Genomic DNA, 72,089 nt, shown 5'->3' with positions numbered 1-72,089 from the left:
CATGGTTTTAGAACTTTAACTTTGCACAGAGTTAGTGCCATGTATTTCAATTTGCCTTGCTAACTTTAGTAGCAGCTACCAGAGCGCAGTTTTCTCCGCCAGAATGGCTAGCTAATGCTAACGACAATGTAGTGGATTTTATGTTGAAGAACCCATTGCATTGCCCACATCAGATTCAAGCTTTTGGGTAAAAGCGTCATCGATCATGCAATGGACGAAGGTCTACGTATTCAAACTGCGCAACACAAGAAGAAACAGGGATGTTCTCAAACAGCCAATATGAGTTGAGCCTCCTGGTCAACTCACCCTTATCGAATATGAGTTTGAGCCTCCTGGTCAACTCACCCTTATCGAATATGAGTTTGAGCCTCCTGGTCAACTCACCCTTATCGAATATGAGTTTGAGCCTCCTGGTCAACTCACCCTTATCGAATATGAGTTTGAGCCTCCTGGTCAACTCACCCTTATCGAATATGAGTTTGAGCCTCCTGGTCAACTCACCCTTATCGAATATGAGTTTGAGCCTCCTGGTTGTGCGTTTCTTGTTACAGAACTCCCTCTCGAAGTCTCCCAGTCCTGACATGTACTGGTCCCATGAGATGTCTGGCAGCTGAACCACTCTCTGGGGACGCGGCAGGTCCAACTCCACCTGAGGTTAGAGGTCAACAGGAAGTGGCCTCGTAGAATTAGGCAAAGATCACCAGGATCCATGTACGGGCAGGATCCATGTGAACTAGTTCCTCGAAAGTAGCCTTCGACACTACTGCATTGTTTTGGGGCATGTAAGAGTTGGCTTTCAAGGGCCACAATGAGAGGGAAAGTTCCGCTAACAAGGGAAACTACGAGGAGCTTGCAGAGGTAATTAAACGTTACAATGCTTTACTTGCTAAGCATAAGGATGTTTCTACTCTGGGATGTTCGAAATCAATTCAGAATGATTTGAAAGCTTCCATCGCATCGTTCATTAAAAGTGAGATCAAAAAAGAGGTTCATGCACTGGATATTTGTTTTGTGCAAATAGATTAAACCACAACCACAGTCAGTTGTCACTCGCAGTTGTCAGTTATCGTCAGGTATGTGGATGATCAGGGCTTTATTCAGGGACGTTTCTTGAGCTACTTTGACGTGTCAAGTGGGCAAGAGGTGCAGTCTGTGTTTGACTTTGTGAATTCTGAGATTTTGGAGTTGTTGCCTAAACCTATGATGATACTGATGTCATGGAATGTATCTGCTATTTGTTTTTACATCTAGGTCAACCTCCTGTTCCCTGATTAAGAGGTGATGGCCACTCCAATACCAGTGTTAACTCTCTACTGATTAAGAGGTGATGGCCACTCCAATACCAGTGTTAACTCTCTGCTGGTTAAGAGGTGATGGCCACTCCAATACCAGTGTTAACTCTCTACTGATTAAGAGGTGATGGCCACTCCAATACCAGTGTTAACTCTCTACTGATTAAGAGGTGATGGCCACTCCAATACCAGTGTTAACTCTCTACTGATTAAGAGGTGATGGCCACTCCAATACCAGTGTTAACTCTCTGCTGATTAAGAGGTGATGGCCACTCCAATACCAGTGTTAACTCTCTGCTGATTAAGAGGTGATGGCCACTCCAATACCAGTGTTAACTCTCTGCTGGTTAAGAGGTGATGGCCACTCCAATACCAGTGTTAACTCTCTACTGATTAAGAGGTGATGGCCACTCCAATACCAGTGTTAACTCTCTACTGATTAAGAGGTGATGGCCACTCCAATACCAGTGTTAACTCTCTGCTGGTTAAGAGGTGATGGCCACTCCAATACCAGTGTTAACTCTCTACTGATTAAGAGGTGATGGCCACTCCAATACCAGTGTTAACTCTCTACTGATTAAGAGGTGATGGCCACTCCAATACCAGTGTTAACTCTCTACTGATTAAGAGGTGATGGCCACTCCAATACCAGTGTTAACTCTCTACTGATTAAGAGGTGATGGCCACTCCAATACCAGTGTTAACTCTCTGCTGGTTAAGAGGTGATGGCCACTCCAATACCAGTGTTAACTCTCTGCTGGTTAAGAGGTGATGGCCACTCCAATACCAGTGTTAACTCTCTACTGATTAAGAGGTGATGGCCACTCCAATACCAGTGTTAACTCTCTACTGATTAAGAGGTGATGGCCACTCCAATACCAGTGTTAACTCTCTACTGATTAAGAGGTGATGGCCACTCCAATACCAGTGTTAACTCTCTACTGATTAAGAGGTGATGGCCACTCCAATACCAGTGTTAACTCTCTGCTGATTAAGAGGTGATGGCCACTCCAATACCAGTGTTAACTCTCTACTGATTAAGAGGTGATGGCCACTCCAATACCAGTGTTAACTCTCTACTGATTAAGAGGTGATGGCCACTCCGATACCAGTGTTAACTCTCTGCTGACATGAACTGAAGCCATATCTCATTTCATCCATTGTCACATTGAGCGTTTCCTCGCCAAGCAACGGAGTAGCCCTGTGAATTTTCTCTCATTACCGTAAAGTCAATTACATACACAAACACAGTCACATTATTGCACATCAATGTGGTTTTACTCCTTGCTTAAACTAACTAATTCTTATTTATTTTGTCTAACTGTTGTCTTAGTCGTTGTCTTCCCAGTCAAATCCTGTCCTGCCCTCAGTGGAAGAGCTGAACTCTTCTCCAGCACCATCCATCCATGATGAGCCTGTCTTGCACTGAAACCTCTGAACACCTCAACCCCTGTCCTGCACTGAAGCCTCTGAACACCTCAACAACTGTCCTGCACTGAAGTCAAGCCTCTGAACACCTCAACCATAGCCTACCAGATGAGCTAAACTACTTCTATGCTCGCTTCGAGGAAAATAACACTGAAACATGCATGAGAGCACCAGCTGTTCCGGGAAGACTATGTGATCACGCTCTCTGCAGCCGATGTGAGTAAGACCTTTAAACAGGTCAACATTCACAAGGCCGCAGGGTCAGACGGATTACCAGGATGTGTACTGCGAGCATGTGCTGACCATCTAGCAAGTGTCTTCACTCACATTTTCAACCTCTCCCTGTCCGAGTCTGTAATACCAACATGTTTTATGCAGACCACCATAGTGCCTGTGCCCAAGAACACTAGGTTAACCTGCATAAATGACTACCGACCCGTAGCACTCACGTCTATAGCCATGAAATGCTTTGAAAGGCTGGTAATGGCTCACATCAACACCATCATCCGAGAAACCCTAGACCCACTCCAATTTTCATACTGCCCAACAGACCCACAGATGATGCAATCTCTATTGCACTCCACACTGCCTTTTCACACCTGTAACGCTGACTACAGCTCAGCGTTCAACACCGTAGTGCCCTCAAAGCTCATCAATAAGCCAAGGACTCTGGGCCTAAACACCTCCCTCTGCAACTGGATCCTGGACTTAGGTGGTAAGGGTAGGTAACAACACATCCGCTAACAACACTACGCTGATCCTCAACACAGGGGCCCCTCCTGTACTCCCTGTTCACTCATGTCTGCGTGGCCAAGCACGACTCCAACACCATCATTAAATTAGCTGATGACACAACAGTGTCAGGCCAGATCACAGACAGCGATGAGACAGCCTATAGGGAGGAGGTCAGAGACCTGGTTGTGTGGTGCCAGAACAACAACCTCTCCCTCAACATGATCAAGACAAAGGAGATGATTGTGGACTACAGGAAAAAGAGATCCGAGAATGGCCACATATTCATCGATGGAGCTGCAGTGGAGCAAGTTGAGAGCTTCACGTTCATTGGTGTCCACATCACCAACAAACTAACATGGTCCAAGCACACCAAAACAGTTGTGAAGAGGGCACGACAAAAATATATTCCCCCTCGGGAGACTGAAAATATTTGGCATGGGTCCTCAGATCCTCAAAAGGTTCTACAGCTGCACCATCAAGAGCATCCTGAATGGTTGCATCACGGCCTGGTATGGCAACTGCTCGGCCTCCGACCGCAAGGCGCTACAGAGGGTAGTGCGTACGGCCCAGTACGTCACTGGGGCCAATCTTCCTGCCATCCAGGACCTCTATACCAGGCGGTGTCAGAGGAAGCCCCTAAAAATGGTCAAAGACTCCAGCCACCCTAGTCATAGACTGTTCTCTCTGCTACCACACGGCAAGCGATACCGGAGCGCCAAGTCTAGGTCCAAGAGGCTCCTAAACAGCTTCTACCCCCAAGCTATTAGACTCCTGAACATCTAGTCAAATGGCTACCCAGACTATTTGCAGTGCTCCACCCACTCTCACCCCGTCTTTACACCGCTGCTACTCTCTATTGTCATCTATGCATAGTCACTTTAATAACTCTACCTTCATGTACATACTATCTCAAACAACCGGTGCCCCCGGACATTGACTCTGTATCAGTACCCCCCTGTATATAGTCTCGCTATTGTTATTTTACTGCTGCTCTTTAAGTACTTGTTACTTTTATCTCTTATTCTTATCTGTATTTTTTTTAAACTGCATTGTTGGTTAGGGGCTCGTAAGTAAACAGTTCACTGTTATATTCAGCTCATTTGACTAATATAATTTGATTTGATTTGATTTGCACTGAAGACTCTGAACACCTCATCTCATGCCTCATACCCTCATTCAATCACTGCTGTGATCCCTTCCAACACTGTGTAAGTAGCCCTCTCATTCCCATTTCCCATAATATTTTACTATAAATGTCTTTCTTAAATGTTTTAAGTTAAAATAATTTGCCTTTTACGATATCTAAGACATGCTCTGTTGTCTCCGTGCGGTCCCTGTCTATTTTATATTTTTTATTTAACCTTTATCTAAGACATGCTCTGTTGTCTCCGTGCAGTCCCTGTCTATTTTATATTTTTATTTAACCTTTATTTAAGACATGTCAGGTAAGTCTTATTTACAATGATGGCCCACCAAAAGGCCTCCTGCGGAGACGTGGGCTGAGATAAAATAAATACAAACTAAATATAGGACAAATGACACATCACGACAAGAGAGGCACCACAAGATAGAACTGAGACAACAACACAAAATGGTAGCAACACAACATGGTAGCAACACAACACGACAACAACATGGTAGCAACACATGACAACACAGCATGGTAGCAACACAACACGACAACAACATGGTAGCAACACATGACAACACAGTATGGTAGCAACACAACACGACAACAACATGGTAGCAACACAGCATGGTAGCAACACAACACGACAACAACATGGTAGCAACACATGACAACACAGCATGGTAGCAACACAAGATGACAACAACATGGTAGCAACACATGACAACACAGTATGGTAGCAATACAACACGACAACAACATGGTAGCAACACAACACGAAAACAACATGACAGCAACACAGCATAGTAGCATCACAACACGACAACAACATGGTAGCAACACATGATAACACAGCATGGTAGCAACACAACACGACAACAACACGGTAGCAACACAACATGACAACAACATGGTAGCAACACAACACGAAAACAACATGACAGCAACACAGCATGGTAGCAACACAACACAACAACAACACGGTAGCAACACAACATTTACATTTACATTTAAGTCATTTAGCAGACGACAACAACATGGTAGCAACACAACACGAAAACAACATGACAGCAACACAGCATGGTAGCAACACAACATGACAACAACATGACAGCAACACAACATGGTAGCAACACAAAATATGGTACAAACATTATTGGGCACAGACAACAGCACAAAGGCAAGAAGGTGGAGAACAAAACTACATCACGCGAAGCAGCCACAACTATCAATAAGAGTCTTTGAATGAAGAGATGGAGATAAAACTGTCCCGTTTGAGTGTTGTCTGCAGCTCGTTCCAGTCTCTAGCTGCAACGAACTGAAAAGAGGAGCGACCCAGGGACGTGTGTGCTTTGGCAACCTTTAATAACAGAATTTGACTGTCAGAAAGGGTGTTGTATGTGGAGGATGAGGGCTGCAGTAGATATCTCAGATAGGGAGGAGTGAGGCCTAACAGAGTTTTATAAATAATCATCAATCAGTGGGTCTTGCGCCAGGTATACAGAGATGACCAGTTTCGGGAATATAGATTGGTGTGATGTGTCCAATAATGATCATTGGTGGCAAATCTGATGACCGAATGGTAAAGAACATCTATAGACGTCAGTGCTTGGTCTCCTATTTATTTAAATCAAATGTAACCTTTATTTAACTAGGCAAATCAGTTAAGGACAAATTCTTATATACATTGACAGCCTACCAGGGAACAGTGGGTTAACGGCCTTGCTCAGGGGTAGAACAACAGATTTTTACCTTGTCAGCTCAGTGATTTGATCCAGCAACCTTTCAGTTACTGGACCAACGCTGTAACCACTAGGCTACCTGCCGCCCCCCTATCCTCCTCCATTTTTCAAGTCACTAGCTAGGTGGATGTCAGTGCTTGGTTTCCTGAATAACCTTTATTGCTGACAGATACCCACTTCCTTGACAAAATGTAATTGAATTCTGCTCCAGGGCTCAGATAACCTTGCAGATATTTATGAATGGACTTCCTGTCTGTGCACAAAGTGTCAAAACATAACAAAACAGTGTAAATAAAATGTCTCCCCCAATACAGCGGTCATAACCTTAAGGGCACAGTGAACTGTAACTGCAGCAGACATATTCATGCCTTCTGTCACGCCAAGGGACCAAGAGTCTAACCGATACAGTGCGCAATTCCCAAAGTTGTGATCCTCAGCTTTTGACAGAAATGACTGTAATGAACATATTCTCTACACTAAGCTGTTGTACAGTTCCTGGAGATGCTAGTTGACGTGGTAACTCCAGATAGACCCGTGCCCAGAGCACTAAATAACACATGGAGTGTGAGAGAGGTACTAAAAGTCCAACAAACCATCTTCCAGAGGGGATTGATTCTCTTAAACAGGAATAATGATCTTAACCTTGAAGGGAGACCACTTTCCGTATCAAAGAAAATCGTGAGAGGGGTTTGATAATACATTTGCACTAAGATTCTTGTTTCCAAGCAATGTTGAGAACCAAAGCCTAGACCTTACATGTTTTCCAGCGCCTGAAGATAAATTGCCGACTATTTGGGAGATTTTATTTACAGTCCTCAAAATAAAGCCTTCCCACCAAGTCCACAGGCTTGTTCAAAGTGGATCCTTCATCCTTGCGGATCGATAGCTGGTGAAGAGTTCATTACCTCAGACAAATCCATACTCCTCTCCGTCACATCTCTCACCCCCCCCGCTCCTCCTTTTAATTGGCCCTCAGTAATCAGTCATCGAGGAACAGTATTTTTTTTTCTCTCTTCGCCATTCCAGTCTAACGACATGAAGGCTAATTTTACACCCTCCAATCGTTCCATTTAATTACTGACTGTCCAAAGTCCTCTGCCTCAATCAATAACCACCATGTTGAAATTGGAGAGAAATTCTTCCGTGTGCACTTAATAATAGTGTGAAGACAACTCTTCACTAATCAAGGACAAGTCAACAAAACTAGAAAAGAGACGTGTCTGTACATTGTCCAATGTAATTATTCACATAGAAACTGGAAATTGTCCTCAGCGTCCTCTGTTGTCTGTTCATACAACATCACTCTATGTGCAGTGATGCAGCTGTACAAAACGTGGGTCAACGCTGATCGCCGGTTGAGATGACAGGCGAAGCATAACATTAATAGTAATTTAGTGTAATCAATCAATCAATTAAATGTATTTGCAAAGCCCTTTTTACACCAGCTGATATCTCAAAGTGCTGTACAGAAACCCAGCCTAAAACCCCAAACAGCAAGCAATGCAGGTGTAGAAGCACGGTGGCTAGGAAAAACTCTCTAGAAAGGCCAAAACCTAGGAAGAAACCTAGAGAGGAACCAAGCTATGTGGGGTGGAGATTATAACAGAACATGGCCAAGATGTTCATAGATGACCAGCAGAGTCAAATAATAATCACATTGGTTATAGAGGTAACAGCTCATCATCTCAGGGGTAAATGTCAGTTGGATTTTCATAGCCGAGCATTCAGAGGTCGAGACAGCAGGTGCGGTACAGAGAGAGACAGAGAGAGAGACAGAGAGACAGAGAGAGAGAGAGAGAGAGAGAGAGAGAGAGAGAGAGAGAGAGAGAGAGAGAGAAAGAAAAAATATACTTGAATCCGTCATAGAGCCCATTCCCCTTTATGGTTGTGAGGTCTGGGGTCCGCTCACCAACCAAGACTTCACAAAATGGGACAAACGCCAAATTGAGACTCTGCATGCAGAATTCTGCAAAAATATCCTCCGTGTACAACGTAGAACACCAAATAATGCATGCAGAGCACTAATTATCAAAATCCAGTAAAGGGCCGTTAAATTCTACAACCACCTAAAAGGAAGCGATTCCCAAACCTTCCATAACAATGCCATCACGTACAGAGAGATGAACCTGGAGAAGAGTCCCTTAACCTGGGGCTCAGTTCACAAACACAAACACACCGCACAGAGCCCCAGGACAACAGCACAATTAGACCCAACCAAATCATGAGAAAACAAAAAGATTATTACTTGACACATTGGAAAGAATTAACAAAACAAACAGAGCAAACTAGAATGCTATTTGGCCTTAGAGAGTATACCTGACCACTGTGACTGACCCAAACTTAAGGAAAGCTTTGACTATGTACAGACTCAGTGAACATAGACTTGCTATTGAGAAAGGCCGCTGTAGGCAGACCTGGCTCTCAAGAGAAGACAGGCTATGTGCTCACTGCCCACAAAATGAGGTGGAAACTGAGCTGCACTTCCTAACCTCCTGCCCAATGTATGACCATATTAGAGAGACATATTTCCCTCAGATTACACAGAGGGTGGGACAGGGAGAGGGTGGGACAGGGAGAGGGTGGGACAGGGAGTGGGTGGGACAGGGAGAGGGTGGGACAGAGAGAGGGTGGGACAGGGAGAGGGTGGGACAGAGAGCGGGTGGGACCGGGAGCGGGTGGGACCGGGAGGGGCAGGGAGCGGGTGGGACCGTTAGCGGGTGAGGCAGAGAGCGGGTTGGACAGGGCACTCATTGAAGCGCCTCTTTTGTGCGCACGGGGGGTTAGTGAGCGGGGTGAGCAGTCAGGATTTTAGGGAATATTCTGTATCACCTGGGATGGGGAGATAAAACCTTTAGATGATGCAGGGGAAGTAATTGTGACTATTTCATAACTAGGCCTACCAATATATTCAATCACTTACAAAGGGAGACAGCTGTCTCTCACAGCTCCTGCTTGAAATCTCTTGCCCACACTGCTGTTCATCAGGATGAATGAGTCGCGACTTGAACTGGGCCAACGGGCAACAACATTTGTGAGTGCCATTTGTGCATCACAAATCAATTGCGTATTGATGGAGTGGATGTTTTTTTTCTGTTTCAAGTACTCTCACTTGGTGCCCTTATTACAACATGACTAACTGCAGTCCATCACCATGATTTACATTTGAAAAACCTACCATCACTGCAGTTTAATGTTCGCCTGTTCACCGGCTGTTTAGGGTTTCCCAAACCCGGTCCCGGGGCCCCCACTGTACACACTAGCACTAAAACACACAGTTGATGCCCAAGCACTACACAGATGATGCCCAAGCACTACACAGCTGATTCAGTTGTAGTTATTTCAATCAGCTGTGTAGGGTAGGACCGACTTTGGGAACGCCTGGTATAGGGGAACTGTGTGTACCTCTGAAACAGACGAATGATGCCGTGACCCAGCTGAGGGAGGGCTGTGATCTGTCAGACAGTACTCTCTGAAAGGGCCCAGTGGATAAGAACCCAACAGAGGTCAAAACCTGGACATGAACAGGGAGTATTGGCCACACAAACATTGCCCCAACTCAGCACATAGGTCCAACTGGACGGCAAATGGCAATATATTACCAGTACCTGTTCAAAATACCTGAACCTCATAATACATGTTCAAAATACCTGAACCTCATAATACCTGTTCATAATACCTGTTCATAATACCTGTTCATAATACCTGAACCTCATAATACCTGTTCATAATACCTGAACCTCATAATACCTGTTCATAATACCTGAACCTCATAATACCTGTTCATAATACCTGAACCTCATAATACCTGTTCATAATACCTGAACCTCATAATACCTCCTGAACCTCATAATTGTTCACCTGAACCTCATAATACCTGTTCATAATACCTGAACCTCATAATACCTGTTCATATTACCTGTACCTCATAATACCTGTTCATAATACCTGAACCACATAATACCTGTTCAAAATAACTGTAGTCACTCATAATACCTGTACCTCATAATACCTGTAGTCGCTCATAATACCTGTACCTGCTCATAATACCTGAACCTCATAATACCTGAATCTCATAATACCTGAACCTCATAATACCTGTAGTCGCACATAATACCTGTACCTCATAATACCTGAACCTCATAATACCTGTAGTCGCACATAATACCTGTACCTCATAATACCTGAATCTCATAATACCTGAACCTCATAATACCTGAACCTCATAATACCTGTAGTCGCACATAATACCTGATTCTCATAATACCTGTAGTCGCTCATAATACCTGATTCTCATAATACCTGAATCTCATAATACCTGATTCTCATAATACCTGAATCTCATAATACCTGTACCTCATAATACCTGAACCTCATAATACCTGTACCTCATAATACCTGAATCTCATAATACCTGTAGTCGCACATAATACCTGAACCTCATAATACCTGTGTCGCTCATAATACCTGTACCTCATCATAATACCTGAACCTCATAATACCTGAACCTCATAATACCTGTACCTCATAATACCTGTAGTCGCACATAATACCTGAATCTCATAATACCTGATTCTCATAATACCTGTAGTAGCTCATAATACCTGAACCTCATAATACCTGTAGTCACTCATAATACCTGAACCTCATAATACCTGAATCTCATAATACCTGTACCTGCTCATAATACCTGTACCTCATAATACCTGAATCTCATAATACCCTAACCTCATAATACCTGTACCTGCTCATAATACCTGTACCTCATAATACCTGAATCTCATAATACCTGTAGTCGCTCATAATACCTGAACCTCATAATACCTGTAGTCGCTCATAATACCTGAACCTCATAATACCTGAACCTCATAACACCTGTACCTCATAATACCTGTACCTCATAATACCTGAACCTCATAATACCTGTAGTCGCACATAATACCTGTACCTCATAATACCTGAATCTCATAATACCTGTACCTCATAATACCTGTAGTCGCACATAATACCTGTACCTCATAATACCTGTACCTCATAATACCTGTAGTCACACATAATACCTGTACCTCATAATACCTGTACCTCATAATACCTGTAGTCGCTCATAATACCTGAATCTCATAATACCTGTAGTCGCTCATAATACCTGAATCTCATAATACCTGAATCTCATAATACCTGAACCTCGTAATACCTGAATCTCATAATACCTGAACCTCATAATACCTGAACCTCATAATACCTGAATCTCATAATACCTAAATCTCATGATACCTGAATCTCATAATACCTGAATCTCATAATACCTGAACCTCATAATACCTGAATCTCATAATACCTGCACCTCATATTACCTGTACCTCATAATACCTGTAGTCGCTCATAATACCTGAACCTCATAATACCTGTATCTCATAATACCTGAACCACATAATACCTGAATCTCATAATACCTGTAGTCGCTCATAATACCTGAACCTCATAATACCTGAATCTCATAATACCTGAACCTCATAATACCTGAATCTCATAATACCTGTACCTCATAATACCTGAACCTCATAATACCTGTATCTCATAATACCTGTAGAAGCTCATAATACCTGAACCACACATGTAAATGTAATGTAATGTATAATACCTGTACCTCATAATACCTGAATCTCATAATACCTGTACCTGCTCATAATACCTGAACCACATAATACCTGTACCTCATAATACCTGAATCTCATAATACCTGTACCTGCTCATAATACCTGAACCACATAATACCTGAACCTCATAATACCTGAACCTCATAATACCTGTAGTCGCTCATAATACCTGAACCTCATAATACCTGAATCTCATAATACCTGTACCTGCTCATAATACCTGAACCACATAATACCTGCACCTCATAATACCTGTACCTCATAATACCTGTACCTGCTCATAATAATGAACTCAACCTCATAATACCTGAATCTCATAATACCTGTACCTGCTCATAATACCTCAACCACATAATACCTGAACCTCATAATACCTGTACCTCATAATACCTGAACCACATAATACCTGTACCTCATAATACCTGTAGTCGCACATAATACCTGAATCTCATAATACCTGAACCTCATAATACCTGAATCTCATAATACCTGAATCTCATAATACCTGAACCTCGTAATACCTGAATCTCATAATACCTGATCCTCATAATACCTGCATCTCATAATACCTGTAGTCGCACATAATACCTGAATCTCATAATACCTGAATCTCATAATACCTGAACCTCATAATACCTGCTCATAATACCTGAATCTCATAATACCTGAACCTCATAATACCTGAACCTCATAATACCTGAACTCATATCTCATAATACCTGAACCTCATAATACCTGAACCACATAATACCTGAACCTCATAATACCTGAACCTCATAATACCTGAACCTCATAATACCTGAATCTCATAATACCTAAATCTCATGATACCTGAATCTCATAATACCTGAACCTCATAATACCTGAACCTCATAATACCTGTACCTCATAATACCTGTTGTCGCTCATAATACCTGAATCTCATAATACCTGAACCTCATAATACCTGAACCTCATAATACCTGAACCTCATAATACATAATACCTGAACCATAATACCTGAACCTCATAATACCTGAATCTCATAATACCTGAACCTCATAATACCTGAACCTCATAATACCTGTAGTCGCTCATAATACCTGAACCTCATAATACCTGAATCTCATAATACCTGTACCTCATAATACCTGAAGCTCATAATACCTGAACCTCATAATACCTGAACCTCATAATACCTGAACCTCTGTACATTCTCATAATACCTGTTGTTGCACATAATACCTGAACCTCATAATACCTGAACCTCATAATACCTGTAGTCGCACATAATACCTGAATCTCATAATACCTGAATACCTGTACCTGAACTCATAATACCTGAACCTCATAATACCTGAACCTAATACATAATACCTGTACCTCATAATGAACCTGTACCTCGCTCATAATACCTGTACCTATAATACCTGTAGTATGCAATAATACCTGAACCTCCTCATAATACCTGTACCTGCTCATAATACCTGAACCTCATAATACCTGAGTCCTGCTCAAAATACCTGTACCTCATAATACCTGTACCTGCTCATAATACCTAAATCTCAAAATACCTGAACCTCACAATACCTGTACCTGCTCACAATACCTGAACTGATAATACCTGAATCTGCTCAAAATACCGGAACCTCAAAATAACTGTACCTGCTAAAAATACCTGAACCTCAAAATACCTGTACCTGCTCAAAATACCTGAACCTCAAAATACCTGTACCTGCTCAAAATACCTAAATCTCAAAATACCTGTACCTGCTCATAATACCTGTACCTACTCACAATACCTGAAACTGATAATACCTGAACCTGCTCAAAATACCTGAACCTCAAAATAACTGTACCTGCTAAAAATACCTGAACCTCAAAATACCTGTACCTGCTCAAAATACCTGAACCTCAAAATACCTGTACCTGCTCAAAATACCTGAACCTCAAAATACCTGTACCTGCTAAAAATACCTGAACCTCAAAATATCTGAACCTCAAAATACCCGATCCTCAAAATACCTGTACCTGCACCTCAAAATACCTGTACCTGCTCATAATGACCTGAACCTCATTATTTATCCATTGTTTTACCAGGTAAGTTGACTGAGAACATGTTCTCATTTGCAGCAACGACCTGGGGAATAGTTCCAGGGGAGAGGATCCAATTGTACCTGCTCATAAAGAACTGTACCTCATAATACCTGTACCTGCTCATAATACCTGTACCTCATAATACCTGAAACTGATCATTCCTGAACCTCATAATACCTCTACCTGCTCATAATACCTGAAACTCATAATACCTGTACCTGCTCATAATGAACCGAACCTGCTCATAATACCTGTACCTGCTCATAATGAACTGTACCTGCTCATAATACCTGTACCTGCTCATAATGAACCGAACCTGCTCATAATACCTGTACCTGCTCATAATGAACCGAACCTGCTCATAATACCTCTACCTGCTCATAATGAACTGTACCTCATAATACCTGTACCTGCTCATAATGAACTGTACCTGCTCATAATACCTGTACCTCATAATACCTGTACCTGCTCATAATGAACTGTACCTCATAATACCTGTACCTGCTCATAATGAACTGTACCTGCTCATAATACCTCTACCTGCTCATAATACCTGTACCTGCTCATAATACCTGAAACTTATAATACCTGTACCTGCTCATAATACCTGTACCTCATAATTACCTGTACCTGCTCATAATACCTGAAACTCATAATACCTGTACCTGCTCATAATACCTGTACCTCATAATACCTGTACCTCATAATACCTGTACCTCATAATACCTGTACCTCATAATTACCTGTACCTGCATATAATTACCTGAACCGGTTCATAATACCTGAAACTCATAATACCTGTACCTGCTCATAATACCTGAAACGGATCATTCCTGAACCTCATAATACCTGTACCTCATAATACCTGTACCTTCTCAAATACCTGTACCTGTCCATAATACCTGAAACTCATAATACCTGTAGCTGCTCATAATACCTGAAACTCATAATACCTGTACCTCATAATACCTGTACCTGTTCATAATACCTGTACCTCATAATACCTGTACCTGTTCATAATACCTGTAGCTGCTCATAATACCTGAACCTCATAATACCTGCACCTCATAATACCTGAACCTCATAATACCTGTACCAGCTCATAATACCTGAAACTGATCATTCCTGAACCTCATAATGCCTGAAACTGATCATTCCTGAACCTCATAATACCTGAAACTGATCATTCCTGAACCTCATAATACCTGAAACTGATCATTCCTGAACCTCATAATGCCTGAAACTGATCATCCCTGAACCTCATAATACCTGAAACTGCTCATAATTACCTGCACCTTCTCAAAATACCTGTACCTTCTCAAAATACCTGTACCTGCTCATAATACCTGAAACTCAAAATACCTGTACCTGCTCAAAATACCTGAACCTCAAAATACCTGTACCTGCTAAAAATACCTGAACCTCAAAATATCTGAACCTCAAAATACCCGATCCTCAAAATACCTGTACCTGCACCTCAAAATACCTGTACCTGCTCATAATGACCTGAACCTCATTATTTATCCATTGTTTTACCAGGTAAGTTGACTGAGAACATGTTCTCATTTGCAGCAACGACCTGGGGAATAGTTCCAGGGGAGAGGATCCAATTGTACCTGCTCATAAAGAACTGTACCTCATAATACCTGTACCTGCTCATAATACCTGTACCTCATAATACCTGAAACTGATCATTCCTGAACCTCATAATACCTCTACCTGCTCATAATACCTGAAACTCATAATACCTGTACCTGCTCATAATGAACCGAACCTGCTCATAATACCTGTACCTGCTCATAATGAACTGTACCTGCTCATAATACCTGTACCTGCTCATAATGAACCGAACCTGCTCATAATACCTGTACCTGCTCATAATGAACCGAACCTGCTCATAATACCTCTACCTGCTCATAATGAACTGTACCTGCTCATAATACATGTACCTGCTCATAATGAACTGTACCTCATAATACCTGTACCTGCTCATAATGAACTGTACCTGCTCATAATACCTGTACCTCATAATACCTGTACCTGCTCATAATGAACTGTACCTCATAATACCTGTACCTGCTCATAATGAACTGTACCTGCTCATAATACCTCTACCTGCTCATAATACCTGTACCTGCTCATAATACCTGAAACTTATAATACCTGTACCTGCTCATAATACCTGTACCTCATAATTACCTGTACCTGCTCATAATACCTGAAACTCATAATACCTGTACCTGCTCATAATACCTGTACCTCATAATACCTGTACCTCATAATACCTGTACCTCATAATACCTGTACCTCATAATTACCTGTACCTGCATATAATTACCTGAACCGGTTCATAATACCTGAAACTCATAATACCTGTACCTGCTCATAATACCTCAAACGGATCATTCCTGAACCTCATAATACCTGTACCTCATAATACCTGTACCTTCTCAAAATACCTGTACCTGTCCCTGATAATACCTGAAACTCATAATACCTGTAGCTGCTCATAATACCTGAAACTCATAATACCTGTACCTCATAATACCTGTACCTGTTCATAATACCTGTACCTCATAATACCTGTACCTGTTCATAATACCTGTAGCTGCTCATAATACCTGAACCTCATAATACCTGCACCTCATAATACCTGAACCTCATAATACCTGTACCAGCTCATAATACCTGAAACTGATCATTCCTGAACCTCATAATGCCTGAAACTGATCATTCCTGAACCTCATAATACCTGAAACTGATCATTCCTGAACCTCATAATACCTGAAACTGATCATTCCTGAACCTCATAATGCCTGAAACTGATCATCCCTGAACCTCATAATACCTGAAACTGCTCATAATTACCTGCACCTTCTCAAAATACCTGTACCTTCTCAAAATACCTGTACCTGCTCATAATACCTGAAACTCATAATACCTGAACCTCATAATACCTGTACCTCATAATTACCTGTACCTGCTCATAATACCTGAAACTCATAATACCTGTACCTGCTCATAATGAACCGAACCTGCTCATAATACCTGTACCTGCTCATAATGAACTGTACCTGCTCATAATACCTGTACCTGCTCATAATGAACCGAACCTGCTAATAATACCTGTACCTGCTCATAATGAACCGAACCTGCTCATAATACCTCTACCTGCTCATAATGAACTGTACCTGCTCATAATACATGTACCTGCTCATAATGAACTGTACCTCATAATACCTGTACCTGCTCATAATGAACTGTACCTGCTCATAATACCTGTACCTCATAATACCTGTACCTGCTCATAATGAACTGTACCTCATAATACCTGTAGCTGCTCATAATGAACTGTACCTGCTCATAATACCTGTACCTGTTCATAATACCTGTACCTCATAATACCTGTACCTGTTCATAATACCTGTACCTGCTCATAATACCTGAACCACATAATACCTGCACCTCATAATACCTGTACCTCATAATACCTGTAGTCGCTCATAATACCTGAACCTCATAATACCTGAATCTCATAATACCTGTACCTGCTCATAATACCTGAACCACATAATACCTGAACCTCATAATACCTGTACCTCATAATACCTGAACCTCATAATACCTGTACCTCATAATACCTGTAGTCGCACATAATACCTGAATCTCATAATACCTGAACCTCATAATACCTGAATCTCATAATACCTGAATCTCATAATACCTGAACCTCGTAATACCTGAATCTCATAATACCTGAACCTCATAATACCTGCATCTCATAATACCTGTAGTCGCACATAATACCTGAATCTCATAATACCTGTAGTCGCACATAATACCTGAATCTCATAATACCTGAACCTCATAATACCTGAATCTCATAATACCTGAATCTCATAATACCTGAACCTCATAATACCTGAACCACATAATACCTGAACCTCATAATACCTGAACCTCATAATACATGTAGTCGCACATAATACCTGAATCTCATAATACCTGAATCTCATAATACCTGAACCTCATAATACCTGAACCTCATAATACCTGTAGTCGCTCATAATACCTGAACCTCATAATACCTGTAGTCGCTCATAATACCTGAATCTCATAATACCTGTACCTCATAATACCTGAACCTCATAATACCTGTAGTCGCTCATAATACCTGAACCACATAATACCTGAACCTCATAATACCTGTAGTCGCTCATAATACCTGAATCTCATAATACCTGAACCTCATAATACCTGTAGTCGCTCATAATACCTGAACCTCATAATACCTGAATCTCATAATACCTGTTGTCGCACATAATACCTGAATCTCATAATACCTGAACCTCATAATACCTGAACCTCATAATACCTGTACCTTCTCATAATACCTGAACCACATAATACCTGAACCTCATAATACCTGAATCTCATAATACCTGTAGTCGCACATAATACCTGAATCTCATAATACCTGTACCTGCTCATAATACCTGTACCTCATAATACCTGAACCTCATATTACCTGTACCTCATAATACCTGTAGTCGCACATATTACCTGTACCTCATAATACCTGTAGTCGCACATAATACCTGAACCTCATAATACCTGTACCTGCTCATAATACCTGTACCTCATAATACCTGTAGTCGCAATTAATACCTGTACCTCATAATACCTGTACCTGCTCATAATACCTAAATCTCAAAATACCTGAACCTCACAATACCTGTACCTGCTCAAAATACCTGAACCTCAAAATACCTGAACCTGCTCAAAATACCGGAACCTCTAAATAACTGTACCTGCTAAAAAAATACCTGAACCTCAAAATACCTGTACCTGCTAAAATTACCTGATCCTCAAAATACCTGTACCTGCTCATAATACCTGTACCTACTCACAATACCTGAAACTGATAATACCTGAACCTGCTCAAAATACCTGAACCTCAAAATAACTGTACCTGCTAAAAATACCTGAACCTCAAAATACCTGTACCTGCTCAAAATACCTGAACCTCAAAATACCTGTACCTGCTCAAAATACCTGAACCTCAAAATACCTGTACCTGCTAAAAATACCTGAACCTCAAAATATCTGAACCTCAAAATACCCGATCCTCAAAATACCTGTACCTGCACCTCAAAATACCTGTACCTGCTCATAATGACCTGAACCTCATTATTTATCCATTGTTTTACCAGGTAAGTTGACTGAGAACATGTTCTCATTTGCAGCAACGACCTGGGGAATAGTTCCAGGGGAGAGGATCCAATTGTACCTGCTCATAAAGAACTGTACCTCATAATACCTGTACCTGCTCATAATACCTGTACCTCATAATACCTGAAACTGATCATTCCTGAACCTCATAATACCTCTACCTGCTCATAATACCTGAAACTCATAATACCTGTACCTGCTCATAATGAACCGAACCTGCTCATAATACCTGTACCTGCTCATAATGAACTGTACCTGCTCATAATACCTGTACCTGCTCATAATGAACCGAACCTGCTCATAATACCTGTACCTGCTCATAATGAACCGAACCTGCTCATAATACCTCTACCTGCTCATAATGAACTGTACCTGCTCATAATACATGTACCTGCTCCTAATGAACTGTACCTCATAATACCTGTACCTGCTCATAATGAACTGTACCTGCTCATAATACCTGTACCTCATAATACCTGTACCTGCTCATAATGAACTGTACCTCATAATACCTGTACCTGCTCATAATGAACTGTACCTGCTCATAATACCTCTACCTGCTCATAATACCTGTACCTGCTCATAATACCTGAAACTTATAATACCTGTACCTGCTCATAATACCTGTACCTCATAATTACCTGTACCTGCTCATAATACCTGAAACTCATAATACCTGTACCTGCTCATAATACCTGTACCTCATAATACCTGTACCTCATAATACCTGTACCTCATAATACCTGTACCTCATAATTACCTGTACCTGCATATAATTACCTGAACCGGTTCATAATACCTGAAACTCATAATACCTGTACCTGCTCATAATACCTGAAACGGATCATTCCTGAACCTCATAATACCTGTACCTCATAATACCTGTACCTTCTCAAAATACCTGTACCTGTCCATAATACCTGAAACTCATAATACCTGTAGCTGCTCATAATACCTGAAACTCATAATACCTGTACCTCATAATACCTGTACCTGTTCATAATACCTGTACCTCATAATACCTGTACCTGTTCATAATACCTGTAGCTGCTCATAATACCTGAACCTCATAATACCTGCACCTCATAATACCTGAACCTCATAATACCTGTACCAGCTCATAATACCTGAAACTGATCATTCCTGAACCTCATAATGCCTGAAACTGATCATTCCTGAACCTCATAATACCTGAAACTGATCATTCCTGAACCTCATAATACCTGAAACTGATCATTCCTGAACCTCATAATGCCTGAAACTGATCATCCCTGAACCTCATAATACCTGAAACTGCTCATAATTACCTGCACCTTCTCAAAATACCTGTACCTTCTCAAAATACCTGTACCTGCTCATAATACCTGAAACTCATAATACCTGAACCTCATAATACCTGTACCTCATAATTACCTGTACCTGCAAATAATACCTGAAACTCATAATACCTGTACCTGCTCATAATGAACCGAACCTGCTCATAATACCTGTACCTGCTCATAATGAACTGTACCTTGTCATAATACCTGTACCTGCTCATAATGAACCGAACCTGCTAATAATACCTGTACCTGCTCATAATGAACCGAACCTGCTCATAATACCTCTACCTGCTCATAATGAACTGTACCTGCTCATAATACATGTACCTGCTCATAATGAACTGTACCTCATAATACCTGTACCTGCTCATAATGAACTGTACCTGCTCATAATACCTGTACCTCATAATACCTGTACCTGCTCATAATGAACTGTACCTCATAATACCTGTAGCTGCCCATAATGAACTGTACCTGCTCATAATACCTGTACCTGTTCATAATACCTGTACCTCATAATACCTGTACCTGTTCATAATACCTGTAGCTGCTCATAATACCTGAACCTCATAATACCTGCACCTCATAATACCTGAACCTCATAATACCTGTACCAGCTCATAATACCTGAAACTGATCATTCCTGAACCTCATAATGCCTGAAACTGATCATTCCTGAACCTCATAATACCTGAAACTGATCATTCCTGAACCTCATAATACCTGAAACTGATCATTCCTGAACCTCATAATGCCTGAAACTGATCACCCTGAACCTCATAATACCTGAAACTGCTCATAATTACCTGCACCTTCTCAAAATACCTGTACCTTCTCAAAATACCTGTACCTGCTCATAATACCTGAAACTCATAATACCTGAACCTCATAATACCTGTACCTCATAATTACCTGTACCTGCTCATAATACCTGAAACTCATAATACCTGTACCTGCTCATAATACCTGTACCTCATAATACCTGTACCTCATAATACCTGTACCTCATAATACCTGTACCTCATATTACCTGTACCTCATAATTACCTGTACCTGCATATAATTACCTGAACCGGTTCATAATACCTGTACCTCATAATACCTGTACCTCATAATACCTGTACCTCATAATACCTGTACCTCATAATACATGTACCTCATAATTACCTGTACCTGCATATAATTACCTGAACCGGTTCATAATACCTGAAACTCATAATACCTGTACCTGCTCATAATACCTGAAACGGATCATTCCTGAACCTCATAATACCTGTACCTCATAATACCTGTACCTGCTCATAATGAACTGTACCTGCTCATAATGAACTGTACCTGCTCATAATACCTGTACCTTCTCAAAATACCTGTACCTGTCCATAATACCTGAAACTCATAATACCTGTAGCTGCTCATAATACCTGAAACTCATAATACCTGTACCTCATAATACCTGTACCTGTTCATAATACCTGTACCTCATAATACCTGTACCTGTTCATAATACCTGTACCTGTTCATAATACCTGAACCTCATAATACCTGAACCTCATAATACCTGAACCTCATAATACCTGTACCAGCTCATAATACCTGAAACTGATCATTCCTGAACCTCATAATGCCTGAAACGGATCATTCCTGAACCTCATAATACCTGAAACTGATCATTCCAGAACCTCATAATACCTGAAACTGATCATTCCTGAACCTCATAATGCCTGAAACTGATCATCCCTGAACCTCATAATACCTGAAACTGCTCATAATTACCTGTACCTTCTCAAAATACCTGTACCTTCTCAAAATACCTGTACCTGTTCATAATACCTGTACCTGCTCATAATACCTGAAACTCATAATACCTGAACCTCATAATACCTGTACCTCATAATACCTGTACCAGCTCATAATACCTGAAACGGATCATTCCTGAACCTCATAATACCTGAGACTGCTCATAATTACCTGTACCTTCTCAAAATACCTGTACCTGTTCATAATACCTGTACCTTCTCATAATACCTGAACCTCATAATATCTTCAACCGCTCATAAGCCATCCATCATTAGGTGCATAAAAACTCAGCTCTGTCTCAGACACACTTGCGGCGAATAACCAATGGCAAAATCCTCCAAGAGTGCCAATGCAACCATGGTTTTGGATGCAACTAGTCTAGAACGTACATGGCTCTATTTATATGAACATAGACAATTTGAAGTAATGGCTTGCACCAGTGCAGTGAAATGCATCAATGGTAAAATGTAAAATGTTAAAGAGTGATAATTGATTAACCTATAAGAAGTAGTTTAGGCCCAAGTTAAATATTTGATATAACCTATAGTGTAATAAGAATAACAATGACAATGATAAGAATAAGTACAAATAATAACATACCCTACATGTACAGTACATGAGAAACCTACAGTGCGTATTCACCCCCTTTGACTTTTCCCTCATTTTGTTGTGTTACAAACTTAATTAAAAATATATAAATTTAGATTTTTCAGTCACTGGCCTACAAACAATAGACCATAATGTAAAGGTGTAATTTCGTTTTTGTTTTTTTCTCTCGAAAAAATGAAAATCTGAAATGTCTTGAGTCAGTAAGTATTCAACCGCTTTGTTATGGCAAGCCTCAATTAGTTCAGGAGTAAACATTTTATTAAAAAGTAAAGTAAGTTGCATGGACTGTGTGCAATAATAGTGTTTAATATGATTTTTGATTGACTTCCTCATCTCTGTACCACACACATACAATCATCAAATCTACACAGGAGTTGCTTGCCAAGAAGACAGTGAATGTTCCTGAGTGGTCTATTTACAGTTTTAACTTCTTTAAATCTTTAACTTAAATCAAGGCCTGAAAATGGCAAGGCCTGAAAATGATTGTCTGAGCAACAATCAGCAACCAACTTGGCAGAGCTTGAAGAATTCAAATAACAATGTGCAAATGTTACACCATACAGGTGTGGAGAGCTCTTAGAGACTTACCCAGAAAGACTCACAGCTCTTAGAGACTTACCCAGAAAGACTCACAGCTCTTAGAGACTTACCAAGAAAGACTCACAGCTCTTAGAGACTTACCCAGAAAGACTCACAGCTGTAATCACTCTTAGAGACTTACCCAGAAAGACTCACAGCTCTTAGAGACTTACCCAGAAAGACTCACAGCTCTTACAGACTTACCCAGAAAGACTCACAGCTGTAATCGCTCTTAGAGACTTACCCAGAAAGACTCACAGCTCTTAGAGACTTACCCAGAAAGACTCACAGCTCTTAGAGACTTACCCAGAAAGACTCACAGCTGTAATCGCTCTTAGAGACTTACCCAGAAAAACTCACAGCTCTTAGAGACTTACCCAGAAAGACTCACAGCTCTTAGAGACTTACCCAGAAAGACTCACAGCTATAATCGCTCTTAGAGACTTACCCAGAAAGACTCACAGCTGTAATCACTCTTAGAGACTTACCCAGAAAGACTCACAGCTGTAATCGCTCTTAGAGACTTACCCACAAAGACTCACAGCTGTAATCGCTCCTAGAGACATACCCAGAAAGACTCACAGCTGTAATCGCTCTTAGAGACTTACCCAGAAAGACTCACAGCTGTAATCGCTCTTAGAGACTTACCCAGAAAGACACACAGCTGTAATCGCTCTTAGAGACTTACCCAGAAAGACTTACAGCTGTAATCACTCTTAGAGACTTACCCAGAAAGACTCACAGCTGTAATCGCTCTTAGAGACTTACCCAGAACGACTCACAGCTGTAATCGCTCTTAGACACTTACCCAGAAAGACTCACAGCTGTAATTGCTCTTAGAGACTTACCCAGAAAGACTCACAGCTGTAATCGCTCTTAGAGACTTACCCAGAAAGACTCACAGCTGTAATCACTCTTAGAGACTTATCCAGAAAGACTCACAGCTTTAATCACTCTTAGAGACTTACCCAGAAAGACTCACAGCTGTAATCACTCTTAGAGACTTATCTAGAAAGACTCACAGCTGTAATCACTCTTAGAGACTTACCCAGAAAGACTCAGAGCTGTAATCACTCTTAGAGACTTACCCAGAAAGACTCACAGCTGTAATCACTCTTAGAGACCTACCCAGAAAGACTCACAGCTGTAATCACTCTTAGAGACTTACCCAGAAAGACTCACAGCTGTAATCGCTCTTAGAGACTTACCCAGAAAGACTCACAGCTGTAATTGCTCTTAGAGACTTACCCAGAAAGACTCACAGCTGTAATCGCTCTTAGAGACTTACCCAGAAAGACTCACAGCTGTAATCACTCTTAGAGACTTATCCAGAAAGACTCACAGCTTTAATCACTCTTAGAGACTTACCCAGAAAGACTCACAGCTGTAATCACTCTTAGAGACTTATCTAGAAAGACTCACAGCTGTAATCACTCTTAGAGACTTACCCAGAAAGACTCAGAGCTGTAATCACTCTTAGAGACTTACCCAGAAAGACTCACAGCTGTAATCACTCTTAGAGACCTACCCAGAAAGACTCACAGCTGTAATCACTCTTAGAGACTTACCCAGAAAGACTCACAGCTGTAATCGCTGCCAAAAGGTGCTTCTACAAAGTATTGACTCAGTGGTGTGAATACTTATGTAAGTGTATTTCTGTGTTTAACTTTCAATACATTTGCAACAATGTCTAAAAACTTGTTTTCACTTTGTCATTGTGGGGTATTGCGTGCAGATGGGTGAGAATTTATTGAATTCAGGCTGTGACACAACAAAATGTGGAATAGGTCAAGGGATGAGAATACTTTCTGAGGAAACACCTATTATTAAATGCCTATTAGCCTAAAGTCTATTGTATAGTGCATCCTTTTAGCCTCTAGAATGTGCATAGTCTGAAGTTTGTGGGGAGGTGAGCACATTCTCACCTCAAAAAAATGCCAACTTTTGTTCGAAAACTAGCGTGCACCTTTTGGTGTATACTTTGTACTTAGGCCCCTGCAAAGGAAGGAGGGAGACGGGACTAGTGTGACAGTTATGGAGAAGACCAAAAGAATGTGGAGGGGAGCATGACAGAGTTAGAGCAAGGACCAATGGAAGGTGGTTGGTGGCGAGTGATGGTGTATCTGATTGGCTGTGGCAGCGGTAATGGTAAGTGAGAGGTAATTAGACATAAGACTATTGTGCAGCACTCCATCCGCTAAACAGAGCCCAGCCACACTACCAACACATTTATCTTCATCCATTTAGCAGGAGACACAGAGGGGCAGGGCCAACATAACAGATCGTCTCCGTCTGTCTTTTACATGTTAGTCATTTAGCAGACGCTCTTCTCCAGAGCGACTTACAGTTAGTGCATTCATCCTTAAGATAGCTAGGTGGGACAACCACATATCACAATTCCAGCTTGAACTTTCGACTAATCTGCCCCGGGCTCTTTGTGTACATCTGATCAAATCTTTGGGCTACCCAAGAGGAAAGGCTGGTGAAAAAGAGGCAAGAGAGTTAGCGTCCTGGTGAGATGGAGGGAAAACCGGCCAACACTTCCCTCCATCTCATGACTTACAGGTAAGATTCCTATCCACCGAGTTGGACGGCTCTCCCCATTCTCTGAGTAGACAGGTCATTGGATTCAGGGAAATACGGAGGGGGGAGAGGTATGAAAGATAGATGTTGTGCAGACTCTTGCGTAGTGAAAGTCTTATTGTTCACTCGTCTTGGAATACCTGATGGTCAAATGCCGACCCTTCTATCCCCCCCCCCTGAGAGAGTTTTGATCCGTTATTGTTACTGCTGTATATATTCCACCTCGTATTATATGTATATATATTCCACAATAAAACCACAATAGAAACAACAAGCTGGCACTTGACCAACTGTACGTATACACAAACAGGAAGCCATGCAACAGGAAGGCTGATTTTCTTGTTGCCAGAGATTTTAAATCCCGTGTCACTAAGACACGTGATGCTCAACTTCTAGCAACACATCTTCTTCACCATAAGGGGGCGATAATGTTCTAGACCACTGTTACTCAACTCACAAGCAAGAAGAGAAGGCCCTCCCTCACCCCCCTTTGAGTAAATCAGATCATGACACTATACTCCTGCTTCCTGTTTTACAAACAAAACCTCAAACAGGATGTCTCAGACCTTTATGCAGGAGTGCTGAGGGCTTGTTAGCTGCTTTCCTCCTGGCTACCACAACCCCGGCCAACAGCTCCGCACCCCCCGCAGCTACTTGCCCAAGCCTCCCCAGGTACACCTTCACCCAAATCCAGATAGCAGATGTTCTGAAAGAGTTGCAAAACCTGGACCCGTACAAATCAGCTGGGCTAGACAATCTGGACCCTCTCTTTCTAAAATTATTTGCCGCCATTGTTGAAACCCCTATTACCAGTCTGTTCAACCTCTGTTTTTCGTATCGTCCGAGATCCCTAAAGATTTGGAAAGCTGCCGCAGACCCACTGGCTCCAGGTCATCTATAAGTCTATGCCGCCTTATCTCAGTTCACTGGTCATGATAACAATACCCACCCGTAGCACACGCTCCAGCAGGTATATCTCACTGGTCATCCCCAAAGCCAACACCTTCTTTAGCCGCCTTTCCTTCCAGTTCTCTGCTGCCAATGACTTTAGCGAGTTGCAAAAATCGCTGAAGTTGGAGACTTATATTTCCCTCACTAACTTTAAACATCAGCTATCTGAGCAGCTAACTGATCGCTGCAGCTGTACATAGCACATCTGTACATAGCCCACCCAATTTACCTACCCCATTCCCATATTGTTTTTTATTTACTTTTCTGCTCTTTTGCCCACCAGTATTTCTACTTGCACATCATCATCTGCTCATCTATCACTCCAGTGTTAATTTGCTAAATTGTAGTTACTTCGCTACTATGGCCTATTTATTGCCTTACCTCCTCTTGCCATTTGCACACACTGTATATAGACTTTCTTTTTTACTATTGTGTTATTGACTGTACGCTTGTTTATTCCATGTGTAACTCTGTGTTGTTGTTTGTGTCGCACTGCTTTGCTTTATCTTGGCCAGGTCGCAGTTGAAAATGAGAACTTGTTCTCAACTAGCCTACCTGGTTAAATAAAGGTGAAATATATATATTTGTAAACAAACACGAGAGGTGTGGCATCCCTCAAAGTGGAACCCCTAACCCTGGAACCCCTAACCCTGGAACCCCTAACCCTGGAACCCCTAACCCTGGAACCCCTAGCGATGCACAGTTCCACCTGACAGTTCACCTGTGCCAGAGGGGTTCAGCACTTGGAAGATGCGAGAGAGACACCCAGAGACACCAGCACGCAGCTGGGATAATGCCATCCGACTCTCAACACAGTGTTCCAGCTGCTGTCAGAATTGTGCTCTCCCATTGGCCTTCACAGCCACATGGAGGTGCACAAGTGTCAAAAGTGCTAACGCACCCCTACCCTCATCCACAAGAGGAGGATTCATCATCATAGTCTTCGGTGGACAGGCAAGATGGATATGCCAGGAGCCCATCGTTCACAACCCACAACTCCCAGTAGGGTCCCATACACTCAGCCACCCTGCAAGGACACTTGATGGGATCGGGCATCAGAAAGCTAGCAGAACTATGGCTGAAGAAATCCCCCAAAAAACTGGCACAGCAATCAGGACTCTTCTCTCTTAGGTTGCTGGAGAGACTTATAGGAGAGGTCCAGGAGGCATTGCCTGAGCCCATGAGGATGGTGATTAAGCAGCCAGAGGGAGGGCCACCATCGTTTCCTACACTGCATGTGACAGCAGAGACTGGAAAGACTGGGGTATGACGGGAGGGTCCGGAGGAACTGTTTTAAAAAAGACTAACATTATGCAGATACTATACGTGATATACTGTATACATACACAGAGTGTACAAAACATTAGGAACACCTGCTCTTTCCATGACATAAACTGACTGGGTGAATCCAGGGGAAAGCTATGATTCCTTATTGATGTCACCTGTTAAATCCACTTCAATCAGTGTAGATGAAGGGGAGGAGACGGGTTAAAGAAGGATTATGTATGTGTACCATTCAGAGGGTGAATTGGCAAGACAAAATATTAAAGTGCCTTTGAACGGGTATGGTAGTAGGTGCTAGGCGCACCTGTTTGAGTGTGTAAAGACCTGCAACTCTGCTGGGTTTTTCATGCTCAACAGTTTTCCGCGTGTATCAAGAATGGTCAACCAAAGGACATCCAGCCAACTGCAGGCCAGTGGTCGAAAACGGGTAATTGAAGAAAGAGGTACAAAAAAGGTTGAAATGTATTTTGCAGACCAACAGATGGGCTAGTTAGTCAACTGACAGTCCAGTACAACATTGGTGCCCAAAGAGTCATAAACAAATGCACAACTCATAGTACCTAGACATGGTTGGGGTTCCACTTCTTTCAGCAAAAAAAACAACAAACTGCGATTGCAGTGGGCTAAGGAACAAACAAATATTGGACAGAGGAGAATTGGAAAAACATTGGTCTGGTCTGCTGTTTCACGCTGATGGGAGGACTTAGGGAGAAAACCACGAGTACATGCATCCATCGTGCTGATGGGAGGACTTAGGGAGAAAACCACGAGTACATGCATCCATCGTGCTGATGGGAGGACTTAGGGAGAAAACCACGAGTACATGCATCCATCGTGCTGATGGGAGGACTTAGGGAGAAAACCACGAGTACATGCATCCATCGTGCTGATGGGAGGACTTAGGGAGAAAACCACGAGTACATGCATCCATCATGCTGCATGTCAACATTGCAGGCATCATTTTTTAAAACATTTATTTAACTAGGCAAGTCAGTTTAAGAACAAATTCTTATTTTCAATGACGGCCTAGGAACAGTGGGTTAACTGCATGTTCAGGGATAGAATGACAGATTTGTACCTTGTCAGCTCGGGGATTTGAACTTGCAACCTTTTGGTTATTAGTCCAACGCTCTAGGCTACCCTGCCACCCCATTGCCAATCAGGTGTATTTCCTTCATGGCAGGAGTGTATATATCTACTAATGGATTTGCCCCAGCAGGATAATGCCCCAATGCCACAAGGCTTGGATTGTCCAGGACTGGTCCCACAAACAGGCTGTAGGGTATTTTGGAACTCCATTCAGCTTTATTTTTACTGCTAATGTTAATGTTAATGTTTCTAATAAGTGAATTGCCTTATCTATCTCGTAGCCTATATTCATTACCAAAATGACCTAGCTGTAAGGGGCTGTCTATTGTTCTGATACAGTACAGCAGAGACAGGCTCCAGATTTCAAAAGCACTCAATGATCTCTGAGTCTCTGCATTTTGACTTTGTTTATTGTGGTATAGCGTGATTATATAAGCAGAATTCAATATAATTTAAATCCAAGAAAACCCCAAAACTGTAGCCTTCTCGCCGATTTCAATTGCCCCTTTATCACTTTATCCTGGCCCCGGGTCTGCTGTGATTCCAACACTTTTGCTTTTCTGTTTCTGATATTTTACCTAGTTTGCAACTGATCACTATCATCATCACCACCAAAACCATCCTCATTGCCATCATCGCCACCAACACATCGTCATCATCATACTCATCATGAGGTGCTGACCTGTTGCAACCTCTGCAACCACTGTGATTGTTATTATTGTCTGACCCTGCTGGTCATCTATGAATGTTTGAACTTCTTGGCCATGTTCTGTTATAATCTCCACCCGGCACAGCCAGAAGAGGACTGGACACCTTTCAGAGCCTGGTTCCTCTCTAGGTTTCTTCCTAGGTTCTGGCCTTTCTAGGGAGTTTTTCCTAGCCACCGTGCTTCTACATCTGCATTGCTTGCTGTTTGGGGTTTTAGGCTGGGATTCTGTACATCGGCTGATGTAAAAAGGGCTTTATAAATACATTTGATTGATTGATTGATTTAATCATCATCACCACCAATACCATCATTACCATCATCATCATCATCACCACCATCACCAATACCATAATCATCACCAATACCATCATCATCATCACCATCATCACCAATACCATAATCATCACCATACCATCATCATCATCATCACCATCATCCATACCATCATCACCAATATCATCATCACCATCATCATCATCAACATCAACATCACCATCATCAACATCACCATCATCAACATATCATCACCAATACCATCATCATCATCACCAATACCATCATCAACATATCATCACCAATACCATCATCATCATCACCATACCATCATCATCATCATCACCATCATCCATACCACCATCATCATCATCATCATCACCAATACCATCATCATCATCATCGTCTCTCTCACTGAAGAGGAGTGTTAGGCAAGGACCCTGATATAGCAGACAGCTATTTGAGGAATGAGGAGTAGAGGAGCTTGGGAGAAGCAGACAGGAATAGATGAGCGACGAAAAATGGTGCCTTCGGGGCTTACGATGACTGTAGCAGTTAGTAATAAGAGAAATGATGTGTTTGGAGTCACAGAGACGTTTCTAGCTGGTGTAATATATGCAATGCCAGTGGTTTTACACAGGAAAAGTGAAGAAGACTTGACAAGCTCTAAAAGAGGTCATGTCAGACCGTGCTGCCACACTGCAGAACCAATGGCAGTGTTTCTTGTGAGTCATTTGAATGGTGACATATACTGAATAAGGTTATAATATCTCTGTAGCTCTTCATATTGTTACACATGTCCTTACTTTATGTCCTTTTGCTTATGAGGTGAAAGTGAATACTCGTTGGTACTTACCTGAAATAATTCAACACCATTGATAACTACCAGATACTTCACATAGTGAAGCTTGTATCAATGAATCACAATAAAAAACAGAAAATGTAATTACTGTTTTAAAACTTGTTAGGGACTAGCTCCCGCTGTGGGGATCAAATCAGCGGAAATTTCAAGTGCGCCACGTATAGTTTTTGATAAAACTCAAACTTTCATTAATACACACATACAAGGTACTGAATTAAAGCTACACTCGTTGTGAATCTATCCACCAAGTCAGATTTGTAAAATGCTTTTCGGCGAAAGCATGAGAAGCTATTATCTGATACCATGCACCCTCAAAATACTGCAACGTCACCTAACACGACAGATTTTGCGTTAGCCGTCGCAAACCAAAACGCTGAAATAAAATATAAAACATTCATTACCTTTGACGAGCTTCTTTCTTGGCACTCCTAGATGTCCCATAAACATCATTTAGGGTCTTTTTTCGATTAAATCGGTCCATATATAGCCTAGATATCGATCTAAGAATACTGTGTGATAAACGGAAAAAAATAGCGTTTCATAACGTAACGTCATTTTTTAAAATTCAAAAAGTTGACGATAAACTTTCACAAAACACTTTGAAATACTGTTCTAATGCAACTTTAGGTATTAGTACACGTTAATAAGCGATAAAATTCATCAGGAGGCGATGTAATTTCTTTTGCTCTCCGTGTATAAAACATGTCCGAAGAGAGCTCGATCGGAGAACGGAGGGAAGGAGTTCCCTTGTTTCGGTTAGACCAAGAATCAATTGCGAATCAAATGACATGACTCTAAACATCCTGTGGAAGCTGTAGGCACTGTAAACTCGGCTCTATTTAATTCGGTTCACTTTGAACAATTCCTTGAAGTCGCGGAAGGATATATTTTTCCATTTTCAGTGAACAGATTTCCCTGCACTTTTCGATGAAACGCACGTTCTGTTAAAGCCACAGCCGTGATTTAAACAGTTTTAGAAACGTCTGAGTGTTTTCTATCCACACATACTAATCATATGCATATACTATATTCCTGGCATGAATAGCAGGGCGCTGAAATGTTGCGCGATTTTTAACAAAAAGCTGCGAAAATTCTAACTATCTAGTAAACACCGGGTTGTAAAATAAAGCCGTTTTACTAGCCTTCTCCATCCTCCCAACAGTAGGTCTATGCCAGGTCCCTGGCAGTATAACAAAGGGGACACTTGAGGCCCAGCACTTCATGCTCTGACAAATCATGACAGAGGCCCGACACGTCATGTCCTGACAAACCAAGATAGAGGTCCAATTTTCTGAGAATTTGATTCACTCATGCCTCGTGGCAGTCAAGGAAGAAGATTATATATTAACAGTACTACTCATTCCAGGATTTTTCTTTATTTTTACTCTTTTCTGCCATTGTAGAATTATAATGAAGACATCAAAACTATGAAATAACACCAAAAGTGTTAAATAAATCAAAATATATTTTAGATTTGAGATTCTTCAAAGTAGTCAACCCTTTGCCTTGATGACAGCTTGCACACTCTTGGCATTCTCTCAACCAGCTTCATGAGGTAGTCACCTGGAATGCATTTAAATTAACAGGTGTGCCTTGTTAAAAGTTAATTTGTGGAATTTCTTTCCTTCTTATTGCGTTTGAGCCAATCAGTTGTGTTGTGACAAGGTAAGGGTGGTACACCTCAGAAATTGCAGCTTAAATAAATGCTTCTCAGAGTTCAAGTAACAGACACATCTCAACATGAACTGTTCAGAGGAGACTGTGTGAATCATGGTCGAATTGCTGCAAATAAACCACTACTAAAGGACACCAATAATAAGAAGAGACGTGATTGGGCCAAGAAACACAAGCATTGGACATTAGACTGATGGAAATTTGTCCTTTGGTCTGATGAGTCCAAATTTGAGATTTTTGGTTCAAAACGCTGTTTCTTTGTGAGATGCAGAGTAGGTGAATGGATGATCTTCGCATGTGTGGTTCCCACCATGAAGCATGGAGGAGGAGGTGTGATGGTGTGGGGTTGCTTTGAAGGTGACACTATCAGTGATTTATTTAGAATTCAAGGAACTCTTAACCAGCATGGCTACCACATCATTTTGTAGCGACATGCCATCCCATCTGGTTTGGGTCTAGAAGACCAGTATCCGGAGTCGCCTCTTCACTGTTGACGTTGTGTTGGCATGACACGGTGTGTTGGCATAGACTGGTGTTTTGAGGGTATTATTTAATGAAGCTGCCAGTTGAGGACTTGTAAAGCATCTGTTTCTCAAACTAGACACTCTAATGTACTTGTCATCTTGCTCAGTTGTGCACCGGGACCTCCCACTCCTCTTTCTATTCTAGTAAGAGACAGTTTGTGCTGTTCTGTGTAGGGAGTAGTACACAGCATTGTACGAGATCTTCAGTTTTTGGCCATTTCTCAGAACAAGAATAGACTGACGAGTTTCAGAAGAAAAGTCTTTGTTTCTGGCCATTTTGAGCCTGTAATTGAACCCACAAATGCTGATGCTCCAGATACTCAACTAGTCTAAAGAAGGCCAGTTTTATTGCTTCTTTAATCAGGACAACAGTTTTCAGCTGTGCTAACATAATTGTAAAAGTGTTTTCTAATGATCTATTAGCCTTTTAAAATGATAAACTTGGATTAGCTAACACAACGTGCCATTGGAACACAGGAGTGATGGTTGCTGATAATGGGCCTCTGTTCGTCTATGTAAATATTCCATAAAAAATCAGCCGTTTCCAGCTACAACAGTCATTTACAACATGAAGAATATCTACACTGTATTTCTGAATAATTTGATGTTATTTTAATGGACAAAAAATGAGCTTTTCTTTCAAAAACAAGGACATTTCTAAGTGACCCCAAACTTTTGAACAGTAGTGTGTATATATGTATATATATATATATATATATATATGTATATATATGGTGGTACACCAATTAATCATTCTCCCCATCTGTTTTAAGGTCTCTGTTTTGTGTATCTCACAATGTCCCCATTTCCATTTTAGGTTGGAATATGGGATGTGTCAAGACACAGGAAGAGAAAAAAAAGGATTTGAATGTCTTGAACGTCAAACATATCAGATTTTTCCTACTCTTGAACAATATTACAAATGCAAATATTCTTCACTGTTACAGACAAACATACATCATAAATAAATGTATTTCTAAATTTACAGTATCAAATAATCTTGATCTATTTAAGGTAATCGCAGTTCCATTAGTGAGCAGAAGGTTTTTTCTTTGAACACGTAGTAAACACATCTTAATGTGTCAGTTACAGTACCCCTATAACCTGATATTATTTCCTGTCATCTATGTGGGCCATTATGCGGAATGCATATCTGTGCAGACAGGTGGGTAGACAACAACATGATTTAATGTGTGTGTGTGTGTGTGTGTGTGTGTGTGTGTGTGTGTGTGTGTGTGTGTGTGTGTGTGTGTGTGTGTGTGTGTGTGTGTGTGTGTGTACGCGTGCTGGTTACGGTTGTGTTTAGCTGTGTGGTCTTCCTTGCCTCGGATATTTGACCCACATGCTTGGATGTTTTCCCTGATAACACATTAAGCTTAGTCTGATGTTAGCTACAGCTGTCCTTTTCGCAGTTGTCTTTCATTGTTAGCAAGTAGGAGAAGCGTTCACCAACGATTAAAGCGAACGTTAGATGAAACTGACAGGCCACCTCTACGGCTGTCAGCTATCTGAAGCAGAACTAGGATGAGAAGATTAAAATACTTAGACACTTAACCCTCACTGTTGAAAGCATTAGTGTTGACCTATCAGAAAAGACACAAGTGCAAACCTACCTAAAGACACACACACACACACACACACACACACACACACACACACACACACACACACACACACACACACACACACACACACACACACACACACACACACACACACACACACACACACACGCGCGTGCAATTGCAAAGATACTTTTCTGACCACTACTACTGATTCATGTTTTACTACAGTACACACTTTCAAACTATCATATCGCATCATAATAACCTTCATAAATGTGTTAAGTCCTGGCGGCAGGCATTAATTAAGGATATGACTGAAGTGATCTAAATTTCGCCGTCTGTGTTAAGTCTCTGGCCTTCAAAAACCCTGATGCCGAAACGTACGGCAGAGAGAGATTACCACGACCTTTATAGAATGACTGGAAGTAATCCTTCTCAGTGTATCTTCCACACAATCTGCTTTCTCTTTTTTACTCTTAAGGAACTGATTTCAGGTGGCTTTCAACTGGTTGCATGTGTGCACTTAAAACAGTGAACAGTGGTCCCCATAAATAATGCTACAGCGTTGTGGAAAGCGAATGAAATATACAACTGTCTCCTCCTTACTGCAGAGTAAGCACAGATGGTCCTCGGATCAAGGACCCTTGGATGTATTGCAAGAGCAGGAGACTATTCCAACAGAAGACATCACTTGATATCTGGAAAACCATTATAGTGACTTGTATGAATAATAGCATCGCGACCTTAAGACAAAAGGCCACTTTTCTGAATCTCTGTGTGTTAAATCCTGTAATACATTGTCATTAGGATGACTTGGAAGATTGACTGTATCTATGATTAAAACAAAACATACATACATACATACATACATTGTATTCAGTGTATTCCCACTGGACACAGGTGTCAATTCAACATCTATTCCAAGTTGGATCAACGTAATTTTGTTAAAATGATGTGGATTTTCCTCAAATGTGAAGATGACCACCCCCCCACCCCCCACCCTTCTCCCTGAAGGAGTCTCCTCTGTTAAGCAGAATAGATATTTAGGTCCAAATCTTATCTTAATCTTATTGAATCCGTTATTTACACTGTCCACATTATACAAAAGTATGTGGACACCCCTTCAAATTAGTGGATACAGTTATTTCAGCCACCCCCCCCCCCTGGCTGTCAGGTGTATAAAATCAAGCACACAGCCATGCAATCCCCAGAGGGAAAAAACATCTTACTGAATCAGCTAAATATGTCTGCCTTCTCCTGGACTGGAGCACTGAGTTCAGACACAGGGGATTTACACAGGCAGCCTAATTCTGATCTTTTTTTCTTCTAATTGGCCATTTGACGAGTAAGATCAGCTCTGAAAAAAATCTGATGTGATAAGATCTGATGTGATTGGTCAAAAGACAAATTAGTGGAAAGAAAATATCAGAAGTGTGCTACAGTTGAAGTCGGTAGTTTACATACACTTAGGTTGGAGTCATTAGAACTCGTTTTTCAACCACTCCACAAATTTCTTGTAATTAACAAACTATAGTTTTGGCAAGTCGTTTAGGACATCTACTTTGTGCATGACACAAGTCATTTTTCAAAGACTTGTTTACAGACAGATTTTTTAATTTACTGTATCACAATTCCAGTGGGTCAGAAGTTTACATACACTACAGTCGTGGCCAAAAGTTTTGAGAATGACACAAATATACATTTTCACAAAGTCTGCTGCCTCAGTTTGTATGATGGCAATTTGCATATACTCCAGAATGTTATGAAGCGTGATCAGATGAAATGCAAGTAATTGCAAAGTCCCTCTTTGCCATGCAAATGAACAGAATCCCCCAAAAACATTTCCACTACATTTCAGCCCTGCCACAAAAGGACCAGCTGACATTATGTCAGTGATTCTTTCGTTAACACAGGTGTGAGTGTTGAAGAGGACAAGGCTGGAGATCACTCTGTCATGCTGATTGAGTTCGAATAACAGACTGAAAGCTTCAAAAGGACGGTGGTGCTTGGAATCATTATTCTTCCTCTGTCAATCATGGTTACATGCAAGGAAACATGTGTCGTCATCATTGCTTTGCACAAAAAGGGCTTCACAGGCAAGGATATTGCTGCCAGTAAGATTGCACCTAAATCAACCATTTATCGGATCATCAAGAACTTCAAGGAGAGAGGTTCAATTGTTGTGAAGAAGGCTTCAGGGTGCCCAAGAAAGTCCAGCAAGCTCCAGGACTGTCTCCTAAAGTTTATTCATTTATTCAGCTGCAGGATCGGGGCACCACAAGTACAACGCTTACTCAGGAATGGCAGCAGGCAGGTGTGAGTGCATCTGCATGCACAGTGAGGTGAAGACTTTTGGAGTTTGGCCTGGTGTCAAGAAGGGCAGCAAAGAAGCCACTTCTCTCCAGGAAAATCATCAGGGACAGACTGATATTCTGCAAAAGGTACAGGGATTGGACTGCTGAGGACTGGGGTAAAGTCATTTTCTCTGATGAATCCCCTTTCCGATTGTTTGGGGTATCCGGAAAAAAGCTTGTCTGGAAAAGACAAGGTGAGCGCTACCATCAGCCCTGTGTCATGCCAACAGTAAAGCATCCTGAAACCATTCATGTGTGGGGTTACTTCTCAACCAAGGGAGTGGGCTCACTCACAATTTTGCCTAAGAACACAGCCATGAATAAAGAATGGTACCAACACATCCTCCGAGAGAAACTTCTCCCAACCATCCAGGAAAGTTTTGGTGACGAACAATGCCTTTTCCAGTATGATGGAGCACCTTGCCATAAGGCAAAAGTGATAACTAAGCGGATCGGGGAACAAAACATCTATATTTGTGGTCCATGGCCAGTAAACTCCCCAGACCTTAATCTCATTGAGAACTTGTGGTCAATCCTCAGGTTGCGGGTGGACAAACAAAAAAACACAAATTCCGACAAACTCCAAGCATTAATTGTGCAAGAATGGGCTGCCATCAGTCAGGATGTGGCCCAGAAGTTAATTGACAGCATGCCAGGGCATATTGCAGAGGTCTTGAAAAGAAGGGTCAACACTGGAAATATTGACTCTTTGCATCAACTTCATGTAATTGTCAATAAAATCCTTTGACACTTATGAAATGCTTGTAATTATACTTCAGGATTCCATAGTAACATCTGACAAAAAATATGTAAAGACAGTGAAGCAGCAAACTTTGTGGAAATTAATATTTGTGTCATTCTCAAAACTTTTGGCCACGGCTGTAAGTTTACTGTGCCTTCAAACAGCTTGGAAAATTCCAGAAAATGATGTAATGGATTTAGAAGCTTCTGATAGACTAATTGACATCATTTGAGTCAATTGGAGTATGTATACCTGTGGTTGTATTTCAAGGCCTACCTTCAAACTCAGTGCTCCTTTGCTTGACATCATCGGAAAAGCAAAAGAAATCAGCCAAGACCTCAGAAAAAAATTGTAGAGCTCCACAAGTCTGGTTCATCCTTGGGAACAATTTCCAAATGCCTGAAGGTATCACGTTCATTTGTACAAACAATGGTACGCAAGTATTAACACCATGGGACCACGAAGCCATCATACCACTCAGGAAGGAGACGTGTTCTGTCTCCTAGAGATGAACGTACTTTGGAGCAAAAAGTGAAAATGAATCCCAGAACAACAGCAAAGGACCTTGTGAAGATGCTGGAGGAAACAGGTACAAAAGTATCTATATCCACAGTAAAACGAGTCCTATATTGACATAACCTGAAAGGCCGCTCAGCAAGGAGGAAGCCACTGCTCCAAAACCGCCATAAAAAAAGCCAGACTATGGTTTGCAACTGCACATGGGGACAAAGATTGTACTTTTTGGAGAAATGTCCTGTGGTCTGATGAAACAAAAATAGAACTGTTTGGCCATAATGACCATCGTTATGTTTGGAGGAAAAGGGGGGCTTGCAAACCGAAGAACACCATCCCAACCATGAAGCACGGGGGTGGCAGCATTATGTTGTGGCGGTGCTTTGCTGCAGGAGGGGCTGGTGCACCTCACAAAATAGATGGCTTCATGAGGCAGGAAAATGATGTGGATATATTGAAGCAACATCTCAAGACATCAGACAGGAAGTTAAATCTTGGTCGCAAATGGGTCTCCAAATGGACAATGACCCCAAGCATACTTCCAAAGTTGTGGCAGAATGGCTTAAAGACAACAAAGTCAAGGTATTGGTGTGGCCATCATAAAGCCCTGACCTTAATCCTATAGAAAATGTGTGGTCAGTTCTGAAAAAGTGTGTGCGATCAAGGAGGCCTACCAACCTGATTCAGGTACACCAGTTCTGTCAGGAGGAATGGGCCAAAATTCACTCAACTTATTGTTGGAAGCTTGTGGAAGGCTACCCGAAACGTTTGACCCAAGTTAAGCAATTTAAAGGCAATGCTACCAAATATGAATTGAGTGGCCAAACTTCTGACCCACTGGGAATGTGATGAAAGACTTAAAAGCTGAAATCATTCATTCTCTCTACTATTATTCTGACATTTCACATTCTTAAAATAAAGTGGTGATCCTAACTGATTTAAGAGAGGGATTTTTTACTTGGATTAAATATCAGGAATTGTGAAAAACTGAGTTTAAAATGTATTTGACTAAGGTGTATGTAAACGTCCGACTTCAACTGTATCTGTGTAAACACAACCAGAGTTTCGACACCCAGAGGCGCAACAGAGCGAGAGTTCCAGGAACACTTGCGAAACAGACCAAGCAAAACAGACCGGGGTAGGAGAATTGAATGAGAGGAGTTAAAAATGATTCCTTAGTTGTTCATTTTTTTATCTAAATCTAAAGGTACAACCAAGATTCGAGCCGCTGTAGATGAACATGTTATTACTCCCACTTCGTGAAAATGACAAACTGACAGGGTATAATTTATTACAAAACAATTTTATATGGAAGGAGTGCATATTATTTGACAACCTGCACATAAGCAGTTCGGCGCAAAGTCGCCCGTTAGAAACATGTCATCGGATCTACGCATGAGATTAGCTAGCCAACGTCACCATGACGTCAGTTTTTGCACCTCTTCGTGTTGTTACCGTCTTTGGTTCAACCCTTGACTGTTCTCACCCGTCCCTCTCTAATGGATTAACCGAGGAAACCACAAGACCAATTGGATATTTGCGACGTGCCGAGATCATGGGAGGTGTGAATTTACAGTCTGTTATCTTTGAAATATTTGTAACTTAGGGTTGGGACATGGCCAGGTGGGTTGGAACATGGCTAGGTTGGTTGAGACATGGCCAGGTGGGTTGGAACATGGCTAGGTGGGTTGAGACATGGCCAGGTGGTTTAGAACATGGCTAGGTCGGTTGGAACATGGCTAGGTTGGTTGAGACATGGCCAGGTGGTTTGGAACATGGCTAGGTGGGTTGAGACATGGCTAAGTGGGTTGGGATGTGACTAAGTGGGTTGGGATGTGACTAAGTGGGTTGGGACATGTCTAGGTGTGTTGGGACGTGACTAAGTGGGTTGGGACATGGCTAGGTGGATTGGGACATGGCCAGGTGGGTTGAGACATGGCTAGGTGGGTTGAGACATGGCTAGGTGGGTTGGGACATGGCTAGGTGGGTTGAGACATGGCTAAGTGGGTTGGGACATGGCTAGGTGGGTTGGGACATGGCTAAGTGGGTTGGGACATGGCTAAGTGGGTTGGGACATGGCTAAGTGGGTTGGGACATGGCTAAGTGGGTTGGGACATGGCTAGGTGGGTTGGGACATGGCTAAGTGGGTTGGGACATGGCTAGGTGGGTTGGGACATGGCTAGGTGGGTTGGGACATGGCTAAGTGGGTTGGGACATGGCTAAGTGGGTTGGGACATGGCTAGGTGGGTTGGGACATGGCTAGGAGATTCATATGTAATAGACTCAGGGTTGGGACATGGCTAGGTGATTCATATGTATTAGACTCAGGGTTGGGACATGGCTAGGAGATTCATATGTATTAGACTCAGGGTTGGGACATTGCTAGGATATTCATATGTAATAGACTCAGGGTTGGGACATGGCTAGGTGAATCATATGGATCCGGCTTCAGATTCAATGTCTTGGTAGATCCTTTGAGATCCCCCAAGGACAAAACATTCCTCCGCTCGAATAAAACACTCTCGTTGTTAGGATTTTCAAACCCAAACAACGGGTCCTCAGATCCTCATAGTTTACCTGCTGCACCATTGAGATAATCTTGACTGGCTGCATCACCTCTTGGTACGGCAACTGCAAGGCGCTACGGAGAGTGATGTGTACGGCCCAGTACATCACTGGGGCCGAGCTCCCTGTCCCTCAGGACCTTTATACCAAGCGGTGTCAGGGGAAGTCCCAAAATATTGTCAAAGACTCCAGCCACCCAAGCCATACACCATTCTCTCTGCTACCGCATGGCAAGCAGTACAAGTGCATCAAGTCGGGATCCAAGAGGACCCTGAACAGCTTCCACTCCCTAGCCACAAGACTGCTAAACAAGAGCGCTGAAAAGCTGATCAAATGGCTACCCAGACAATCTGCATTGAGCCTTTTTTGGCACCAATTATGTTGCACTGACTCTATGTGTACACGCTGGACTCTACCCACACGCTGGACTCTACCCACCCACACGCTGGACTCTACCCACACACTGGACTCTACCCACACACTGGACTCTACCCACCCACACGCTGGACTCTACCCACCCACCTGCTGGACTCTACCCACCCACACGCTGGACTCTACCCGCCCACATGCTGGACTCTACCTACACACTGGACTCTACCCACCCACCTGCTGGACTCTACCCACACACTGGACTCTACCCACCCACACGCTGGACTCTACCCACCCACACGCTGGACTCTACCCACCCACCTGCTGGACTCTACCCACACACTGGACTCTACCCACCCACCTGCTGGACTCTACCCACACACTGGACTCTACCCACCCACACGCTGGACTCTACCCACCCACACGCTGGACTCTACCCACCCATGCGCTGGACTCTACCCGCCCACATGCTGGACTCTACCCACCCACACACTGGACTCTACCCGCCCACATGCTGGACTCTACCCACCCATGCGCTGGACTCTACCCACAAACTGGACTCTACCCACCCACACGCTGGACTCTACCCACCCACACACTGGACTCTACCCATCCTCACGCTGGACTCTACCCACACACCTGCTGGACTCTACAACACCCACCTGCTGGACTCTACCCACACACTGGACTCTACCCACACACGGGACTCTACCCACCCACCTGCTGTGCTCCACCCACCCACACGCTGGACTCTACCCACCCACACGCTGGACTCTACCCACCCACACGCTGGACTCTACCCACACACCTGCTGGACTCTACCCACCCACACGCTGGACTCTACCCACACACCTGCTGGACTCTTCCCACCCACCTGCTGGACTATACCCACCCACACACTGGACTCTACCCACACACTGGACTCTATCCACCCACCTGCTGGACTCTACCAACACACTGGACTCTACCCACCTGCTGGACTCTACCCACACACTGGACTCTACCCACCCACCTGCTGGACTCTACCAACACACTGGACTCTACCCACCTGCTGGACTCTACCCACACACTGGACTCTACCCACCCACACGCTGGACTCTACCCACACACCTGCTGGACTCTACCCACCCACCTGCTGGACTCTACCCACACACTGGACTCTACCCACCCACACACTGGACTCTACCCACACACCTGCTGGACTCTACCCACACACTGGACTCTACCCACCCACACACTGGACTCTACCCACACACTGGACTCTACCCACCCACCTGCTGGACTCTACCCACCCACCTGCTGGACTCTACCTACACACCTGCTGGACTCTAACCACCCACACACTGCACTCTACCCACACACTGGTCTCTACCCACCCACCTGCTGGACTCTACCCACCCACCTGCTGGACTCTACTCACACACATGCTGGACTCTACCCACCCACCTGCTGGACTCTACCCACCCACCTGCTGGACTCTACCCACACACTGGACTCTACCCACACGCTGGACTCTACCCACCCACCTGCTGGACTCTACCCACACACTGGACTCTACCCACACACTGGACTCTACCCACCCACACGCTGGCCTCTACCCACCCACACGCTGGACTCTACCCACCCACCTGCTGGACTCTACCCACCCACACGCTGGACTCTACCCGCCCACATGCTGGACTCTACCTACACACTGGACTCTACCCACCCACCTGCTGGACTCTACCCACACACTGGACTCTACCCACCCACACGCTGGACTCTACCCACCCACACGCTGGACTCTACCCACCCACACGCTGGACTCTACCCACACACCTGCTGGACTCTACCCACCCACCTGCTGGACTATACCCACCCACACACTGGACTCTACCCACACACCTGCTGGACTCTATCCACCCACCTGCTGGACTCTACCAACACACTGGACTCTACCCACCTGCTGGACTCTACCCACACACTGGACTCTACCCACACACCTGCTGGACTCTACTCACACACTGGACTCTACCCACCCACACACTGGACTCTACCCACCCACACGCTGGACTCTACCCACACACCTGCTGGACTCTACCCACCCACACACTGGACTCTACCCACCCACACGCTGGACTCTACCCACACACCTGCTGGACTCTACCCACCCACCTGCTGGACTCTACCCACACACTGGACTCTACCCACCCACCTGCTGGACTCTACCAACACACTGGACTCTACCCACCTGCTGGACTCTACCCACACACTGGACTCTACCCACACACCTGCTGGACTCTACCCACACACTGGACTCTACCCACCCACACACTGGACTCTACCCACACACTGGACTCTACCCACCCACCTGCTGGACTCTACCCACCCACCTGCTGGACTCTACCTACACACCTGCTGGACTCTACCCACCCACACACTGCACTCTACCCACACACTGGTCTCTACCCACCCACCTGCTGGACTCTACCCACACACTGGACTCTACCCACCCACACACTGGACTCTACCCACCCACACGCTGGACTCTACCCACCCACACGCTGGACTCTACCCACACACCTGCTGGACTCTACCCACCCACACGCTGGACTCTACCCACACACCTGCTGGACTCTACCCACCCACCTGCTGGACTATACCCACCCACACACTGGACTCTACCCACACACCTGCTGGACTCTATCCACCCACCTGCTGGACTCTACCAACACACTGGACTCTACCCACCTGCTGGACTCTACCCACACACTGGACTCTACCCACACACCTGCTGGACTCTACTCACACACTGGACTCTACCCACCCACACACTGGACTCTACCCACCCACACGCTGGACTCTACCCACACACCTGCTGGACTCTACCCACCCTGGACTCTACCCACACACACGCTGGACTCTACCCACCCACCTGCTGGACTCTACCCACACACTGGACTCTACCCACCCACCTGCTGGACTCTACCAACACACTGGACTCTACCCACCTGCTGGACTCTACCCACACACTGGACTCTACCCACACACCTGCTGGACTCTACCCACCCACACACTGGACTCTACCCACACACTGGACTCTACCCACCTGCTGGACTCTACCCACCCACCTGCTGGACTCTACCTACACACCTGCTGGACTCTACCCACCCACACACTGCACTCTACCCACACACTGGTCTCTACCCACCCACCTGCTGGACTCTACCCACCCACCTGCTGGACTCTACTCACACACACACTGGACTCTACCCACCCACCTGCTGGACTCTACCCACACGCTGGACTCTACCCACCCACCTGCTGGACTCTACCCACACACTGGACTCTACCCACACACTGGACTCTACCCACCCACACGCTGGACTCTACCCACCCACACGCTGGACTCTACCCACCCACCTGCTGGACTCTATCCACCCACACGCTGGACTCTACCCGCCCACATGCTGGACTCTACCTACACACTGGACTCTACCCACCCACCTGCTGGACTCTACCCACACACTGGACTCTACCCACCCACACACTGGACTCTACCCACCCACACGCTGGACTCTACCCACCCACACACTGGACTCTACCCACACACCTGCTGGACTCTACCCACCCACACGCTGGACTCTACCCACACACCTGCTGGACTCTACCCACCCACCTGCTGGACTATACCCACCCACACACTGGACTCTACCCACACACCTGCTGGACTCTATCCACCCACCTGCTGGACTCTACCAACACACTGGACTCTACCCACCTGCTGGACTCTACCCACACACTGGACTCTACCCACACACCTGCTGGACTCTACTCACACACTGGACTCTACCCACCCACACACTGGACTCTACCCACCCACACGCTGGACTCTACCCACACACCTGCTGGACTCTACCAACCCACACACTGGACTCTACCCACCCACACGCTGGACTCTACCCACACACCTGCTGGACTCTACCCACCCACCTGCTGGACTCTACCCACACATTGGACTCTACCCACCCACCTGCTGGACTCTACCAACACACTGGACTCTACCCACCTGCTGGACTCTACCCACACACTGGACTCTACCCACACACCTGCTGGACTCTACCCACACACTGGACTCTACCCACCCACACACTGGACTCTACCCACACACTGGACTCTACCCACCCACCTGCTGGACTCTACCCACCCACCTGCTGGACTCTACCTACACACCTGCTGGACTCTACCCACCCACACACTGCACTCTACCCACACACTGGTCTCTACCCACCCACCTGCTGGACTCTACCCACCCACCTGCTGGACTCTACTCACACACATGCTGGACTCTACCCACCCACCTGCTGGACTCTACCCACCCACCTGCTGGACTCTACCCACACACTGGACTCTACCCACCCACCTGCTGGACTCTACCCACACGCTGGACTCTACCCACCCACCTGCTGGACTCTACCCACACACTGGACTCTACCCACACACTGGACTCTACCCACCCACACGCTGGCCTCTACCCACCCACACGCTGGACTCTACCCACCCACCTGCTGGACTCTACCCACCCACACGCTGGACTCTACCCGCCCACATGCTGGACTCTACCTACACACTGGACTCTACCCACCCACCTGCTGGACTCTACCCACACACTGGACTCTACCCACCCACACGCTGGACTCTACCCACCCACACGCTGGACTCTACCCACCCACCTGCTGGACTCTACCCACACACCTGCTGGACTCTACCCACCCACCTGCTGGACTATACCCACCCACACACTGGACTCTACCCACCCACCTGCTGGACTCTATCCACCCACCTGCTGGACTCTACCAACACACTGGACTCTACCCACCTGCTGGACTCTACCCACACACTGGACTCTACCCACACACCTGCTGGACTCTACCCACACACTGGACTCTACCCACCCACACGCTGGACTCTACCCACCCACACGCTGGACTCTACCCACACACCTGCTGGACTCTACCCACCCACACACTGGACTCTACCCACCCACACGCTGGACTCTACCCACACACCTGCTGGACTCTACCCACCCACCTGCTGGACTCTACCCACACACTGGACTCTACCCACCTGCTGGACTCTACCAACACACTGGACTCTACCCACCTGCTGGACTCTACCCACACACTGGACTCTACCCACACACCTGCTGGACTCTACCCACACACTGGACTCTACCCACCCACACACTGGACTCTACCCACACACTGGACTCTACCCACCCACCTGCTGGACTCTACCCACCCACCTGCTGGACTCTACCCACACACCTGCTGGACTCTACCCACCCACACACTGCACTCTACCCACACACTGGTCTCTACCCACCCACCTGCTGGACTCTACCCACACACTGGACTCTACCCACCCACACACTGGACTCTACCCACCCACACGCTGGACTCTACCCACCCACACGCTGGACTCTACCCACACACCTGCTGGACTCTACCCACCCACACGCTGGACTCTACCCACACACCTGCTGGACTCTACCCACCCACCTGCTGGACTCTACCCACCCACACACTGGACTCTACCCACACACCTGCTGGACTCTACCCACCCACCTGCTGGACTCTACCAACACACTGGACTCCCACCCACCTGCTGGACTCTACCCACACACTGGACTCTACCCACACACCTGCTGGACTCTACCACACACTGGACTCTACCCACCCACTGGACTCTACCCACCCACACGCTGGACTCTACCCACACACCTGCTGGACTCTACCCACCCACACGCTGGACTCTACCCACCCACCTGCTGGACTCTACCCACACACTGGACTCTACCCACCCACCTGCTGGACTCTACCAACACACTGGACTCTACCCACCTGCTGGACTCTACCCACACACTGGACTCTACCCACACACCTGCTGGACTCTACCCACCCACACACTGGACTCTACCCACACACTGGACTCTACCCACCTGCTGGACTCTACCCACCCACCTGCTGGACTCTACCCACCCATGCTGGACTCTACCCACCCACACACTGGACTCTACCCCCACACACTGGTCTCTACCCACCCACATGCTGGACTCTACCCACCCACCTGCTGGACTCTACCCACCCACACACTGGACTCTACCCACCCACCTGCTGGACTCTACCCACACGCTGGACTCTACCCACCCACCTGCTGGACTCTACCCACACACTGGACTCTACCCACACACTGGACTCTACCCACCCACACGCTGGACTCTACCCACCCACACGCTGGACTCTACCCACCCACCTGCTGGACTCTACCCACCCACACGCTGGACTCTACCCGCCCACATGCTGGACTCTACCTACACACTGGACTCTACCCACCCACCTGCTGGACTCTACCCACACACTGGACTCTACCCACCCACACACTGGACTCTACCCACCCACCGCTGGACTCTACCCACCCACACACTGGACTCTACCCACCCACCTGCTGGACTCTACCCACCCACACGCTGGACTCTACCCACACACCTGCTGGACTCTACCCACCCACCTGCTGGACTATACCCACCCACACACTGGACTCTACCCACACACCTGCTGGACTCTACCACCCACCTGCTGGACTCTACCCGGACTCTACCCACCTGCTGGACTCTACCCACACACTGGACTCTACCCACCCACCAGCTGGACTCTACCCACACACTGGACTCTACCCACCCACACACTGGACTCTACCCACCCACACGCTGGACTCTACCCACACACCTGCTGGACTCTACCCAACCCACACACTGGACTCTACCCACCCACCGCTGGACTCTACCCACACACCTGCTGGACTCTACCCACCCACCTGCTGGACTCTACCCACACATTGGACTCTACCCACCCACCTGCTGGACTCTACCAACACACTGGACTCTACCCACCTGCTGGACTCTACCCACACACTGGACTCTACCCACACACCTGCTGGACTCTACCCACACACTGGACTCTACCCACCCACCACTGGACTCTACCCACACACTGGACTCTACCCACCCACCTGCTGGACTCTACCCACCCACCTGCTGGACTCTACCCACACACCTGCTGACTCTACCCACCCACACACTGCACTCTACCCACACACTGGTCTCTACCCACCCACCTGCTGGACTCTTCCCACCCACCTGCTGGACTCTACTCACACACATGCTGGACTCTACCCACCCACCTGCTGGACTCTACCCACCCACCTGCTGGACTCTACCCACACACTGGACTCTACCCACCCACCTGCTGGACTCTACCCACACGCTGGACTCTACCCACCCACCTGCTGGACTCTACCCACACACTGGACTCTACCCACACACTGGACTCTACCCACCCACACGCTGGACTCTACCCACCCACACGCTGGACTCTACCCACCCACCTGCTGGACTCTACCCACCCACACGCTGGACTCTACCCGCCCACATGCTGGACTCTACCTACACACTGGACTCTACCCACCCACCTGCTGGACTCTACCCACACACTGGACTCTACCCACCCACACGCTGGACTCTACCCACCCACACGCTGGACTCTACCCACCCACCTGCTGGACTCTACCCACACACTGGACTCTACCCACCCACCTGCTGGACTCTACCCACACACTGGACTCTACCCACCCACACGCTGGACTCTACCCACCCACACGCTGGACTCTACCCGCCCATGCGCTGGACTCTACCCGCCCACATGCTGGACTCTACCCACCCACACACTGGACTCTACCCGCCCACATGCTGGACTCTACCCACCCATGCGCTGGACTCTACCCACAAACTGGACTCTACCCACCCACACGCTGGACTCTACCCACCCACACACTGGACTCTACCCACCCTCACGCTGGACTCTACCCACACACCTGCTGGACTCTACAACACCCACCTGCTGGACTCTACCCACACACTGGACTCTACCCACACACGGGACTCTACCCACCCACACACTGGACTCTACCCACCCTCACGCTGGACTCTACCCACACACCTGCTGGACTCTACAACACCCACCTGCTGGACTCTACCCACCCACCTGCTGGACTCTACTCACACACACACTGGACTCTACCCACCCACCTGCTGGACTCTACCCACACGCTGGACTCTACCCACCCACCTGCTGGACTCTACCCACACACTGGACTCTACCCACACACTGGACTCTACCCACCCACACGCTGGACTACCCACCCACACGCTGGACTCTACCCACCCACCTGCTGGACTCTACCCACCCACACGCTGGACTCTACCCGCCCACATGCTGGACTCTACCTACACACTGGACTCTACCCACCCACCAGCTGGACTCTACCCACACACTGGACTCTACCCACCCACACGCTGGACTCTACTCACCCACACGCTGGACTCTACCCACCCACCTGCTGGACTCTACCCACACACTGGACTCTACCCACCCACCTGCTGGACTCTACCCACACATTGGACTCTACCCACCCACCTGCTGGACTCTACCAACACACTGGACTCTACCCACCTGCTGGACTCTACCCACACACTGGACTCTACCCACACACCTGCTGGACTCTACCCACACACTGGACTCTACCCACCCACACACTGGACTCTACCCACACACTGGACTCTACCCACCCACCTGCTGGACTCTACCCACCTGCTGGACTCTACCCACACACTGGACTCTACCCACCCACCTGCTGGACTCTACCCACACACTGGACTCTACCCACCCACACGCTGGACTCTACCCACCCACACGCTGGACTCTACCCACGCCACATGCGCTGGACTCTACCCACCCACATGCTGGACTCTACCCACCCACACACTGGACTCTACCCACCCACATGCTGGACTCTACCCACCCACCTGCTGGACTCTACCCACAAACTGGACTCTACCCACCCACACGCTGGACTCTACCCACCCACACACTGGACTCTACCCACCCTCACGCTGGACTCTACCCACACACCTGCTGGACTCTACAACACCCACCTGCTGGACTCTACCCACACACTGGACTCTACCCACACACGGGACTCTACCCACCCACACACTGGACTCTACCCACCCTCACGCTGGACTCTACCCACACACCTGCTGGACTCTACAACACCCACCTGCTGGACTCTACCCACCCACCTGCTGGACTCTACTCACACACACACTGGACTCTACCCACCCACCTGCTGGACTCTACCCACACGCTGGACTCTACCCACCCACCTGCTGGACTCTACCCACACACTGGACTCTACCCACACACTGGACTCTACCCACCCACACGCTGGACTACCCACCCACACGCTGGACTCTACCCACCCACCTGCTGGACTCTACCCACCCACACGCTGGACTCTACCCGCCCACATGCTGGACTCTACCTACACACTGGACTCTACCCACCCACCAGCTGGACTCTACCCACACACTGGACTCTACCCACCCACACGCTGGACTCTACCCACCCACACGCTGGACTCTACCCACCCACCTGCTGGACTCTACCCACACACTGGACTCTACCCACCCACCTGCTGGACTCTACCCACCCACATTGGACTCTACCCACCCACCTGCTGGACTCTACCAACACACTGGACTCTACCCACCTGCTGGACTCTACCCACACACTGGACTCTACCCACACACCTGCTGGACTCTACCCACACACTGGACTCTACCCACCCACCACTGGACTCTACCCACACACTGGACTCTACCCACCTGCTGGACTCTGCCCACACACTGGACTCTACCCACCTGCTGGACTCTACCCACACACTGGACTCTACCCACACACACTGGACTCTACCCACACACTGGACTCTACCCACCCACCTGCTGGACTCTACCCACACCTGCTGGACTCTACCCACCCACCTGCTGGACTCTTCCCACCCACCTGCTGGACTCTACCCACACACTACCCACCCACCTGCTGGACTCTACCCACCCACCTGCTGGACTCTACCACACACTGGTGGACTCTACCCACCCACCTGCTGGACTCTACCCACCCACCTGCTGGACTCTACCCACACACTGGACTGCTGGACTCTACCCACACGCTGGACTCTACCCACCCACCTGCTGGACTCTACCCACACACTGGACTCTACCCACACACTGGACTCTACCCACCCACACGCTGGACTCTACCCACCCACACGCTGGACTCTACCCACCCACCTGCTGGACTCTACCCACCCACACGCTGGACTCTACCCGCCCACATGCTGGACTCTACCTACACACTGGACTCTACCCACCCACCTGCTGGACTCTACCCACACACTGGACTCTACCCACCCACACGCTGGACTCTACCCACCCACACGCTGGACTCTACCCACCCACCTGCTGGACTCTACCCACACACTGGACTCTACCCACCCACCTGCTGGACTCTACCCACACACTGGACTCTACCCACCCACACGCTGGACTCTACCCACCCACACGCTGGACTACCCACCCACACGCTGGACTCTACCCACCCACCTGCTGGACTCTACCCACCCACACGCTGGACTCTACCCGCCCACATGCTGGACTCTACCTACACACTGGACTCTACCCACCCACCAGCTGGACTCTACCCACACACTGGACTCTACCCACCCACACGCTGGACTCTACCCACCCACCTGCTGGACTCTACCCACACACTGGACTCTACCCACCCACCTGATGGACTCTACCCACACATTGGACTCTACCCACCCACCTGCTGGACTCTACCAACACACTGGACTCTACCCACCTGCTGGACTCTACCCACACACTGGACTCTACCCACACACCTGCTGGACTCTACCCACACACTGGACTCTACCCACCCACACACTGGACTCTACCCACACACTGGACTCTACCCACCCACCTGCTGGACTCTACCCACCCACCTGCTGGACTCTACCTACACACCTGCTGGACTCTACCCACCCACACACTGCACTCTACCCACACACTGGTCTCTACCCACCCACCTGCTGGACTCTACCCACCCACCTGCTGGACTCTAATCACACACATGCTGGACTCTACCCACCCACCTGCTGGACTCTACCCACCCACCTGCTGGACTCTACCCACACACTGGACTCTACCCACCCACCTGCTGGACTCTACCCACACGCTGGACTCTACCCACCCACCTGCTGGACTCTACCCACACACTGGACTCTACCCACACACTGGACTCTACCCACCCACACGCTGGACTCTACCCACCCACACGCTGGACTCTACCCACCCACCTGCTGGACTCTACCCACCCACACGCTGGACTCTACCCGCCCACATGCTGGACTCTACCTACACACTGGACTCTACCCACCCACCTTCTGGACTCTACCCACACACTGGACTCTACCCACCCACACGCTGGACTCTACCCACCCACACGCTGGACTCTACCCGCCCATGCGCTGGACTCTACCCGCCCACATGCTGGACTCTACCCACCCACACACTGGACTCTACCCGCCCACATGCTGGACTCTACCCACCCATGCGCTGGACTCTACCCACAAACTGGACTCTACCCACCCACACGCTGGACTCTACCCACCCACACACTGGACTCTACCCACCCTCACGCTGGACTCTACCCACACACCTGCTGGACTCTACAACACCCACCTGCTGGACTCTACCCACACACTGGACTCTACCCACACACGGGACTCTACCCACCCACACACTGGACTCTACCCACCCTCACGCTGGACTCTACCCACACACCTGCTGGACTCTACAACACCCACCTGCTGGACTCTACCCACCCACCTGCTGGACTCTACCACACACACACTGGACTCTACCCACCCACCTGCTGGACTCTACCCACACGCTGGACTCTACCCACCCACCTGCTGGACTCTACCCACACACTGGACTCTACCCACACACTGGACTCTACCCACCCACACGCTGGACTCTACCCACCCACACGCTGGACTCTACCCACCCACCTGCTGGACTCTACCCACCCACACGCTGGACTCTACCCGCCCACATGCTGGACTCTACCTACACACTGGACTCTACCCACCCACCTGCTGGACTCTACCCACACACTGGACTCTACCCACCCACACGCTGGACTCTACCCACCCACACGCTGGACTCTACCCACCCACCTGCTGGACTCTACCCACACACTGGACTCTACCCACCCACCTGCTGGACTCTACCCACACACTGGACTCTACCTTAACTGGACTCTACACACTGGACTCTACCCACCCACACGCTGGACTCTACCCACCCACACGCTGGACTCTACCCACCCACCTGCTGGACTCTACCCACCCACATGCTGGACTCTACCTGCCCACATGCTGGACTCTACCTACACACTGGACTCTACCCACCCACCTGCTGGACTCTACCCACACACTGGACTCTACCCACCCACACGCTGGACTCTACCCACCCACACGCTGGACTCTACCCATCCACCTGCTGGACTCTACCCACACACTGGACTCCTACCCACCCACCTGCTGGACTCTACCCACACACTGGACTCTACCCACCCACACGCTGGACTCTACCCACCCACACGCTGGACTCTACCCGCCCATGCGCTGGACTCTACCCACCCACATGCTGGACTCTACCCACCCACACACTGGACTCTACCCGCCCACATGCTGGACTCTACCCACCCATGCGCTGGACTCTACCCACAAACTGGACTCTACCCACCCACACGCTGGACTCTACCCACCCACACACTGGACTCTACCCACCCTCACGCTGGACTCTACCCACACACCTGCTGGACTCTACAACACCCACCTGCTGGACTCTACCCACACACTGGACTCTACCCACACACGGGACTCTACCCACCCACACACTGGACTCTACCCACCCTCACGCTGGACTCTACCCACACACCTGCTGGACTCTACAACACCCACCTGCTGGACTCTACCCACCCACCTGCTGGACTCTACCACACACACACTGGACTCTACCCACCCACCTGCTGGACTCTACCCACACGCTGGACTCTACCCACCCACCTGCTGGACTCTACCCACACACTGGACTCTACCCACACACTGGACTCTACCCACCCACACGCTGGACTACCCACCCACACGCTGGACTCTACCCACCCACACGCTGGACTCTACCCGCCCACATGCTGGACTCTACCTACACACTGGACTCTACCCACCCACCAGCTGGACTCTACCCACACACTGGACTCTACCCACCCACACGCTGGACTCTACTCACCCACACGCTGGACTCTACCCACCCACCTGCTGGACTCTACCCACACACTGGACTCTACCCACCCACCTGCTGGACTCTACCCACACATTGGACTCTACCCACCCACCTGCTGGACTCTACCAACACACTGGACTCTACCCACCTGCTGGACTCTACCCACACACTGGACTCTACCCACACACCTGCTGGACTCTACCCACACACTGGACTCTACCCACCCACACACTGGACTCTACCCACACACTGGACTCTACCCACCCACCTGCTGGACTCTACCCACCTGCTGGACTCTACCCACACACTGGACTCTACCCACACACCTGCTGGACTCTACCCACACACTGGACTCTACCCACCCACCTGCTGGACTCTACCCACACACTGGACTCTACCCACCCACCTGCTGGACTCTACCCACCCACCTGCTGGACTCTACCTACACACCTGCTGGACTCTACCCACCCACACACTGCACTCTACCCACACACTGGTCTCTACCCACCCACCTGCTGGACTCTACTCACACACATGCTGGACTCTACCCACACACCTGCTGGACTCTACCCACCCACCTGCTGGACTCTACCCACACACTGGACTCTACCCACCCACCTGCTGGACTCTACCCACACGCTGGACTCTACCCACTCACCTGCTGGACTCTACCCACACACTGGACTCTACCCACACACTGGACTCTACCCACCCACACGCTGGACTCTACCCACCCACACGCTGGACTCTACCCACCCACCTGCTGGACTCTACCAACACACTGGACTCTACCCACCTGCTGGACTCTACCCACACACTGGACTCTACCCACACACCTGCTGGACTCTACCCACACACTGGACTCTACCCACCCACACACTGGACTCTACCCACACACTGGACTCTACCCACCCACCTGCTGGACTCTACCCACCCACCTGCTGGACTCTACCTACACACCTGCTGGACTCTACCCACCCACACACTGCACTCTACCCACACACTGGTCTCTACCCACCCACCTGCTGGACTCTACCCACCCACCTGCTGGACTCTACTCACACACATGCTGGACTCTACCCACCCACCTGCTGGACTCTACCCACCCACCTGCTGGACTCTACCCACACACTGGACTCTACCCACCCACCTGCTGGACTCTACCCACACGCTGGACTCTACCCACCCACCTGCTGGACTCTACCCACACACTGGACTCTACCCACACACTGATCGATCACCACATTCTTTTGGAGAGATTGGAAACCCAAATTGGTCTACACGGACATGTTCTGGCCTGGTTTAGATCTTATCTGTCGGAAAGATATCAGTTTGTCTCTGTGAATGGTTTGTCCTCTGACAAATCAACTGTAAATTTCGGTGTTCCTCAAGGTTCTGTTTTAGGACCACTATTGTTTTCACTATATATTTTACCTCTTGGGGATGTTATTCGAAAACATAATGTAAACTTTCACTGCTATGCGGATGACACACAGCTGTACATTTCAATGAAACATGGTGAAGCCCCAAAATTGCCCTCGCTAGAAGCATGTGTTTCAGACATAAGGAAGTGGATGGCTGCAAACTTTCTACTATTAAACTCGGACAAAACAGAGATGCTTGTTCTAGGTCCCAAGAAACAAAGAGATCTTCTGTTGAATCTGACAATTAATCTTAATGGTTGTACAGTCGTCTCAAATAAAACTGTGAAGGACCTCACGTTACTCTGGACCCTGATCTCTCTTTTGAAGAACATATCAAGACCATTTCGAGGACAGCTTTTTTCCATCTACGTAACATTGCAAAAATCAGAAACTTTCTGTCCAAAAATGATGCAGAAAAATTAATCCATGCTTTTGTCACTTCTAGGTTAGACTACTGCAATGCTCTATTTTCTATTTTTTTTCTATGCTCTAATTTGATCATATTACTCCAGTGCTAGCCTCTCTACACTGGCTTCCTGTCAAAGCAAGGGCTGATTTCAAGGTTTTACTGCTAACCTACAAAGCATTACATGGGCTTGCTCCTACCTATCTCTCTGATTTGGTCCTGCCGTACATACCTACACGTACGCTACGGTCACAAGACGCAGGCCTCCTAATTGTCCCTAGAATTTCTAAGCAAACAGCTGGAGGCAGGGCTTTCTCCTATAGAGCTCCATTTTTATGGAACGGTCTGCCTACCCATGTCAGAGACGCAAACTCGGTCTCAACCTTTAAGTCTTTACTGAAGACTCATCTCTTCAGTGGGTCATATGATTGAGTGTAGTCTGGCCCAGGAGTGGAAGGTGAACGGAAAGGCTCTGGAGCAACGAACCGCCCTTGCTGTCTCTGCCTGGCCGATTCCCCTCTTTCCACTGGGATTCTCTGCCTCTACCCTGTTACGGGGCTGAGTCACTGGCTTACTGGGGCTCTCTCATGCCGTCCCTGGGGGGTGCGTCCCACCTGGGTGGGTTGATTCACTGTTGTGGTCGGCCTGTCTGGGTTGGCGCCCCCCCACCAGTGCCGTGGCGGAGATCTTTGTGGGCTATACTCGGCCTTGTCTCAGGATGGTAAGTTGGTGGTTGAAGATATCCCTCTAGTGGTGTGGGGGCTGTGCTTTGGCAAAGTGGGTGGGGTTATATCCTTCCTGTTTGGCCCTGTCCGGGTGTCCTCGGATGGGGCCACAGTGTCTCCTGACCCTCCTGTCTCAGCCTCCAGTATTTATGCTGCATTAGTTTATGTGTCGGGGCTAGGGTCAGTTTGTTATATCTGGAGTACTTCTCCTGTCCTATTCGGTGTCCTGTGTGAATCTAAGTGTGCGTTCTCTAATTCTCTCCTTCTCTCTTTCTTTCTCTCTCTCGGAGGACCTGAGCCCTAGGACCATGCCCCAGGACTACCTGACATGATGACTCCTTGCTGTCCCCAGTCCACCTGGCCATGCTGCTGCTCCAGTTTCAACTGGCCTGGGCCCTGGACCATGTCCCAGGACTACCTGACATGATGACTCCTTGCTGTCCCCAGTCCACCTGGCCATGCTGCTGCTCCAGTTTCAACTGTTCTGCCTTACTATTATTCAACCATGCTGGTCATTTACCATTTGAACATCTTGGCCACGTTCTGTTATAATCTCCACCCGGCACAGCCAGAAGAGGACTGGCCACCCCACATATGCTCTCTAATTCTCCTTTCTTTCTCTCTCTCTCGGAGGACCTGAGCCCTAGGACCGTGCCCCAGGACTACCTGACATGATGACTCCTTGCTGTCCCCAGTCCACCTGACTGTGCTGCTGCTCCAGTTTCAACTGTTCTGCCTTATTATTATTCGACCATGCTGGTCATTTATGAACATTTTAACATCTTGGTCATGTTCTGTTATAATCTCTACCCGGCACAGCCAGAAGAGGACTGGCCACCCCACATAGCCTGGTTCCTCTCTAGGTTTCTTCCTAGGTTTTGGCCTTTCTAGGAGTTTTTCCTAGCCACCGTGCTTTTACACCTGCATTGTTTGCTGTTTGGGGTTTTAGGCTGGGTTTCTGTACAGCACTTTGAGATATCAGCTGATGTACGAAGGGCTATATAAATAAATTTGATTTGATTTGATTTACCCACACACTGGACTCTACCCACCCACACGCTGGACTCTACCCACCCACACGCTGGACTCTACCCACCCACCTGCTGGACTCTACCCACCCACACGCTGGACTCTACCCGCCCACATGCTGGACTCTACCCACCCACCTGCTGGACTCTACCCACACACTGGACTCTACCCACCCACACGCTGGACTCTACCCACCCACACGCTGGACTCTACCCACCCACCTGCTGGACTCTACCCACACACTGGACTCTACCCACCCACCTGCTGGACTCTACCCACACACTGGACTCTACCCACCCACACGCTGGACTCTACCCACCCACACGCTGGACTCTACCCGCCCATGCGCTGGACTCTACCCACCCACATGCTGGACTCTACCCACCCACACACTGGACTCTACCCGCCCACATGCTGGACTCTACCCACCCATGCGCTGGACTCTACCCACAAACTGGACTCTACCCACCCACACGCTGGACTCTACCCACCCACACACTGGACTCTACCCACCCTCACGCTGGACTCTACCCACACACCTGCTGGACTCTACAACACCCACCTGCTGGACTCTACCCACACACTGGACTCTACCCACACACGGGACTCTACCCACCCACACACTGGACTCTACCCACCCTCACGCTGGACTCTACCCACACACCTGCTGGACTCTACAACACCCACCTGCTGGACTCTACCCACCCACCTGCTGGACTCTACTCACACACACACTGGACTCTACCCACCCACCTGCTGGACTCTACCCACACGCTGGACTCTACCCACCCACCTGCTGGACTCTACCCACACACTGGACTCTACCCACACACTGGACTCTACCCACCCACACGCTGGACTACCCACCCACACGCTGGACTCTACCCACCCACCTGCTGGACTCTACCCACCCACACGCTGGACTCTACCCGCCCACATGCTGGACTCTACCTACACACTGGACTCTACCCACCCACCAGCTGGACTCTACCCACACACTGGACTCTACCCACCCACACGCTGGACTCTACTCACCCACACGCTGGACTCTACCCACCCACCTGCTGGACTCTACCCACACACTGGACTCTACCCACCCACCTGCTGGACTCTACCCACACATTGGACTCTACCCACCCACCTGCTGGACTCTACCAACACACTGGACTCTACCCACCTGCTGGACTCTACCCACACACTGGACTCTACCCACACACCTGCTGGACTCTACCCACACACTGGACTCTACCCACCCACACACTGGACTCTACCCACACACTGGACTCTACCCACCCACCTGCTGGACTCTACCCACCTGCTGGACTCTACCCACACACTGGACTCTACCCACACACCTGCTGGACTCTACCCACACACTGGACTCTACCCACCCACACACTGGACTCTACCCACACACTGGACTCTACCCACCCACCTGCTGGACTCTACCCACCCACCTGCTGGACTCTACCTACACACCTGCTGGACTCTACCCACCCACACACTGCACTCTACCCACACACTGGTCTCTACCCACCCACCTGCTGGACTCTACTCACCCACCTGCTGGACTCTACTCACACACATGCTGGACTCTACCCACACACCTGCTGGACTCTACCCACACACTGGACTCTACCCACCCACACACTGGACTCTACCCACACACTGGACTCTACCCACCCACCTGCTGGACTCTACCCACCTGCTGGACTCTACCCACACACTGGACTCTACCCACACACCTGCTGGACTCTACCCACACACTGGACTCTACCCACCCACACACTGGACTCTACCCACACACTGGACTCTACCCACCCACCTGCTGGACTCTACCCACCCACCTGCTGGACTCTACCTACACACCTGCTGGACTCTACCCACCCACACACTGCACTCTACCCACACACTGGTCTCTACCCACCCACCTGCTGGACTCTACTCACACACATGCTGGACTCTACCCACACACCTGCTGGACTCTACCCACCCACCTGCTGGACTCTACCCACACACTGGACTCTACCCACCCACCTGCTGGACTCTACCCACACGCTGGACTCTACCCACTCACCTGCTGGACTCTACCCACACACTGGACTCTACCCACACACTGGACTCTACCCACCCACACGCTGGACTCTACCCACCCACACGCTGGACTCTACCCACCCACCTGCTGGACTCTACCAACACACTGGACTCTACCCACCTGCTGGACTCTACCCACACACTGGACTCTACCCACACACCTGCTGGACTCTACCCACACACTGGACTCTACCCACCCACACACTGGACTCTACCCACACACTGGACTCTACCCACCCACCTGCTGGACTCTACCCACCCACCTGCTGGACTCTACCTACACACCTGCTGGACTCTACCCACCCACACACTGCACTCTACCCACACACTGGTCTCTACCCACCCACCTGCTGGACTCTACCCACCCACCTGCTGGACTCTACTCACACACATGCTGGACTCTACCCACCCACCTGCTGGACTCTACCCACCCACCTGCTGGACTCTACCCACACACTGGACTCTACCCACCCACCTGCTGGACTCTACCCACACGCTGGACTCTACCCACCCACCTGCTGGACTCTACCCACACACTGGACTCTACCCACACACTGATCGATCACCACATTCTTTTGGAGAGATTGGAAACCCAAATTGGTCTACACGGACATGTTCTGGCCTGGTTTAGATCTTATCTGTCGGAAAGATATCAGTTTGTCTCTGTGAATGGTTTGTCCTCTGACAAATCAACTGTAAATTTCGGTGTTCCTCAAGGTTCTGTTTTAGGACCACTATTGTTTTCACTATATATTTTACCTCTTGGGGATGTTATTCGAAAACATAATGTAAACTTTCACTGCTATGCGGATGACACACAGCTGTACATTTCAATGAAACATGGTGAAGCCCCAAAATTGCCCTCGCTAGAAGCATGTGTTTCAGACATAAGGAAGTGGATGGCTGCAAACTTTCTACTATTAAACTCGGACAAAACAGAGATGCTTGTTCTAGGTCCCAAGAAACAAAGAGATCTTCTGTTGAATCTGACAATTAATCTTAATGGTTGTACAGTCGTCTCAAATAAAACTGTGAAGGACCTCGGCGTTACTCTGGACCCTGATCTCTCTTTTGAAGAACATATCAAGACCATTTCGAGGACAGCTTTTTTCCATCTACGTAACATTGCAAAAATCAGAAACTTTCTGTCCAAAAATGATGCAGAAAAATTAATCCATGCTTTTGTCACTTCTAGGTTAGACTACTGCAATGCTCTATTTTCTATTTTTTTTCTATGCTCTAATTTGATCATATTACTCCAGTGCTAGCCTCTCTACACTGGCTTCCTGTCAAAGCAAGGGCTGATTTCAAGGTTTTACTGCTAACCTACAAAGCATTACATGGGCTTGCTCCTACCTATCTCTCTGATTTGGTCCTGCCGTACATACCTACACGTACGCTACGGTCACAAGACGCAGGCCTCCTAATTGTCCCTAGAATTTCTAAGCAAACAGCTGGAGGCAGGGCTTTCTCCTATAGAGCTCCATTTTTATGGAACGGTCTGCCTACCCATGTCAGAGACGCAAACTCGGTCTCAACCTTTAAGTCTTTACTGAAGACTCATCTCTTCAGTGGGTCATATGATTGAGTGTAGTCTGGCCCAGGAGTGGGAAGGTGAACGGAAAGGCTCTGGAGCAACGAACCGCCCTTGCTGTCTCTGCCTGGCCGATTCCCCTCTTTCCACTGGGATTCTCTGCCTCTACCCTGTTACGGGGCTGAGTCACTGGCTTACTGGGGCTCTCATGCCGTCCCTGGGGGGTGCGTCACCTGGGTGGGTTGATTCACTGTTGTGGTCGGCCTGTCTGGGTTGGCGCCCCCCTTGGGTTGTGCCGTGGCGGAGATCTTTGTGGGCTATACTCGGCCTTGTCTCAGGATGGTAAGTTGGTGGTTGAAGATATCCCTCTAGTGGTGTGGGGCTGTGCTTTGGCAAAGTGGGTGGGGTTATATCCTTCCTGTTTGGCCCTGTCCGGGTGTCCTCGGATGGGGCCACAGTGTCTCCTGACCCCTCCTGTCTCAGCCTCCAGTATTTATGCTGCATTAGTTTATGTGTCGGGGGCTAGGGTCAGTTTGTTATATCTGGAGTACTTCTCCTGTCCTATTCGGTGTCCTGTGTGAATCTAAGTGTGCGTTCTCTAATTCTCTCCTTCTCTCTTTCTTTCTCTCTCTCGGAGGACCTGAGCCCTAGGACCATGCCCCAGGACTACCTGACATGATGACTCCTTGCTGTCCCCAGTCCACCTGGCCATGCTGCTGCTCCAGTTTCAACTGGCCTGGGCCCTAGGACCATGTCCCAGGACTACCTGACATGATGACTCCTTGCTGTCCCCAGTCCACCTGGCCATGCTGCTGCTCCAGTTTCAACTGTTCTGCCTTACTATTATTCAACCATGCTGGTCATTTATGAACATTTGAACATCTTGGCCACGTTCTGTTATAATCTCCACCCGGCACAGCCAGAAGAGGACTGGCCACCCCACATATGCTCTCTCTAATTCTCTCTTTCTTTCTCTCTCTCTCGGAGGACCTGAGCCCTAGGACCGTGCCCCAGGACTACCTGACATGATGACTCCTTGCTGTCCCCAGTCCACCTGACTGTGCTGCTGCTCCAGTTTCAACTGTTCTGCCTTATTATTATTCGACCATGCTGGTCATTTATGAACATTTTAACATCTTGGTCATGTTCTGTTATAATCTCTACCCGGCACAGCCAGAAGAGGACTGGCCACCCCACATAGCCTGGTTCCTCTCTAGGTTTCTTCCTAGGTTTTGGCCTTTCTAGGGAGTTTTTCCTAGCCACCGTGCTTTTACACCTGCATTGTTTGCTGTTTGGGGTTTTAGGCTGGGTTTCTGTACAGCACTTTGAGATATCAGCTGATGTACGAAGGGCTATATAAATAAATTTGATTTGATTTGATTTACCCACACACTGGACTCTACCCACCCACACGCTGGACTCTACCCACCCACACGCTGGACTCTACCCACCCACCTGCTGGACTCTACCCACCCACACGCTGGACTCTACCCGCCCACATGCTGGACTCTACCCACCCACCTGCTGGACTCTACCCACACACTGGACTCTACCCACCCACACGCTGGACTCTACCCACCCACACGCTGGACTCTACCCACCCACCTGCTGGACTCTACCCACACACTGGACTCTACCCACCCACCTGCTGGACTCTACCCACACACTGGACTCTACCCACCCACACGCTGGACTCTACCCACCCACACGCTGGACTCTACCCGCCCATGCGCTGGACTCTACCCGCCCACATGCTGGACTCTACCCACCCACACACTGGACTCTACCCGCCCACATGCTGGACTCTACCCACCCATGCGCTGGACTCTACCCACAAACTGGACTCTACCCACCCACACGCTGGACTCTACCCACCCACACACTGGACTCTACCCACCCTCACGCTGGACTCTACCCACACACCTGCTGGACTCTACAACACCCACCTGCTGGACTCTACCCACACACTGGACTCTACCCACACACGGGACTCTACCCACCCACACACTGGACTCTACCCACCCTCACGCTGGACTCTACCCACACACCTGCTGGACTCTACAACACCCACCTGCTGGACTCTACCCACCCACCTGCTGGACTCTACTCACACACACACTGGACTCTACCCACCCACCTGCTGGACTCTACCCACACGCTGGACTCTACCCACCCACCTGCTGGACTCTACCCACACACTGGACTCTACCCACACACTGGACTCTACCCACCCACACGCTGGACTACCCACCCACACGCTGGACTCTACCCACCCACCTGCTGGACTCTACCCACCCACACGCTGGACTCTACCCGCCCACATGCTGGACTCTACCTACACACTGGACTCTACCCACCCACCAGCTGGACTCTACCCACACACTGGACTCTACCCACCCACACGCTGGACTCTACTCACCCACACGCTGGACTCTACCCACCCACCTGCTGGACTCTACCCACACACTGGACTCTACCCACCCACCTGCTGGACTCTACCCACACATTGGACTCTACCCACCCACCTGCTGGACTCTACCAACACACTGGACTCTACCCACCTGCTGGACTCTACCCACACACTGGACTCTACCCACACACCTGCTGGACTCTACCCACACACTGGACTCTACCCACCCACACACTGGACTCTACCCACACACTGGACTCTACCCACCCACCTGCTGGACTCTACCCACCTGCTGGACTCTACCCACACACTGGACTCTACCCACACACCTGCTGGACTCTACCCACACACTGGACTCTACCCACCCACACACTGGACTCTACCCACACACTGGACTCTACCCACCCACCTGCTGGACTCTACCCACCCACCTGCTGGACTCTACCTACACACCTGCTGGACTCTACCCACCCACACACTGCACTCTACCCACACACTGGTCTCTACCCACCCACCTGCTGGACTCTACCCACCCACCTGCTGGACTCTACTCACACACATGCTGGACTCTACCCACACACCTGCTGGACTCTACCCACCCACCTGCTGGACTCTACCCACACACTGGACTCTACCCACCCACCTGCTGGACTCTACCCACACGCTGGACTCTACCCACCCACCTGCTGGACTCTACCCACACACTGGACTCTACCCACACACTGGACTCTACCCACCCACACGCTGGACTCTACCCACCCACACGCTGGACTCTACCCACCCACCTGCTGGACTCTACCCACCCACACGCTGGACTCTACCCGCCCACATGCTGGACTCTACCTACACACTGGACTCTACCCACCCACCTGCTGGACTCTACCCACACACTGGACTCTACCCACCCACACGCTGGACTCTACCCACCCACACGCTGGACTCTACCCACCCACCTGCTGGACTCTACCCACACACTGGACTCTACCCACCCACCTGCTGGACTCTACCCACACACTGGATTCTACCCACCCACACGCTGGACTCTACCCACCCACACGCTGGACTACCCACCCACACGCTGGACTCTACCCACCCACCTGCTGGACTCTACCCACCCACACGCTGGACTCTACCCGCCCACATGCTGGACTCTACCTACACACTGGACTCTACCCACCCACCAGCTGGACTCTACCCACACACTGGACTCTACCCACCCACACGCTGGACTCTACTCACCCACACGCTGGACTCTACCCACCCACCTGCTGGACTCTACCCACACACTGGACTCTACCCACCCACCTGCTGGACTCTACCCACACATTGGACTCTACCCACCCACCTGCTGGACTCTACCAACACACTGGACTCTACCCACCTGCTGGACTCTACCCACACACTGGACTCTACCCACACACCTGCTGGACTCTACCCACACACTGGACTCTACCCACCCACACACTGGACTCTACCCACACACTGGACTCTACCCACCCACCTGCTGGACTCTACCCACCCACCTGCTGGACTCTACCTACACACCTGCTGGACTCTACCCACCCACACACTGCACTCTACCCACACACTGGTCTCTACCCACCCACCTGCTGGACTCTACCCACCCACCTGCTGGACTCTAATCACACACATGCTGGACTCTACCCACCCACCTGCTGGACTCTACCCACCCACCTGCTGGACTCTACCCACACACTGGACTCTACCCACCCACCTGCTGGACTCTACCCACACGCTGGACTCTACCCACCCACCTGCTGGACTCTACCCACACACTGGACTCTACCCACACACTGGACTCTACCCACCCACACGCTGGACTCTACCCACCCACACGCTGGACTCTACCCACCCACCTGCTGGACTCTACCCACCCACACGCTGGACTCTACCCGCCCACATGCTGGACTCTACCTACACACTGGACTCTACCCACCCACCTGCTGGACTCTACCCACACACTGGACTCTACCCACCCACACGCTGGACTCTACCCACCCACACGCTGGACTCTACCCGCCCATGCGCTGACTCTACCCGCCCACATGCTGGACTCTACCCACCCACACACTGGACTCTACCCGCCCACATGCTGGACTCTACCCACCCATGCGCTGACTCTACCCACAAACTGGACTCTACCCACCCACACGCTGGACTCTACCCACCCACACACTGGACTCTACCCACCCTCACGCTGGACTCTACCCACACACCTGCTGGACTCTACAACACCCACCTGCTGGACTCTACCCACACACTGGACTCTACCCACACACGGGACTCTACCCACCCACACACTGGACTCTACCCACCCTCACGCTGGACTCTACCCACACACCTGCTGGACTCTACAACACCCACCTGCTGGACTCTACCCACCCACCTGCTGGACTCTACTCACACACACACTGGACTCTACCCACCCACCTGCTGGACTCTACCTACACACCTGCTGGACTCTACCCACCCACACACTGCACTCTACCCACACACTGGTCTCTACCCACCCACCTGCTGGACTCTACCCACCCACCTGCTGGACTCTACTCACACACATGCTGGACTCTACCCACCCACCTGCTGGACTCTACCCACCCACCTGCTGGACTCTACCCACACACTGGACTCTACCCACCCACCTGCTGGACTCTACCCACACGCTGGACTCTACCCACCCACCTGCTGGACTCTACCCACACACTGGACTCTACCCACACACTGGACTCTACCCACCCACACGCTGGACTCTACCCACCCACACGCTGGACTCTACCCACCCACCTGCTGGACTCTACCCACCCACACGCTGGACTCTACCCGCCCACATGCTGGACTCTACCTACACACTGGACTCTACCCACCCACCTGCTGGACTGGACTCTACCCACCCACACGCTGGACTCTACCCACCCACACGCTGGACTCTACCCACCCACCTGCTGGACTCTACCCACACACTGGACTCTACCCACCCACCTGCTGGACTCTACCCACACACTGGACTCTACCCACACACTGGACTCTACCCACCCACACGCTGGACTCTACCCACCCACACGCTGGACTCTACCCACCCACCTGCTGGACTCTACCCACCCACACGCTGGACTCTACCCGCCCACATGCTGGACTCTACCTACACACTGGACTCTACCCACCCACCTGCTGGACTCTACCCACACACTGGACTCTACCCACCCACACGCTGGACTCTACCCACCCACACGCTGGACTCTACCCACCCACCTGCTGGACTCTACCCACACACTGGACTCTACCCACCCACCTGCTGGACTCTACCCACACACTGGACTCTACCCACCCACACGCTGGACTCTACCCACCCACACGCTGGACTCTACCCGCCCATGCGCTGGACTCTACCCGCCCACATGCTGGACTCTACCCACCCACACACTGGACTCTACCCGCCCACATGCTGGACTCTACCCACCCATGCGCTGGACTCTACCCACAAACTGGACTCTACCCACCCACACGCTGGACTCTACCCACCCACACACTGGACTCTACCCACCCTCACGCTGGACTCTACCCACACACCTGCTGGACTCTACAACACCCACCTGCTGGACTCTACCCACACACTGGACTCTACCCACACACGGGACTCTACCCACCCACACACTGGACTCTACCCACCCTCACGCTGGACTCTACCCACACACCTGCTGGACTCTACAACACCCACCTGCTGGACTCTACCCACCCACCTGCTGGACTCTACTCACACACACACTGGACTCTACCCACCCACCTGCTGGACTCTACCTACACACCTGCTGGACTCTACCCACCCACACACTGCACTCTACCCACACACTGGTCTCTACCCACCCACCTGCTGGACTCTACCCACCCACCTGCTGGACTCTACCCACACATGCTGGACTCTACCCACCCACCTGCTGGACTCTACCCACCCACCTGCTGGACTCTACCCACACACTGGACTCTACCCACCCACCTGCTGGACTCTACCCACACGCTGGACTCTACCCACCCACCTGCTGGACTCTACCCACACACTGGACTCTACCCACCACTGCTGACTCTACCCACCCACACGCTGGACTCTACCCACCCACACGCTGGACTCTACCCACCCACCTGCTGGACTCTACCAACACCCACACGCTGGACTCTACCCGCCCACATGCTGGACTCTACCTACACACTGGACTCTACCCACCCACCTGCTGGACTCTACCCACACACTGGACTCTACCCACCCACACGCTGGACTCTACCCACCCACACGCTGGACTCTACCCACCCACCTGCTGGACTCTACCCACACACTGGACTCTACCCACCCACCTGCTGGACTCTACCCACACACTGGACTCTACCCACACACTGGACTCTACCCACCCACACGCTGGACTCTACCCACCCACACGCTGGACTCTACCCACCCACCTGCTGGACTCTACCCACCCACACGCTGGACTCTACCCGCCCACATGCTGGACTCTACCCACACACTGGACTCTACCCACCCACCTGCTGGACTCTACCCACACACTGGACTCTACCCACCCACACGCTGGACTCTACCCACCCACACGCTGGACTCTACCCACCCACCTGCTGGACTCTACCCACACACTGGACTCTACCCACCCACCTGCTGGACTCTACCCACACACTGGACTCTACCCACCCACACGCTGGACTCTACCCACCCACACGCTGGACTCTACCCGCCCATGCGCTGGACTCTACCCGCCCACATGCTGGACTCTACCCACCCACACACTGGACTCTACCCGCCCACATGCTGGACTCTACCCACCCATGCGCTGGACTCTACCCACAAACTGGACTCTACCCACCCACACGCTGGACTCTACCCACCCACACACTGGACTCTACCCACCCTCACGCTGGACTCTACCCACACACCTGCTGGACTCTACAACACCCACCTGCTGGACTCTACCCACACACTGGACTCTACCCACACACGGGACTCTACCCACCCACACACTGGACTCTACCCACCCTCACGCTGGACTCTACCCACACACCTGCTGGACTCTACAACACCCACCTGCTGGACTCTACCCACCCACCTGCTGGACTCTACTCACACACACACTGGACTCTACCCACCCACCTGCTGGACTCTACCCACACGCTGGACTCTACCCACCCACCTGCTGGACTCTACCCACACACTGGACTCTACCCACACACTGGACTCTACCCACCCACACGCTGGACTACCCACCCACACGCTGGACTCTACCCACCCACCTGCTGGACTCTACCCACCCACACGCTGGACTCTACCCGCCCACATGCTGGACTCTACCTACACACTGGACTCTACCCACCCACCAGCTGGACTCTACCCACACACTGGACTCTACCCACCCACACGCTGGACTCTACTCACCCACACGCTGGACTCTACCCACCCACCTGCTGGACTCTACCCACACACTGGACTCTACCCACCCACCTGCTGGACTCTACCCACACATTGACTCTACCCACCCACCTGCTGGACTCTACCAACACACTGGACTCTACCCACCTGCTGGACTCTACCCACACACTGGACTCTACCCACACACCTGCTGGACTCTACCCACACACTGGACTCTACCCACCCACACACTGGACTCTACCCACACACTGGACTCTACCCACCCACCTGCTGGACTCTACCCACCCACCTGCTGGACTCTACCTACACACCTGCTGGACTCTACCCACCCACACACTGCACTCTACCCACACACTGGTCTCTACCCACCCACCTGCTGGACTCTACCCACCCACCTGCTGGACTCTAATCACACACATGCTGGACTCTACCCACCCACCTGCTGGACTCTACCCACCCACCTGCTGGACTCTACCCACACACTGGACTCTACCCACCCACCTGCTGGACTCTACCCACACGCTGGACTCTACCCACCCACCTGCTGGACTCTACCCACACACTGGACTCTACCCACACACTGGACTCTACCCACCCACACGCTGGACTCTACCCACCCACACGCTGGACTCTACCCACCCATGCGCTGGACTCTACCCACCCACATGCTGGACTCTACCCACCCACACACTGGACTCTACCCGCCCACATGCTGGACTCTACCCACCCATGCGCTGGACTCTACCCACAAACTGGACTCTACCCACCCACACGCTGGACTCTACCCACCCACACACTGGACTCTACCCACCCTCACGCTGGACTCTACCCACACACCTGCTGGACTCTACCCACCCACCTGCTGGACTCTACCCACACACTGGACTCTACCCACACACGGGACTCTACCCACCCACACACTGGACTCTACCCACCCTCACGCTGGACTCTACCCACACACCTGCTGGACTCTACCCACACCCACCTGCTGGACTCTACCCACCCACCTGCTGGACTCTACCCACACACCTGCTGGACTCTACCCACCCACCTGCTGGACTCTACCTACACACCTGCTGGACTCTACCCACCCACACACTGCACTCTACCCACACACTGGTCTCTACCCACCCACCTGCTGGACTCTACCCACCCACCTGCTGGACTCTACTCACACACATGCTGGACTCTACCCACCCACCTGCTGGACTCTACCCACCCACCTGCTGGACTCTACCCACACACTGGACTCTACCCACCCACCTGCTGGACTCTACCCACACGCTGGACTCTACCCACCCACCTGCTGGACTCTACCCACACACTGGACTCTACCCACACACACGCTGGACTCTACCCACCCACACGCTGGACTCTACCCACCCACCTGCTGGACTCTACCCACCCACACGCTGGACTCTACCCGCCCACATGCTGGACTCTACCTACACACTGGACTCTACCCACCCACCTGCTGGACTCTACCCACACACTGGACTCTACCCACCCACACGCTGGACTCTACCCACCCACACGCTGGACTCTACCCACCCACCTGCTGGACTCTACCCACACACTGGACTCTACCCACCCACCTGCTGGACTCTACCCACACACTGGACTCTACCCACCCACACGCTGGACTCTACCCACCCACACGCTGGACTCTACCCGCCCATGCGCTGGACTCTACCCGCCCACATGCTGGACTCTACCCACCCACACACTGGACTCTACCCGCCCACATGCTGGACTCTACCCACCCATGCGCTGGACTCTACCCACAAACTGGACTCTACCCACCCACACGCTGGACTCTACCCACCCACACACTGGACTCTACCCACCCACGCTGGACTCTACCCACACACCTGCTGGACTCTACAACACCCACCTGCTGGACTCTACCCACACACTGGACTCTACCCACACACGGGACTCTACCCACCCACACACTGGACTCTACCCACCCTCACGCTGGACTCTACCCACACACCTGCTGGACTCTACAACACCCACCTGCTGGACTCTACCCACCCACCTGCTGGACTCTACCCACACACACACTGGACTCTACCCAC

This window comes from Oncorhynchus nerka, linkage group LG25 (assembly GCF_034236695.1).
Source record: "Oncorhynchus nerka isolate Pitt River linkage group LG25, Oner_Uvic_2.0, whole genome shotgun sequence".
NCBI lineage: Eukaryota > Metazoa > Chordata > Actinopteri > Salmoniformes > Salmonidae > Oncorhynchus > Oncorhynchus nerka.
Note: the sequence above shows the minus strand (reverse complement) of the source record.